The sequence below is a fragment of the Styela clava genome, chromosome 12 (assembly GCF_964204865.1).
Source record: "Styela clava chromosome 12, kaStyClav1.hap1.2, whole genome shotgun sequence".
Classification (NCBI taxonomy): Eukaryota; Metazoa; Chordata; class Ascidiacea; order Stolidobranchia; family Styelidae; genus Styela; species Styela clava.
This window is the reverse complement of record NC_135261.1, coordinates 12,436,338-12,508,426: the sequence shown is the minus strand read 5'-3', so window position 1 is coordinate 12,508,426 and position 72,089 is coordinate 12,436,338. Positions and strand designations below refer to the sequence as shown.

Sequence of the window (72,089 nt, the reverse complement as noted above, 5' to 3'; positions counted from 1 at the left end):
TTTGTTTTGTTATACAACTCCTTTGTACAAACAGTTTTGTATACTCCACCCTTACTTCTGTTACCACACCCACCCACCCTCCTTGCACAACTGTCTGTATGAAGGACCATATTATACATCGTGTTCAGGTCAGTATGGTCTTGTGCATACATCCCGTCTTCAGTATTTATAATTAGTAATTCTTTTATATTGTTTTTACGAGACGAATAAACATACATACATACAATCCAAATTATCTGTAGCTGTTCTTCGAGCTTTTCTGTGCTTACTCTCTTGCTACGCGAGGGTCGGGAATTTTTTGACCGTACTCGGTATACTGTAAAAGATACTGATTCTTTTTGGTCTTTATGTTCACATATTGCTTTATTGTATTAATATGTGAAGGCATATTTATCAATTGTTTTAAACAGAAAAAAAAGGTTGGATTTTTTAGCATACATCGGGTTGTCGGAACTAGGCTTCTTGGTGACCCAAAAAACATGTTACGCGATCCCTCTAATTGTCGGGCTATTCAGTTCGACAGTATCATACTCGTTCATTGAACATTAGCAATGATTCTTATATATCTCAGCTTCTGGCCTCACTCTTGTAAAACGTCATTGTCGCGCGCGTTTAAATATTTTTCAAAATTAGGCGCAAATGCCCTCACATCACGTGATTGTAAAAGTGTGTCAAGGTTATTATTGGCGTTTCGTTGTTTGAACTGTTTTATAATTTTGTGGTTTCTGTACCAGACGCATAGACGGTGCAGAACTTTGCTTTTTTGTTAAACAAATACAGTTACTTACCTTTTCATTCAATTCAATTCATATCCGGTCGCGAGGATATTTATACAATTCAAATGAATGTGATAGTATGTTGAGGATCCCATTGGCAGTTTTTTAACTACCGCATAGACGGTGTAAAACTTTGCTATATGTTGGGCAAAAAAAGTTATTTTTCATTTCATTCAATTGTATATTTTATTGTCGGTCTTTGAGAATGGTTACTAAATGCTATGGATTCGCCCGTGTAGAAAGGTTACAAACCACTAGTCTAAACGTCCCCCATTGTATTGTCTGTACGTTGTTCAAGGTCTCTTTATTAGTATATATTACCTTTCTCTAATGCTGTTTCAATGTTATATTTTAATCCAATTGCACTGACAAAATAGGTAAGGTCAGAGGCAATGTTGTATTTGGGAATCGGTAAACAAAATGTTAGATGGTTTATTAGTAAATGATAATATATATTTTAGAAATGCCTAATGAGCCTTTTCATTACATTTCATTTTCTGGAATGTTTAAAAAGCACTCGCACGGTACGGTGACTGGAATAGAATACTAACGGTCCAATTTCAAAAGAACTGTTTGAAATGTCAACGGAACGTATTTTACCGGAAATTTGAATTGGAGACCTAATAAAGACTGTTGGAGTATTTAAATGGACAACAATCTGAACTATTCGACTGAGTTAAACAGTGGGTTTTTAAATTAAAAAATACCGTCATGAAATTGTAAATCGTTCGAAAAAAAAACTGAAAACATTCAAATGATCCAGCACCATTACGTCGGTAAACACCTGGGATGAACGTTGAGAAGTTACCGATTTTGTCAATTTCCCTTGCGCTCACAACGAAACGATTGGACTTAGCGACGTTTTCGAGCAAATAATAACGTCAACTTCTCCGATCTCAATCACCGTCGTCGAGTGAAAACACCACATGCTCCGCCGTCGTTGAGATTTGCTTCAACTGTCGTGGAATTTTATTTGCATCCACATAACCAAGTCGTTGAGTCCAAGAAGGTCTTAATCACCGACAGCCCCCTTTGAAAACCAACGTTCGAGGAACCAACCAACGGCCAGAGGAATCGTGCCATACGAAGAACAGACATGTGACGTCAGCTTATCGTGTGTATTTACTTCAAAAACCGCTGTAAGGATAAATAAGAGTAGAGTGACAAGGTAAAAAAAAAAGCGATTCTGTTTTCAGTAAGCTGGGAAATAACCATTTCAAAAATTTTAGTCAACTATGGTCACGTTGTTTTTCACATTTGCTTACAGAATGTATTCTGCCTTCTAGATAGATAACTCTTTCGGAATCAATATTTACCTTCGGGGCGATAATATAGGGTTGTAAGTATGAGAAGTAGTAGAAAAACAGTATCCATTATCTTTCTTTCACCCAGAAAAGGTTTTGACTTTCAATTTCGTCTCAGATTTGAAGGGAAAGTTAAGATCTGATTAATGTTTTCAACAAAAACATGTAAGATCTGAATGTAGTTGAGTACCTTCACTGATAAAACCACTGTTACTGCTGAATACTGATCATCCTTTCCAAAATCGCTCCCTCAGTCAGTCGGTATGTTTTTCAAAAATACCCCTGAAGCAGTAAAACAGGCTCTCCTTTTCAGTTAAAAATAAATTCGAGTTTCAAATCAGTTTTGAATGAATAAAGTCATATTAACTACATGCAAAAGTCAAGTGGTTCAAAAATGTTTGATGAAAATAGCACATTTTGTTTCCATATTACCAAATTGCACAATTGTGTTGCCAAGATGGACAAAGTAATAACCTCCATTTTCGCAAATTGGAAAGTGGCCACCAACATGCATATTACATAGATATTGAAATTCAGTGCCAACTCTGAACGTTTAAAAATTATTCACAGATTACTTCTTTGAGCAGTCAACATATAATCGCGATGCGTGTTGTAAACTGGTTGTCAAGCGACTCTTCGTGTCGCATCCGACGTGTGACGTCAGCTGATCGTGTGTTTATACAGGTACTTCAAAAACCGTTGTAAAGGTAAATAAAAGTGGAGTGACAAGATAAAAAAAGCGATTCTGCTTTCGGTAAACTGGGGAATAACCACTGCAAATTTGGTCAGTCAACTATGGTACTAGGCTTGCACGTAATTGACAAAAATCAATTCCGTAATTAATTCCAAATCGATTACGTAATGACCCCGTAATTGCGATATTTTTTCACACATTTAAACCTATCATAACAACCAATTTAATCCACTTCTATTCCGAATGGGACATCGAAGTTTGGTTTTCATATTCCCGGCAGTACTACACGCCGGCGACAGATGTTAAAAACAAATATCAAGAAGTGAATTCAAAATAATTTTATTCTGATTTTTATCTTTTGTATTAGCTTTGATTTTCATTTATCAACTTTATCACCAAATTTTATGCGATCAATTTTATCATTACCAACACTGGTAATATATTTAAGAAACGATAGTTCACTTTTTTAAAATCGTATTAACGTATTAATACGACTTTCGTATTAAATAAAAATTCCGGGTTGCTAATTTATTAATCAACTACAAGCGTATTCTCTCCTTTGATTATATTTTCGCTTGCCTCGCGACGAAGACTTGTTATTTCACCGTTTTTTACAATATCCGACTTTACTACTTAGTTAGCATTTTATAATAATTATTGATGCCGACTTATGGACGATATTCCGAATTCCATGCTTCATTTTCATTAAATCATTTCGCGGCCTAAATGTTACAATATTATTTGCGATAAATGTAGATCAAATATTAATTATTTGCGCATTTTTTAAAATACCGTACTTATATGACATGCCTTCTCCGAAAATACAAAGTTATATCGCAAAACAATGCATTTTGTGACATTTATTTTGCACTCATGAAAATATTAATTTATTTTTCTAACTCAAGTCGACAATCCTATTTGCCAAGATTGACACAAGTTTGGTCGAGTGCTGGTGGTGTTCGAGTCGACGATAAATCAAAATAAGTTGCCGCATTTGATAAAGACGGGTAATCATATTTGGCCGACATATTGCGAGGCATTGTGAAAAACATATTGAGCAATGCCAAGTCCGGACAGATATATAACGATAAAATCGGTAACAGAACATCAAGATTTTGTAATAGAAAATGGATCTCGCGCAGAATAAACACGGGAAATCTTGCGTATTGTTGTTTCTCTGCCGTCTCAATCGCTTTACCGATGCCGAAAAGACTAAGTTGCGTTGGTTCATTACGCAATTTCTCTTCCGTCTTTATATTGCTGTTCTATAAGCGCGACATTATCACGGCATTTACAAATAGACCTTGTTTTATAAGTTGATCTCTTAAATTCTTTAGTCATTTCACCCGAAGAAGTTGAAACCAGGTGTGTTGGCGTCCATCGGTCTCAACACAATTCTATTCCTTATCTACGGTTGATATGTACATTGGCCATCTTAGATAAGTTGATAATGGGTTAGTAAATGACGCGTTATGCCTTCCCCATCTGCCTAACAAGAGAGAGAAAAACGGCTGCGAATACCGGAACTCTAACTTCTTTTACTTGAACTTTAATTTTTTACAATCGACGGAATTGACTGCTCTGAAGAGATCTCGTTTCAATCGCGAAAGCGCTCGACCAATAATTACGACTTTACGTAATTCGTGACTTCGCTTCCGTAACTCGAAATAATTCCGTAATTCCGTAAATCTTAGGTTACGTGCAAGCCTAATGGTAACATTGCTTTTAACACGTGCCTAAAGAAAGTATTCTGCCTTCTAGATAGAAAACTCCTTCAGAACCAATATTTATATTTAGGGCGATAATATAGGGTTGTAAGTATGAGTAGTAGTAGAAAAACAGTATTCATTATCTTTATTCCACCCAGGCTAGGTTTTGACTTTAAATTTCGTCTCAAATTTGGAAGGAAAGTTGAGATCTGATTAAAGTTTCAACAAAAACATGTAAAATCTGAATGTTCTTTCTTGACTGGTTTTAAGTCAGGCTAGGAATATGATGTTGTTTCCTAGCGCATATAATTAAATCTAAGATAAAGGTATTGGGAAGAAGTTAAAAATGAGTCCTGAAAAACACCAGATGATAAGTAAGATTTAGAATCATGAAAGCGTTTGCCTCCAAGAATAACATTGATTTCATATTTGTTATAACCTTCTCTGAATTCTTATAAAATAAGTCTCACATAAAACGCATGTAACAGCATAAGTAAGATTGGTGACAGTTGAACAGATTTCTATATTTGTAAAACGAGATAGAACAAGTGCACAATTCCGTCATGATAATTAGCAACGTTCAATGTATGCGCTTGTGTAAGCGCAAAGATAGGAAGTAAAATGCTCGAATAAATCGTATCCGGATGAAACTGTATGTGTAGTTCACGGTATTGTCTGAATTTTATTATAGTTAATAAGTAATACAATATTTAGGAAACAAAGTGAAAGGGTAACGTTGCTTCTATGTTGAGGTCATGTACGTAAGCAAGTTGTATTGTTATATTTAACCCTATTAACGCTTAATAATCCACGTGGATACATCTGAGAACTATTTAGTTTAATTGTAAAGTTTACGTGTTTAGTTTAGGTGTTCCTCAACCTTTTCAACCGTAGGCCCCCTCGAAAGGTAATTTGTTTTTAATGAAAAACACAACCCAAAGGCAGCTGGATAGGAGCCTACTTACCCTGTAAATCTGGTAAAACCAGTGTGCTAATACAATAATGAAGGATTTACACCAGCCGACACCAGTATTTGAAATGTCTTTCCATATTAATTTTGTTGAGACGACTTACGACACGAGACGTCTGATGCTACGAGAACGCCGATAATTCATTTTTCTCGCATGGAAGGAGTGAATCTAAAACTTGATTTCCGTCTGAACATAAGGTAGTGTATACTACGACTGCAATTCGACGTTACAATACCAAAAATAAACGAAGACATTGGGATTTATGAGCCCGGTACAGATAAAACAAATAGACGCGATGATACCTTAACTTGATTGATAACCATTGGAAACTATATCATAGTCTTTCCCTAATACCGATGTTCCCTAAATAAACACCTAAACGCCGAAGGAACCAATCGGCGAACTTAACAAAATTAGTCTGTAAAATCGCACGCCTTTATTAGCGACTTTTTCGATCTCCCGAAAAATCTAAAAATGGGAGGGGAGATGTTATATTTATGTAACATTTTATTGTTTTCATGTAATTTTTGAGAAATAACTTGTTTCCGGGATGCTGCATATTATTTCAGCAATGTGCATCAGCGCAATTCGACGGTCTTTGTACCATGCATTTTTTACCAATCACATATGATCAGATATAAAGTGATTTAAACACCCTTGCAGCATTACTTGGACTCTGTTAATTTAAACCATGTTCGAATTGTTTTTCCATTGTGATTCTTGAATAGTCCAGTATTCGGATATGGACACTCTAGTTTCGACATCCATCTGATAAAATCTGATTCAACAGACTGCGGTTAAGTAAATAACTATTTTATGAAAAACTCAAAATCGACAAAAATTGTCTTGCAATTCAGTTATTAGAGTGGCGATATACTTCAATAACAACTAGTGGGACAATCAAATTTAGATGTTTTCACATTTATTTTTAATTTAATTTTTAACCTACTCAATGCAAAAGAAACATGTAATACAGGCATATTAAACAAAACAGGTAAAATAAACTTGATTTATACCACCAAATCCCTGTCCTCCAGCGATATTTCGCGGCCTGTCATTAACTTGACAATCTTTCTCTGTAGAACGCTGTATTGAAATGAACGGATCAATTATAATAATAAATATTCGCTTAAGCACATACACACTTTTAAACAAGATTACTGTTATAAAAATTATTTTGGCATATATAATATCAGTCAAGCGGCCACAAAATCAAGAACATGTCTAGAATAAATGACGAATGTGACTTAATAACCATAGCATCTCGACAAATCATACATACTCGTCCGAAATTTAAATCCACTGTGGAAGCGAGCTTGAAATCTTAGGTTTTTGGGGATTTATTTGTGACTTGAAAGATAGGCTAATAAGGTGTTAAGCAACGCTTAATCACGCGTTGGTTTACGTTGTGAGAATGGTTATTTTGCTCTCATTCTCTCATTCCGCCGATTTCCACGTCTGGCAGTTGCAAACAAGTTGAAGTGTTGCTCCAGAAGCTACGGAATATCCCGCACTCGAACCATATGTTGTAGCGAAAAGAATCATTTGTTTTAGTCTTATTATTCATTGTAATCTTCAATGTCGCATGCTGCAAGTTTTTAGTTTTTAGTGTGTATATCGCGGATTATTTAAAAGCAGATTTGGCTGTTATAGTACTGAGTTGGTTAACTGTGAATAGATTGTACTGTAATAACAATTTTGTCATTACCAAAAGCATATACCATTCGCCAAGTAATACTTTGCTGGTTTGAGTTTGTATTTTGTTTTGCAACATTATCAGCTTTTTTGCAAGTATTTGTGACAACGTTTTCATTCGGTCACGCGAGAAGTGTACTAGATTCCCCCGCTTCAAAATAATTAATAAGAATGGCAACGACATGTATTTTGGGTTTGATGAATACAATATGCTATGTCAGTAATCGGTGCGTTATATTTCTAAAACATTATAAGATCTTTTGTAAATATTTGTGGTAACTTTGCATTCGGTCGCGCGTAAAATGTCCTGGGTTTCTCGGCCTCAAAATAATTTTAATAGAAAGGACATACATAGTTCAACCCTAACAAGAAAGCAGTTACATGCATGCAGCTTTTCTTGTTAGAGTTGAAAATAGTGTCTGAAGAAGTCTGACCTTGGTCAGACGAAACGTTACAGAAATATATTTGAGTTAGTGTGCAGCAAGACTCTCGAATCACTTAGGAACATAAATTTATTTGGAATATTGTCACTTAGAATTGATCCATTTTCATCCAGTAAGATGATATCAACCTTATTACTTCGTAAACAATTAAAAAACTGGTAATCAAATAAATATTTTCATTGCTTTCTGTTATTGAAAATTCTATTTCATTCAGGCATATAGGCAGAAGCTATGACGAATAGCTTACATGCTGTTTGTATGTAACATTGTGGTTAAATGATACTGTTTAAAATATTGTAGAGAGTTTAAAATATAGAGACGAGATACATGTTCAAGACCTTACTGGCCTAAGACACAGATGTGCGACATGAACCCCAACAAGTATAACTGCAATTTAGGACTGCTGCGTCATAGTAGGACAACAGACATGAAATATACAAATTAAACTCTTGTACAATACACAGGACAAAGAGGTACGGCAACACGACTATATGTACAATAGTCGGTTTATGACACGTTCATGTCCCAGGTTCTGGTGTGGAAGAATGGAAATAGGGTATAAATCGCATTTCTGTGTGTTTTTCTAATAGATTGTACAAAACAAGTAAAAATTCGTTCGAAACATGAACTTGCCAAAAACCAACGTTGGGTGGGACCATGGACACAAAAAGATTATGTTCTAAAAAGTTAAACAATAAATGACATATGTAGAGATTCTTTGTTTACACTCGAGTTGTTAATCATAAATTGTATGCGACAAAAGAAATGGGAACAATAGAGTCTTGCATAATATGCGGGTCAATTCCGTAGGCGCCATTGTGTGGAATTCATTGTCACCACGTCCCAGCATGATAAATTAAAATTTGTTTGATGAAAGATGAAATATTTAATACAAAATACCTATAAATATACATATCTCACAAATCCATAGAGATTGCTGTAGATTATTAACAGTTGGATTAAATTTGAGTTGAGCTTGAAACCATCACCGCCATTTTGTTCTCAGCTCACCATCGTAATTTGTACAGTACAGTTAAATCCCGACATATTTTATTGCAGCCATGTTTGCTTAATATTCAGGACTGTCTGATTGAATCATTACTCGTTCTCAAAGTTTCTCGCTTGAATACCAAAAATCTATCTCTGCGTATCTATCCAAACCTTTTACTAAAGTTTTGAATGATTCATTTATTCATATTTTATAGTTTGTGGTTTTATAGGTCTTTAGTATTCCGCCCTTTGGGTGATAAAGCATGTTGGGGATGATCTTCATTAAGCTCGCCCATTGTCAATTCATAAATGTCTGTATTTGTATAGTTTAGGCAGAAAAGATGGAAGTAAATACAATCATTTTACATGAGACAACCGATAGATCATTAGATCAGACCCCTCATTAGATGAACATTCCTTCTCCAGAACCAGATAGTAAGCATGAGACTGAACATTGGTTCACTGCTTACGGGTATGGTTTCCGTATTCGTTTAGCCTTGTATTCGAATAGTCAGGCTTGTCCATGGGATGGGACAGCACATATTTGTATTTCCCATGGGACACGTGTGACATGAAAACCGTATGATTTTCAGGGAAATGATGGTAAAACATTGTGTTATGGACTTAGGCGACATCATTGTTATATGCGATCAATAGTTTTTAACATGCGATATATTATCTGGATATCTGTCGTCGTTTTTATCAAGAGTGTATATAATACACAAATCAACAAAATTTACGGACTTTGTGGGCATATATTTGAGCATAGCTCTCTTGCTAGGTATAAAAAGCAAAATATATTCAGCATTAACAATATATTCGTGAAGTGGCTGATGGACACATGTATATATATTAGTTAAGAATATAATATTAATAAAGTCCGTGAATTTTGTTGTTTTACATGTTTATTGTACATGTAGTCCTATTTAGTACACGCTAAACCTTAATTTAACAATTTTTATTGAATTTTATTCCAATGGGAATCTCATGGCATGGGATGGGTCAGGCACAATTGCTATAGAATGGGATGGGGAATGGGACAGAAAAATATGTCCCATGAACATGCTTCCGAATAGTGTTTTCCAATTTCGGTTGATCGGAATTCAGAAAGTGCGCAGAACTTGTGATGGCGGCCGCTCGATTTTTATTTTCTAGTTGCGTAGTTTATAATCGGAATCGAAAATTCCTATGCAACGACTTCTGAAATAGTCGCCTCAAAAACGTCATTCCTCAAAACAGCCGACTTTTTCAGCGAAAAATGTTTTTTTCTGTTGCGCAAAATACTCAATTCATGACCGACTTCATGACTCACTATATTTCATCCATTTTGGTTGAATATAGACCGCTAAAAATAATAGAAATTCTTCTTCTTCATATAAAATATTTAAATCAGATGGGATGGGCCGGTGATGATAATGTTGTGAGAAAATTTAGTGGTCAGGTAGTGAAATATTTTTTGTCATTTTTACAAAATTTAATTTTGTTATACAACGAAAATTTTTGGACTAGAGCATTTGTTTGGAACCGGGGAGCCAAAATCGAAATCAGATTTATCGTAATTTGAGGACAGTAGTATTAAAACTAGCGCACGAAGGTCATAGGGGGTTCGAAAATATTGAGAATTTATTACGGACTAAAAAATTGTTTCAAAACAATATGGCTGTTTTATTTGTTTCTTTTGTATTATATATCTTGAAAAATAAAACACGAAAATTTGCGTACTCGATTCTTATCGTGAATATACCCTTCGAAACACCGGTCGATAAGTTGCCCCAACATGACCTCTCAAGCTGTAACAAAATGCGTCCATAAACGTGGTTGTATGAGGAAGCCGTAACCGACAAGCGATTACGTCAAGCATTCTGCAACGACGAGAAGTCCAGCAGTCCTCTTGTAGAATATCACAATCTTCATGGGATTATGAATGCATAGGTTAGGTTGCCGCCGAGCCAAGTATATTCGCAGTTGTTGTATTAACACACTCGTTTTACAAGATTTGAATTTCGAGAAGGCCCTGATCCCCCTACTTTTGAAACGTGTTCCGTGATTTGTTTTACTTTGTTTATTCAAAGCTTCTGACTGATATCTTGAATAAGCATTGCTGTTGAAATCTTGTGAATTTGATGTAGGTACTAGCTTAGCGAAAAGGCGATGCGATACGAGTGGAAGTTGAAGCAAAATTATGTTGTTTTGAAACAGGTTGCTTTTTTTTAATAAAAAAACCCTCATGAAGTGCAAAAGTATAGTATCCAAAAATTCACATTCAGATACCGAAAACTCGTGTACGTCATTGTCATAATTGCTGAGTCGTACATTCAGCACGCTGGGACTTCTTGTTTGTTCACCCGCCATCCCTGTCTGGTGCACTTCAGTTAACAACCTCAATAATGAGGGACTTACTTCATTTGACGACCCTAATAATGAGGCACATAATTCATTTGACGACCTTGATAAAGAGGGTCAATGGAACCTCAAATATGCCCCTCTTTATCAAGGTCGTCAAATGAATGTGGTGGGTTATCAAGCATTCGCGAGTACGTACTATTGTATGTACCGTCCATAACACACAGACTTACCATGCTTTAATCATAAATAAATTTATATTTGTTGCTACGCATTATACGTATATATTTATCAATTCTTGGAAATACCTAGATAAATCCTGTCTAATCTGGCCCAAATAACAAGTTATTGTAACCCTGGTGATTATCATCTCAAACAGCCTAGTAGGAAAATGTTGTATGTATTTCATCCACTACAGCAGGGGTCCGCAAATACGGAAACCCTCCACACTGGGTCGCAAAACAATGAATTTGCCATAAATAAAAGCATTGCGTATTTATGTACAGCAACTTCTAATTATGGTTGTTTCCCCGAGCATCAACTTTTTTATTTACTGCCGTAACATTGGCCAATCAGCATAAGTGCAAAATTTGACGTAACGATAAACGTTTTGGCGGCCGCTCAGACACTTTTGTTCCACTCAGAAAGATTTTCATGGTTTTGACTATTACCACGTTTTTGCTGAAACCACTATCGAAAAAAGTACCAACGATTTTGCAAATATATAGAAAGAATTTTCCGGGGATTAAAATTCGGGGAAACATTCATTACGTAGTTGTTTGCATTGTTATTATCCTACTACGTAGTCAATGGACGTTTCCCCGACCCTTTACCCCAGAAAAATTCTTCCTATACTTCACTATTGCAAAAGTTTGGATGCTTATTTTTCGAATGTTTTGAAGATTCGGCATTTACAAACTGATTTACATGCTCAAAACCATTATTTTTATTAAAATATCAAACCACGTGTCTTTTATATGTAATAATAGTTCATTTTATCCTAGTCTATCGCAGCTTTCCTGAGACTAATTTTAGATACTTGGAACTAAACTACAACTCATCGGACGACACAATGACAATTAGAATACTTCAATTACGACCAATTTTTGAAAACAAAACTAAAAACTGACAGATAACACGCAAAACTGCAAAAACGATGCATGTTTACAACCATGCTTGAATATCCGTCTGAGCGAAGTGTCTGAGCCGCTTCAAAAATTTCAATTGTTACGTTTTCGTTAACCTTGTGCTGAATGTTACGGAAGTAAATTAAAGAAATCGATGTTCGGGGAAACATCCATTGTATTGTTTTGTATTAATGCGAGGTTAGCAGTTGCTGTGTGGAATTGCTTGATAAGACAGATAATGAGATTCTATGTGCTAAGTTTCAAATTGATACCCTGATACCCTGAAGCCCTGATGAAACCCTGAAGCAGTAAAACACTCTCTCATTTTCAGTTGAAAATAAATTCGAGTTTTAAATCAGTTTTAAATAAATAAAGTACTATTAATTACTGGAGGAACTTGGATATTGTGTATTGAACGGTGTACGGTGCAGGTCCTTTCTCCTTGTTTACTTTATATTTCGGATCCGCATGTGGTATTTGCCACAAGGATGTTTCAAAATTATTAACAGATTACTTCTTTGAGCAGTTAACATATAATCGCAATGCGTGATGTAAACCGAATTGTCAAGCGACTCATCGTGTCGCATGCGACGTGTGACGTTAGCGTATCGTGTGTATATACCGGTACTTCAAAAACCGTTGTAAGAATAAATAAAAGCGGAATGACAAGATAAAAAAAAGCGATTCTGCTTTCGGTGAACTGGGGAATGTCCACTGCAAATTGCTTTTAACACGTGCTTAAAGAAAGTATTCTGCCTTCTAGATAGATAACTCCTTCAGAACCAATATTTACATTTAAGGCGATAATATAGGGTTGTAACTTGTAAGTATGAGTAGTAGTAGAAAAACAGTATCCATTATCTTCATTCCACCAGGCTAGGTTTTGACTTTCAATTTCGTCTCAAATTTGGAAGGAAAGTTGAGATCTGATTGAAGTTTTCAACAAAAACATGTAAAATCTGAATGTTGTTTCTTGACTGGTTTTAAGTCAGGCTAGGAATATGATGTTGTTTCCTAGCGCATATAATTAAATCTAAGATAAACGTATTGGGAAGAAATTAAAAATGAGTCCTGAAAAACACCAGATGATAAGTTAGATTTAGAACCATGAAAGGGTTTGCCTCCAAGAATAACATTGATTTAATAATTGTTATAACATTTCTGAATTCTAATAAAATAAGTCTCACATAAAACGCATGAAATAGCATAAGTAAGATTGGTGACAGTTGAACAGATTTCTGTATTTGTAAAAACGGGAAAGAACAAGTGTACAATTCCGTCATGATAATAAGCAACGTTTTATGTATGCGCTTGTGTGAGCGCAAAGTTAGGAACAAGTAAATGCCTGAATAGATCGTATCCGGATAAAACTGTATGTGTAGTTCACGGTATTAATGACATAAACAATAAATGACATATGTAGAGATTCTTTGTTTACACTCGAGTTGTTAATCATAAATTGTATGCGACAAAAGAAATGGGAACAATAGAGTCTTGCATAATATGCGGGTCAATTCCGTAGGCGCCATTGTGTGGAATTCATTGTCACCACGTCCCAGCATGATAAATTTAAATTTGTTTGATGAAATATGAAAAGATGAAATATTTAATACAAAATACTTATCAATATACATATCTCACAAATCCATAGAGATTGCTGTAGATTATTAACAGTTGGATTAAATTAGAGTTGAGCTTGAAACCATCACCGCCATTTTGTTCTCAGCTCACCATCGTAATTTGTTCAGTACAGTTAAATCCCGACATATTTTATTGCAGCCATGTTTGCTTAATATTCAGGACTGTCTGATTGAATCATTACTCGTTCTCAAAGTTTCTCGCTTGAATACCAAAAATCTATCTCTGCGTATCTATCCAAACCTTTTACTAAAGTTTTGAATGATTCATTTATTCATATTTTATAGTTCGTGGTTTTATAGGTCTTTAGTATTCCGCCCTTTGGGTGATAAAGCATGTTGGGGATGATCTTCATTAAGCTCGCCCATTGTCAATTCATAAATGTCTGTATTTGTATAGTGTAGGCAGAAAAGATGGAAGTAAATACAATCATTTTACATGAGACAACCGATAGATCATTAGATCAGACCCCTCATTAGATGAACATTCCTTCTCCAGAACCAGATAGTAAGCATGAGACTGAACATTGGTTCACTGCTAACGGGTATGGTTTCCGTATTCGTTTAGCCTTGTATTCGAATAGTCAGGCTTGTCCATGGGATGGGACAGCACACATTTGTATTTCCCATGGGACACGTGTGACATGAAAATAGTATGATTTTCGGAGAAATTATGGTAAAACATTTTGTTATGGACTTAGGCGACTGATGGCGACATAATTGTTATATGCGATCAATAGTTTTTAACATGCGATATATTATCTAGATATCTGTCGTCGTTTTTATCAAGAGTGTATATAATACACAAATCAACAAAATTTGCGGACTTTGTGGGCATATATTTGAGCATAGCTCTCTTGTTAGGTATAAAAAGCAAAAAATATTCAGCATTAACAATATATTCGAGAAGTGGCTGATGGACACATGTATATATATTAGTTAAGAATATAATATTAATAAAGTCCGTAAATATAGTTGTTTTACATGTCTATTTGTACATGTAGTCCTATTTAGTACACGCTAAACCTAAATTTAACAATTTTTATTGAATTTTATTCCAATGGGAATCTCATGGCATGGGATAGGTCAGGCACAATTGCTATAGAATGGGATGGGGAATGGAACAGAAAAATATGTCCAATGAACAAGCTTCCGAATAGTGTTTTCCAATTTCGGTTGATCGGAATTCAGAAAGTGCGCAGAACTTGTGATGGCGGCCGCTCGATTTTTATTTTCTAGTTGCGTAGTTTATAATCGGAATCGAAAATTCCTATGCAACGACTTCTGAAATAGTCGCCGCAAAAACGTCATTCCTCAAAACAGCCGACTTTTTCAGCGAAAAATGTTTTTTTCTGTTGCGCAAAATACTCAATTCATGACCGACATCAGCAGGCGCGCAGCCAGGATTTTCAAAAAAAAAGGTGGTGGGGGGTATTCACTATATATCATCCATTTTGGTTGAATATAGACCGCTAAAAATAATAGAAATTCTTCTTCTTTATATAAAATATTTAAATCAGATGGGATGGGCCGGTGATGATAATGTTGTGAGAAAATTTAGTGGTCAGGTAGTGAAATATTTTGTTATCATTTTTACAAAATTTAATTTTGTTATACAACGAAAATTTTTGGACTAGAGCATTTGTTTGAAATCGGGGAGCCAAACTCGAAATTAGATTTATCGTAATTTGAGGACAGGAGTATTAAAACTAGCGCACGAAGGTCATAGGGGGTTAGAAAATATCGAGAATTTATTACGGACTAAAAAATTGTTTCAAAACAATATGGCTGTTCTATTTGTTTCTTTTGTATTATATATCTTGAAAAATAAAACACGAAAATTAGCGTAGTCGATTCTTATCGTGAATATACCCTTCGAAACGCCGGTCGATGAGTTGCCCCAACATGACCTCTCAAGCTGTAACAAAATGCGTCCACAAACGTGGTTGCATGAGGAAGCCGTAACCGACAAGATATTACGTCAAGCATTCTGCAACGACGAGAAGTCCAGCAGTCCTCTTGTAGAATATCACAATCTTCATGGGATTCTAAATGCATAGGTTAGGTTGCCGCCGAGCCAAGTATATTCGCAGTTGTTGTATTAACACACTCGTTTTACAAGATTTGGATTTCGAGAAGGCCCTGATCCCCCTACTTTTAAAACGTGTTCCGTGATTTGTTTTACTTTGTTTATTCAAAGCTTCTGACTGATATCTCGAATAAGCATTGCTGTTGAAATCTTGTGAATTCGATGTAGGTAATAACTTAGCGAAAAAGCGATGCGATACGAGTGAAAGTTGAAGCAAAATTATGTTGTTTTGAAACAGATTGCTTTTTTTTAATAAAAAATCCTTATGAAGTGCAAAAGTATAGTATCCAAAAATCCACATTCAGATACCGAAAATTCGTGTACGTCATTGTCATAATTGCTGAGTCGTACATTCAGCACGCTGGGACTTCTTGTTTGTTCACCCGCCATTCCTGTCTGGTGCACTTCAGTTAACAACCTCAATAATGAGGGACTCACTTCATTTGACGACCCTAATAATGAGGCACATACTTCATTTGACGATCTTAATAACGAGGGACATAATTCATTTGACGACCTTGATAAAGAGGGACAATGGAACCTCAAATATTTCCCTCTTTATCAAGGTCGTCACATGAATGTGGTAGGTGATCAAGCAAGGTAATCGCGAGTACGTACTATTGTATGTACCGTCCATAACACACAGACTTACCATGCTTTAATCATAAATAAATTTATATCTGTTGCTACGCATTATACGTATATATTTATCAATTCTTGGAAATACCTGTCTAATCTGGCCCAAATAACAAGTTATTGTAACCCTGGTGATTATTATCTCAAACAGCCTAGTAGAAAAATGTTGTATGTATTTCATCCACTACAGCAGGGGTCGGCAAATACGGAATCGCGACCCAAGTTTGGGTCGCGAAACCCTCCACACTGGGTCGCAAAACAATGAATTTGCCATAAATAAAAGCATCGCTTATTTATGTACAGCAACTTCTAGTTATGGTTGTTTCCCCGAGCATCGACTTTATTATTTACTGCCGTAACATTGGCCAATCAGCATAAGTGCAAAATTTGACATAACGAAAACGTTTTGGCGGCCGCTCAGACACTTTTGTTTCACTCAGACAGATTTTCATGGTTTTGACTATTACCACGTTTATGCTAAAACCACTATCGAAATAAGTCCCAAGATTTTGCAAAGGTAGAGTATATAGAAAGAATGTTCCGGGGATCAAAATTCGGGGAAACATTCATTACGTAGTTGTTTGCATTGTTATTATCCTACTACGTAGTCAATGGACGTTTCCCCGACCCTTTACCCTAGAAAAATTCTTCCTATACTTTACTATTGCAAAAGTTTGAATGCTTATTTTTCGAATGTTTTGAAGATTCGGCATTTACAAACTAATTTACATGCTCAAAACCATTATTTTTATCAAAATATAAAACCACGTGTCTTTTATATGTAATAATAGTTCATTTTATCCTAGACTATCACAGCTTTCCTGAGACTAATTTTAGATACTTGGAACTAAACTACAACTCATCGGACGACATAATGACAATTAGAATACTTCAATTACGACCAATTTTTGAAAACAAAACTAAAAACTGACAGATAACACGCAAAACTGCAAAAACGAGGCATGTTTACAACCATGCTTGAATATCCGTCTGAGCGAAGTGTCTGAGCCGCTTCAAAAATTTCAATTGTTACGTTTTCGTTAACCTTGTGCTGAATGTTACGGAAGTGAATAAAAGAAATCGATGTTCGGGGAAACATCCATTGTATTGTTTTGTATTAATGCGAGGTTAGCAGTTGCTGTGTGGAATTACTTGATAAGACAGATAATGAGATTTTATGTGCTAAGTTTCAAATTGATACCCTGAAAGCCTGATGAAACCCTGAAGCAGTAAAACAATCTCTCATTTTCAGTTGAAAATAAATTCGAGTTTTAAATCAGTTTTAAATAAATAAAGTCCTATTAATTACTGGAGGAACTTGGATATTTTGTATTGAACGGCAGGTTCTTTCTCCTTGTTTACTTTATATTTCGGATCCGCATGTGGTATTCGCCACAAGGATGTTTCAAAATTATTAACAGATTACTTCTTTGAGCAGTCAACATATAATCGCAATGCGTGATGTAAACCGAATTGTCAAGCGACTCATCGTGTTCCGAAGCGACAAGATAAAAAAAAAGCGATTCTGCTTTCGGTAAATTGGGGAATGCCCACTGCAAATTGATTTTAACACGTGCTTAAAGAAAGTATTCTGCCTTCTAGATAGATAACTCCTTCAGCACCAATATTTAAATTTAAGGCGATAATATAGGGTTGTAAGTATGAGTAGTAGTAGAAAAACAGTATTCATTATCTTCATTCCACCCAGGCTCGGTTTTGACTTTCAATTTCGTCTCAAATTTGGAAGGAAAAGTTAGGATCTGATTGAAATTTTCAACAAAAACATGTGAAATCTGAATGTTGTTTCTTGACTGGTTTTAAGTCAGGCTAGGAATATGATGTTACCTATGAATTATTATACCTATGAATATACATATCTCACAAACCCATAGAGATTGCTATAGATTATTAACAGTTGGAATAAATTTGAGTTGAGCTTGAAACCATCACCGCCATTTTGTTCTCACCATCGTATTTTGTACAGTACAGTTAAATACCGACATATTTTATTGCAGCCATGTTTGCTTAATATTCAGGAATGTCTGATTGAATCATTACTCGTTCTCAAAGTTTCTCGCTTGAATACCAAAAATCTATCTCTGCGTATCTATCCAAACCTTTTACTAAAGTTTTGAATGATTCATTTATTCATATTTTATAGTTCGTGGTTTTGTAGGTCTTTAGTATTCCGCCCTTTGGGTGATAAAGCATGTTGGAGATGATCTTAATTAAGCATGCCCATTGTAAATTTATAAATGTCTGTATTTGTATAGTTTAGGCAGAAAAGATGGAAGTAAATACATGCAATCATTTTGAATGAGACAACCGATAGATCATTAGATCAAACCCCTCATTAGATGAGCATTCATTCTCCACAACCAGATATTAAGCATGCGACTGACTATTGGTTCAATGCCAACGGGTATCGTTTCCGTATTCGTTTAGCCTTGTATTCGATTAGTCAAGCTTGTCCATGGGATGGGACAGCACACATTTGTATTTCCCATGGGACACGTGTGACATGAAACTGTATGATTTTCGGGGAAATGATGGTAAAGCATTTTGTTATGGACTTAGGCGACATCATTGTTATATGCGATCAATAGTTTTTAACATGCGATATATTATCTGGATATCTGTCGTCGTTTTTATCAAGAGTGTATATAATACACAAATCAACAAAATTTACGGACTTTGTGGGCATATATTTGAGCATAGCTCTCTTGTTAGGTATAAAAAGCACAATATATTCAGCATTAACAATATATTCGTGAAGTGGCTGATGGACACATGTATATATATTAGTTAAGAATATAATATTAATAAAGTCCGTAAATTTTATTGTTTTACATGTCTATTTGTACATGTAGTCCTATTTAGTACACGCTAAACCTTAATTTAACAATTTTTATTGAATTTTATTCCAATGGGAATCTCATGGCATGGAATGGGTCAGGCACAATTGCTATAGAATGGGATGGGGAATGGGACAGAAAAATATGTCCCATGAACAAGCTTCCGAATAGTGTTTTCCAATTTCGGTTGATCGGAATTCAGAAAGTGCGCAGAACTTGTGACGGCGGCCGTTCGATTTTTTTTTCTAGTTGCGTAGTTTATAATCGGAATCGAAAATTCCTATGCAACGACTTCTGAAATAGTCGCCGCAAAAACGTCATTCCTCAAAACAGCCGACTTTTTCAGCAAAAAATGTTTTTTTCTGTTGCGCAAAATACTCAATTCATGACCGACACCAGCAGGCGCGCAGCCAGGATTTTCAAAAAAAAAAAGGTGGTGGGGGGGTATTCACTATATATCATCCATTTTTGGTTGAATATAGTCCGCTAAAAATAATAGAAATTCTTCTTCTTCATATAAAAATGTTTAAACCAGATGGGATGGGCCGGTGATGATAATGTTGTGAGAAAATTTAGTGGTCAGGTAGTGAAATATTTTTTATCCTTTTTACAAAATTTAATTTTGTTATACAACGAAAATTTTTGGACTAGAGCATTTGTTTGGAACCGGGGAGCCAAACTCGAAATTAGATTTATCGTAATTTGAGGACAGTAGTATTAAAACTAGCGCACGAAGGTCATAGGGGGTTAGAAAATATCGAGAATTTATTACGGACTAAAAAATTGTTTCAAAACAATATGGCTGTTTTATTTGTTTCTTTTGTATTACATATCTTAAAAAATAAAACACGAAAATTTGCGTAGTCGATTCTTATTGTGAATATACCCTTCGAAACACCGTCGATGAGTTGCCCCAACATGACCTCTCAAGCTGTAACAAAATGCGTCCACAAACGTGGTTGTATGAGGAAGCCGTAACCGACAAGCGATTACGTCAAGCATTCTGCAACGACGAGAAGTCCAACAGTCCTCTTGTAGAATATCACAATCTTCATGGGATTTTAAATGCATAGGTTAGGTTGCCGCCGAGCCAAGTATATTCGCAGTTGTTGTATTAACACACTCGTTTTACAAGATTTGAATTTCGAGAAGGCCCTGATCCCCCTACTTTTGAAACGTGTTCCGTGATTTGTTTTACTTTGTTTATTCAAAGCTTCTGACTAATATCTTGAATAAGCATTGCTTTTGAAATCTTGTGAATTTGATGTAGGTACTAGCTTAGCGAAAAAGCGATGCGATACGAGTGGAAGTTGAAGCAAAATTATGTTGTTTTGAAACAGATTGCTTTTTTTTTAATAAAAAACCCTCATGAAGTATAGTATCCAAAAATTCACATTCAGATACCGAAAATTCGTGTACGTCATTGTCATAATTGCTGAGTCGTACATTAAGCACGCTGGGACTTCTTGTTTGTTCACCCGCCATCCCTGTCTGGTGCACTTCAGTTAACAACCTCAATAATGAGGGACTCACTTCATTTGACGACCCTAATAATGAGGCACATAATTCATTTGACGATCTTAATAACGAGGGACATAATTCATTTGACGACCTTGATAAAGAGGGACAATGGAACCTCAAATATTTCCTACTTTATCAAGGTCGTCAAATGAATGTGGTAGGTGATCAAGCAAGGTAATCGCGAGAATATTTTATGTACCGTCCATAACACACAGACTCACCATGCTTTAATCATAAATAAATTTATATCTGTTGCTACGCATTATACGTATATATTTATCAATTCTTGGAAATACCTGTCTAATCTGGCTCAAATAACAAGTTATTGTAACCCTGATGATTATTATCTCAAACAGCTTAGTAGAAAAATGTTGTATGTATTTCATTCACTACAGCAGGGGTCCGCAAATACGGAATCGCGACCCAAGTTTGGGTATATAGAAAGAATTTTTCGGGTATCAAAATTCGGGGAAACATTCATTATGTAGTTGTTTGCATTGTTATTATTCTACTACGTAGTCAATGGACGTTTCCCCGACCCTTTACCCCAGAAAAATTCTTTCTATACTTTACTATTGCAAAAGTTTGAATGCCTATTTTTTGAATGTTTTGAAGATTCGGAATTTACAGACTGATTTACATGCTCAAAACCATTATTTATGTCGTTTTTATGTAATAATAGCTCATTTTATCCTAGTCTATCGCAGCTTTCCTGAGACTAATTTTTGATACTTGCAACTAAACTACAACTCATCGGACGACATAATGACGATTGGAATACTTCAATTACGACCAATTTTTGAAAACAAAACTAAAAACTGACAGATAACACGCAAAACTGCAATAACGAGGCATGTTTCCAACCATGCTTGAATATCCGTCTGAGCGAAGTGTCTGAACCGCTTCAAAAATTTCAATTGTTACGTTTTCGTTAACCTTGTGCTGAATGTTACGGAAGTAAATAAAGGAAATCGATGTTCGGGGGAAACATCCGTTGTATTGTTTTGTATTAATGCGAGGTTAGCAGTTGCTGTGTGGAATTGCTTGATAAGACAGATAATGGGATTTTATGTGCTAAGTTTCAAATTGATACCCTGATGAAACCCCGGAGCAGTAAAACACTCTCTCATTTTCAGTTGAAAATAAATTCGAGTTTTAAATCAGTTTTAAATAAATAAAGTTATATTAATTACTGGGGGAACTTGGATATTGTGTATTGAATTATAGGTCCTTTCTCCTTGTTTACTTTCTATTTCGGATCCGCATGGGGTATTTGCCACAAGGATGCTTAAACGAGATAGTATTATCCTCATAGCATCTTAATCCAGTTATAGGAAACTCAATTATAGACTAAATTCTTATGATCTTTATATTATATTTACAGTTATATCTTGTTTTGTTTGAAGAAGTTAAACCATGATCTAACGAAAGCTCACAAATAAACTTATATACTATTTCGTCGAAAGAGATCATGTTATTTTCAATTATCATATTAATTACATGGACAAGTCATGTGGTTCAAAAACATTTAATGAAAATAGTTTCAAATTTTGATACTGCACATTTCGTTGCCATATTACAAAATTGCACAATTTTGTTGCCAAGATGGACAAAGTAATAACCGCCATTTTAGCAAATCGGAAAGTGGGCACCAACATGCATAATACAGAGATATAAAAATTCAGTGTCAACTCCGAACGTTTAAAGATTATTAACAGATTACTTCTTAGAGCAGTCAACATATAATCGCAATGCGTGATGTAAACCGAATTGTCAAGCGCGACTCATCGTGTCGCATCCGACGTGTGGCGTCAGCTTATCTTGTGTATATACTGCAAAAATCGTTGTAAGGATAAATAAAAGTGAAGTGACAAGATAAAAAAAAGCGAATCTGCTTTCGGTAAACTGGGGAATAACCACTGCAAATTTGGTCAGTCAACTATGGTAACATTGATTTTAACACGTGCTTAAAGAGAGTATTTCGCCTTATAGATAGATAACTCCTTCAGAACCAATATTTACATTTAAGGCGATAATATAGGGTTGTAAGTATGAGTAGTAGTAGAAAAACAGTATCCATTATCTTTATTCCACCCAGGCTAGGTTTTGACTTTCAATTTCGTCTCAAATTTGGAAGGGAAGTTGAGATCTGATTAAAGTTTTCAACAAAAACATCTGAATGTTGTTTCTTGACTGGTTTTAAGTCAGGCTAGGAATATGATGTTGTTTCCTAGCGTATATAATTGAATCTAAGATAAACGTATTAGGAAGAAGTTAAAAATGAGTCCTGAAAAACACCAGATGATAAGTAAAATTTAGAACCATGAAAGCGTTTGCCTCCAAGAATAACATTGATGTAACTGTGTTATAACATTTCCTGAATTCTAATAAAATAAGTCTCACATAGAACGCATGTAACAGCATAAGTAAGACTGATAACAGTTGAACAGATTTCTATATTTGTAAAAACGGGAAAGAACAAGTGTACAATTCCGTCATGATAATCAGCAACGTTTTATGTATGCGCTTGTGTGAGCGCAAAGTTAGGAACAAGTAAATGCCTGAATAGATCGTATCCGGATAAACTGTATGTGTATAGTTCACGGTATTGTCTGAATTTTATTATAGGTAATAATTAATACAATATTTAGGAAACAAAGTAAAAAGGTAACCTTGCTTCTATGTTGTGGTCATGTACGTAAGCAAGTTGTATTGTTATATTTAACCCTATTAACGCTCAATAACGCACGTGGTTACATCTGAGAACTATTTAATTTAATTGTAAAATTTACGTGTTTAGTTTAGGTGTTTCTCAACCTTTTCAACCGTAGGCCCCTTCGAAAGATAATTTGTTTTTAATGAAAAACACAACCCAAAGGCAGCTGGATAGGAGCCTACTTACCCCATAAATATGGTAAAACCAGTGTGCTAAAACAATAATGAAGGATTTACTTCTATAGATGGCAAATATAATATAAATCATTTATACCTGTGGCGCTGCGAAAGGTATATTTACTATAAGTACGATTGGGCAAGTTTTCACAATCCCTTTTCGTTTTAACCCAGCGGTTCCCACATTTTTCCTTAAATTCTACCCTTCGCCTATTCTGGAACCCCACCATTTATAAAAACTACTATATTTATTCAAGTTCTGAAGGGTGGTTAGCTAGTATCGTGCGAAAGTCAATTGGCAAGTGTCCACTATCTTATGATTCAAATAGATAAAGGTTCAGCTAGAATCCATAAGGCAAAAAGTCGAATAATGCGTCGCCATTCTTTATTGTCATTTGAGAATTCGCAATACTTTTATGTTGAACAACCATAATTCATTATAACGGAACAATTTTATGCGTTTCGACTAGGGATGTCATTATCTTTTCCATTTTCGTTTAGCCTTGTATTCGAATAGTGTTTTCCGATTTCAGTTAGTCGGGATTCAGAAAGTGCGCAGAAATTGTGACAGCGGCCGCTCGATTTTTTTCGTTAAGTTGCGTTGCATAGTTTATAATCGGAAATTTATAATCCCATACAACGACTTCTGAAATAGTCGCCGCAAAAACGTCATTCCTTAAAACAGCCGATTTTTTCAGCGGATAATGATGTTTCTGTTGCGCAAATTATTCAATTCATGAGCGACACCAGTATTTGAAATGTCTTTCCATATTAATTTTGTTGAGACGACTTATGACACGATACGTCTGATGCCACGAGAACGCCGATAATTCATTTTTCTCGCATGGAAGGAGTGATACGACTGCAATTCGACGTTACAATACCGAAAATAAACGAAGACACTAGGATTTATGGGCCCGGAACAGATAAAACAAATAGACGCGATGAATACCTTAACTTGATTGATAACCATTGGAAACTATGTCATAGTCTTTCCTTAATACCGATGTCCCCTAAATAAACACCTAAACGCCGAAGGAACCGAACTTAACAAAATTAGTCCGTAAAATCGCACGCCTTTATTAGCGATTTTTCGATCTTCCGAAAACACTAAAAATGGGAGGGGGGATGTTATATTTATGTAATATTTTATTGTTTTCATGTAATTTTTGAGAAATAACTTGTTTCCGGGATGATGCATATTATTTCAGCAATGTGCATCAGCGCAATTCGACGGTCTTTGTACCATGCATTTTTTACCAATCACATATAATCAGATATAAAGTGATTTAAACACCCTCGCAGCATTACTTGGACTCTTAATTTAAACCATGTTCGAATTGTTTTTTCATTGTGATTCTTGAATATTCCAGTATTCGGATATGGACACTCTAGTTTCGACATCCATCTGATAAAATCTGATTCAACAGACTGCGGTTAAATAAATAACTATTTTATGAAAAACTAAAAATCGACAAAATTGTCTTGCAATTCAGTTATTAGAGTGGCGATATACTTCAATAACAACTAGTGGGACAATCAAATTTAGATGTTTTCACATTTATTTTTGAATAAATTTTTAACCTACTCAATGCAGAAGAAACATGTAATACAGCCATGTTAAACGAAACAGTTAAAATAAACTTGATTTATACCACCAAATCCCTGTCCTTCAGCGATATCTCGCGGCCTGTCATTAACTTGACAATCTTTCTCTGTAAAACGCTGTATTGAAATGATCAATTATAATAATAAATATTCGCTTAAGCACATACACACTTTTAAACAAGATTACTGTTATAAAAATTATTTTGGCATATATAATATCAGTCAAGCGGCCACAAAATCAAGAACATGTCTAGAATAAATGACGAATGTGACTCAATAACCATAGCAACTCGACAAATCATACGTACTCGTCCGAAATTTAAATCCACTGTGGAAGCGAGCTTGAAATCTTAGGTTTTTGGGGATTTACTTGTGACTTGAAAGATACGTTAATAAGGCGTTAAGCAACGCTTAATCACGCGTTGGTTTACGTTGTGAGAAGGGATATTTTTCTCTCATTTCGCCGATTTCCACGTCTGGCAATTGCAAACAAGTTAAAGCGTTGATCCAGAAGCTACGGAATATCCCGCACTCGAACCATATGTTGTAGCATAAAGAATCATGCGCATTCAGAATCATTTGTTTTGTCTTATAATTCATTGTAATCTTCAATGTCGCATGCTGTAAGTTTTTAGTGTGTGTATCGCGGAATATTTTAAAGCAGATTTGGCTGTTATAGTACTGAGTTGGTTAACTGTGAATGCATTGTACTGTAATAACAATTATGTCATTACCAAAAGCATATACCATTCGCCAAGTATTAATTTGCTGGTTTGAGTTTGTATTTTGTTCTGCAACATTATCAGCTTTTTTGTAAGTATTTGTGGCAACGTTTGCATTCGGTCCAGCGAGAAGTGTACTGGATTCCTTCGCTACAAAATAATAAATAAGAAAGGCAACGATAAGTATTTTTGGTTTAATGAGTACGTCATAATGTTTTTTTTTATGTCTTTACTTTATATAACTTTCGGAATTTACATTTTTTTGAAAATTGTTTCTGGTAAAATTCTTTACTGGGTTGTTTTCCGTCCTGCAATCTTTTTATATGGCCATTTTGTAGACGTTGGAACTGTGCTATAACAATGAAGAAGACTAAATTAAATCTTATAGTATTGGCTAAGGCTGTATTACAACTGTAATATCTAGCTTAGATGAATACAGACGACAGCAGAAGCTTAGAAAATTGATTAATATTGCCCTATCGCAGTGTATTAAATAGACGGGGCAGGTAGTGAAAAATTTGGCGGCCAGGTAGCGCAAGTTTGGGTCACTCATATTCACAAATAGTTTAAACTGTCACACGCGTATCAAATTGAAGAGTCAAACCGACACTTGGTCTATTAAATCATTAGAGGGGTTTGAAATATTCAGCGCAAATCGAAAAACATTGCCTAAATTCTAGTAAAGTCGTGGGTAAACAGCAAAAATCACAGAGAACATTTATTCATTTGGAAAATTGTCATTTAAAATTGAGCCATTTTCATCCAGTGAGATGATGTCAACACAATTACTAACCAACTTCGTAAACAATTAGAAAGCTGGTAATCAAATAAATACTTTCATTGCTTTTCGTTATTGAAAATTTTTATTTCATTCAGTCAAAAAGGCGAAAGCAATGACGAATGGTTAGATGACACCGTTCAAAATATTGTGTTTGCGCATGACATTCCGATGATTGAACGAAATGCTTTCACTTGTTCCTTTCAAACCTAATATGAGGCATGCTTAATCATTTTCAATGTTTGCATTTTAGAAAACTATTTTATATACATTATTTAATATATATTTTAAAAAATTATAAGGACATAAACGTGTAGTGCTGAAATGAAGAAACATACCTTCTATAAGTTTGCTATTTTATGTGTCGGAATGTTTTTTATCTATCGTGTTTCCAGAAAAATTTCGGTTATTCAAATTGAAAAAAATATTGGCACAAATGGTAAGTGGAATCGTCTTTTTTATTTTATGTTATCAATATATTCTCTAAGCATTTTATGCAACATATCATCTTCCTGTACAGGTAATGCAATAAAAGTAGGTTTCCGCAAATACAACTGTTTCAAATATTTACAACTTTATACGTTTGGCAAACCATTGCTGATGCTGAAATATTTATTACAAAATACCTATAAATATACATATCTCACAAATCCATAGAGATTGCTGTAGATTATTAACATGCTTCAACCTCAGATTTGACAGTTGGATTTTATTTTTTATTTTATTGCAGCTATGTTCGCTTAATATTCCGGGCTGTCTGGTTGACTCGTTCTAAAAGTTTCTCGCTCGAATAACAAAAACCTATCTCTTCGTATCTATCCAAACCTTTTACTACAGTTTGAATGATTCATTTATTTATAATTTATAGTTCATGGTTTTATATGCCTTTGGGTATCCCACCTTTTGGGTGATAAAGCATCTTGGGAATGATCTTTAAGATCGCCTATTATCAATGTCTGTATTTGTATAGTTTATACAGAAAAGATGGAAGTAAATACAATCATTTTGAATGAGACAACCGAGAGATCATTAGATCAAACTCTCCATTGGATGGACATTCATTCTCCACAGCCAGATAGTAAGCATGCGACTGACTATTGGTTCACTGCTAAACGGATATCACTTTTGAACATGCTGAATTAGTATTACATCATCATTCCAAATACGTTTTATACTGAAAACATCACTGCCTTTTATTACTAGTTGAAACGATATGCACATATTAGAGTGGTTGTATATGCATATGGATTGCTAGTCAATGAAGTATCGTTAGGTCTTGGCTGTATCTATAATACTGTAACGCTAAATTGTAAATATTGCGTTTCACGTCGTAACTCCTATACTTTGACTGTTGAGCTCAATCCATTTTGACAACACTCAAGATTTTTACGTTAAACTATTTTGTGTTCACTACAGTATTAGTTGACGATTCACAATTCAACAAAACGAGGATCAATAATGACACTCGAAATATGACAGAAAATCATAGACCAATTATTCTTTTATGGGCACAACCATACCCTAAAATCGAGTGGCATTTACCTGATTTACCTAGTGAAGATGGAGGATGCGATATTACGGTGAATCGCAGTGAATATGAGAGAAGCGAAGCAGTTTTGTTTTTCATGAAATCTTGTGTTTCTAATGATTTGCCGGACCCTGCCAAAAGGTACCTTATGCAAAGTGTATTTTAAATATTTTATTTGTAGTTTTTAAATCATATATTGCAATATTAAATTTACAGTTGGACTTCAAGTAGGCCCCATCGCCAGAGTGGGGGTTGGAAAGTGATATTCATACACAGTCACAAATATGCATATACAGCCAACTGATATTCATATATTATAGCACAAACTAAATATACAAATATAACTAATGTCATATACATATACTGCCAACTCAATATACCTATACGGACCATTGGTTCCCAACCTTTCCACCTCTACGGACCGTAACATCAAATAAATTACCCTCGGACCGGCAACAAAGTATTGGAATGGTTGGCACTGAGTATAAAATTGAAGTAGGAAAATGTCTCATTTCAATGAGTGCTTTTTGTTTTTTGTGTTGTTTTTGACTGCGTGGAACACATAAAAATTATTAAATGATAAACTAGAATGTAACAAATTGTTATATACAGTTTTCGGCTTGCCATTTATGATAGTAATTTAACATAAATTTGTCTCTAAAAGAGTACCGAAGTGTTTCGTTTTTTCACTAATAAATCATCCATTCTGAAACGAGTTTGTAAAATAATAGGACCAACGAATATCAACGTATTGAAAAACAAACATATGAGTAACGTTGCGACGTCCTCAGAATCAAAATTCAATCAAAGTTTGAAAACTTACATGCTTTTACATGTTTCACCTAAGCATACGAATAGACCAAACGATTACTTTATAAGTTTTGTGGAAGCTATCGCCGCATTTTTAAATAATGTAACATTCTTATATTTCAAAGTCATGCCTTCTTTACCGTTTTGCTATATATATATAAATAAAATGGACGTTATATAGCATTCCTGTGTAATATTACGTGAGGCGGACCATCACGCGGCACTCTCTGAATGAAGTTCTTATTCTTAGTTCGTATTCAAAAGGAACTGTAAATACGCAATGGCAAATATATTGCAGGGGCCATCAACTCATCAGCTATCAAACTTATCAGTTTCAAAGAAGAGAAATCGCTCAATAAACGAATGCAACTTTGTCTTTTCGCTATCTAAACGATTGCGTCTGCACAAAAACAACGAAATTTCTCGCCTACCCACAAAAAAGTTTTGCATGCCGGCAGCTGGTCAGCGGTTGGGAACTACTGATATAGACAATCCATATTATACAGCCATTCATGTAATATCCATACACAGCCAATGCCATATGCAGGTATAGTCGACTCAATGGACATTTAGGTGATGTACATACAAAAGTCAAATGCACATACAGCCATTAAAGTGATATACAAACACAGCCAATCCATTTCATATACTAGCCTTCATTATATATTCTGTACCAATGCCGATATTTACAAGTTATGGATATATATATGAAAAGACGTAATCTAAAAATTCGTATTGCCCCACAACATTGATATAATGAGTGCGTTACAAAAGCTTACCGAAACTCCGAAACGTTCATTGATCGAAATTGGTGTAACAAATTACCACTTTAAGCACCATTCAGCGAGTGTTTCTTCGCTTAATTAGCGTGTAAAAATGCGTACAAAATCAGCCGCTCGTGATGCATGAATACGTGCAATCTATGTCATAATGCCCCACGACAGCTGATCGTTGATAATATGAGAAATGTGATATAGTGACAATATCTACATTGCAAGTATCTTTTTAGTGGATCAAATTAAAGTTTCAGCTAATTGAATTAAAGTTTTAAAAAGCATCGCCAGTTTACACTGTGTATAATAAAAAAAACTTATTTTTGTTTACAGCTTCCTGTTGGCTTTTGACATGTTCATTGAGAAAATCACCTTAATTTTTTCACCAAATCGTGTTTTTGTGATATAAAACGGAGTAAAACTTAAAGTATAACATAGTCTGGTTCTTTTTTTCAGTGTTTTTGATATTCCAGTGATGTGTTTTTGTATTCTATGTAATAAACACAGAAGAGAATAACACAAACCCATTTAAAATAACTTTTTTGCAACCAAAAATTTCCAACCGTAGTCCAAGTCGATTTCACGAATAGTAGATTTCACGAAGGAATTTTCAAAGGATCTAAATTTTTTAACTAGCGCAGGGGTGTGCAACCTGCGGCCAAAAAGAAAAATCCGCGGAGAAGTGCCAATCCTGAATGGTGTGCGGTCCGTCAAAGGGTATTTGATTTAATCTGGTACCTGCTAGTAATTTCAATCCCGTTGCTTTGCAAATCATATACCCGAGTTCAGTTTATTAACTACTATGATGACGTTACAATGCCTCAACAGCCAGCTTGTGCGAAGCGAACAACGCGTGTCATAAGATCAATAGCCAAAATAAACTACTAAAACGTTATGTCAAATAAATGTGCGGCCCGCGGTTTCACCCAGTCATTTATTTGTATCTGGCCCTCCTGTATTGAAGGTTGCACACCCCTGATATGACGGGTCCAACCAGGGGCTGAAATACGTGGGTTTTCATGAGTCCCTAGGGTCTAAAAACCGTTTCAAGCTACGAAAATTGCTATGTATTATATACAGAAAAATGATACGCTGCTGATATCGTATTTGAAAATAAAAAAATTCAAATTTAATATTGCGATATCCACAGTTCATCCGCAAGTTTTTGGTGTTTCATATCCAAAATTAAAAGAAAAATGCGTACAAGGATTATAATGATTTCATGGGATGCGTTTTGAAATTAAAACGCGAGAAAATAGTTTATGGTAATATGGTTGACAAAAATAAGAATTCGTATGAATAAATATTTTTGCATGGTATGCAAATACCACGTAAGCAAGAAATAATAACTTTGTCGACGGTTTACTGTAATTGGCCAAGGAATAGTTCACCGAAGAGAGATTTTCAATGTCGTTGTTGTCACCGGCCCAATTTTCATGTTTTTAACGATCAGCTGTTGTGGGACACCATGACATCGTAGATTGCAACATGTCGTACGTATTCATATAAGCCTACCGCGTGTGCCAGGATTTCACGCGTAAGCACACTGACCCAATTTGTCAACGAGAATAGCCTCATCCTAAAAAAAAGAGAGCGATGCTGAAACATTAGCGCACGATAGCCAAAACGAAGTAGTACGGGTATGCAATATGTCACAGTAAACTACCGTTACTGCAGTCGTCACGACTTCGCCTGACCACCAAATCGCGAACGCTGAACCGCCACGAGGTGCGCAATTTTTATTTTTGATGACGTAATCGCACAAAAAAATAATTTTTTCTCAGAGGTCACAGAAAATTTTTGAAAAAAATATATACAATACAAAAATAAAAGCTTTAACCACTAAAAAAGAATTCTAACAACAATAACAAAACGATTCATATGTACAATTCTTAACCAATAATCTGGCGATGCGTTTAAAATTAAACAAACTATAACGTGAATAACGTTAGTTTGCAACAATCTTTGATTTGATTAGTTTGTCGACAATTTTACTACCAATGGCCAAAGAATAGTTCACTGTAGATCACTTTTTACCATAAATCATTAACTATACAGGTCACCAAATCAAGTGTTCGTATGGTGGGCTCATGAATCACCGTGGACTGTTCTACATTATTATCATTACAAGCTGAAAGATTTCAATGAATATTTTAATTGGACAATGACATATCGACGCGATTCAGATGTTCTGGCGTCGTTGGCTCCTACTCCAAGTTTAGACTATTTTCTTTATAAATTTGGCAGGTACGGTAGAATGAATATTTTGGTACTAAAAGTGGTATTCAAATAGATATATTATAATGGGATTAAACTAAAGTATATTGTTAGGAAAACAGGAAAAAAAAACACGGAATATAAGTGAAAGACTAGATTTTATACACGATGACGAATCAAATTACTCTCAGTTTCAAGGCGGAAAAGAGTCGGAAATGTTACAGGAATTCATACTTTATAATAGCATAAATTATATGCTTTTGTTGCGTTGAACAGACAAAATGAGATGAAGGATGCTGAACTCCTTAGACGTCCGACAATGTCAAAAGATAGATTTCGTGAAGAGATCGGTTTGTTGATGTCGAAAAAAACAAAGATGATTTCGTGGGTTGTCAGCGATTGCAAAGACATCGCAGGAGCATCAAAAAGAATGCAACTAGTTAACGAGATGACGAAGGATGGTGAGCAGCTTGCTTTTAATATAATAACCGCAGTTTCAATTGTATTGTTATATTGTTAAATATCAATATGGCAATACAATTCTCGTTAAATATTACTTTTCTAAAGTTCCCCAAAACATGAGGTGGCCGAAAGGAATCCAGATTGGAAATTTGTCTGATGAACCCACGATTGTGATTAAACTTAATGTTAAAAATATACTTTATTATTTATTATTATTAGTTATTATAGCCAACAAAAACGGATAGAATATCTAGTATTAAATTCATAGTTATTTTGCAAAATTTGTTTATGTTTGAACTGGATGATATAATGTTACTTGGTTGGAACGTTAGTTTGGTTGGAATGTTAGTTGGTTGGAACCTTTTCAATCGTTATAAACTAATATTTAAATCTATATTAATGTTCTGTTTACTGTAATAAAAATTCACATCTTATATTTTTGCAGGTCTTCTGGATGTGGATCGATACGGAAAGTGCGCCAAACGTCCTATTGCAAATGATGTCAACGTACTCCTCGAAACTATAAAAAAATATAAATTTTACTTGTCGTTTGAGAATTCTTTTCATTGTAGAGACTACATAACTGAGAAAACTTTTTATAATGCAATCGTTGGCGGTATTGTTCCTATTATAAATGGCCCTACAAAAGAAGATGTCTCGGCAATATTGCCAAATGGATCTTTTATACACATGGATGATTTCGAAAATCAAAATAAATTGGCCGAATATTTAAAATACTTAGATTCTAATGACACGGCGTATCTAGAATATTTTGATTGGTGGAAAGAACCAGGAACTCACGTCATACCGAGATATGGTTTCAATTTTGGACCACAACATGATTACAGCAATTCTTCAGATTGGTTTCAATTTTGGAAACCCGAAGATACCATAAGTGGGGGTGTGAAGGAATTTGAATTCAAGCGATTCGGTCTTTATCATCTATGCAGGAAATTGCGTAATAAGGAACACATAACGACTTCGAAAGTAATTGCAGATCTCAACCAGTGGTGGTATGGAACTGAATCGGAAGAATGCATCCGGTAGACATGACCCTATAAAATGTAGAGAGTTGTTTTCATTTTAGTAATGGGCACGTAATAAGGAACACATAACGACTTCGAAAGTAATTGCAGATCTCAACCAGTGGTGGTATGGAACTGAATCGAAAGAATGCATCCGGTAGACATGACCCTATAAAATGTAGGGAGTTGTTTTTATTTTAGTAATGGGCACGTAATTAGGAACACATAACGACTTCGAAAGTAATTTCAGATCTCAACCAGTGGTGGTATGGAACTGAATCGGAAGAATGCATCCGGTAGACATGACCCTATAAAATGTAGAGAGTTGTTTTCATTTTAATAATGGGCACTTTTTTATACCATCATAGTATTTATTCACTGTAAATGTTTTCTAAATCTTGTAACTGATCAGCACTAACAGAAAGTGGAACACTGTGAAGACATGATGACATTATCTAGTTAGTTGCGCCCAACAGTTCAAAGTCATTCTCAATAACGATTCGTAGAGCCGCATGCGGCTATCATCTATTCTTTCTGCGGCTCTCAATATCCTTTAAAATTTGTATTACAAATTAATCAACGACTTGAAATTGAAAGACTGAAGTGCAGTAGTTGAATTGATGTCATCGTAGCTGTTAGGTCGTTTTGAGTGCAACTTTTAATCATGACTCCATAGTGTTGTTTCTCACGATGTTTTTAGCCTACGTTTTAATACTCTGATTTCACTGTTTCCAGTAATCACAATCAGGCAGACTATCCCGTACACTGTGAAAAGTTAGGGTATTTGGGACAAAATGTCAAGCACACCTTCAAAAAAGCTGTCTTTATAAATATAATCGGGCGATTCAATGTTATGCGAAAGAGAATTATTTTTAAATTGAAATATATAATATATGTATATTATTATGAAAATATGAAGCTATAGCTAATGTTATATATATATATTTCACCCACCATCACAATGAAAAGCAAAGGTCAAGTTAATTGGTATTACGCTAAGTTTTGTTGACGTCGTTATTTTAAAATACATAACTTACTCGCGTTTTGTTGCTATTTCAATTTGCGTTGTTTTTTATGCGGCTCCTTGCAACATTCGAAATTTGTCTCTAACACTAAAAAACGTTCAGAACCACTGGTTTAGACTATCAGTTGTGGTTGCGATGTTAGTCCTAATTCTATCTAATAATTTATGAGGAAATCCAGTAGTATAAAAATGTGACTTATGCGCGAGAACATCGGAGAGTTGCTGTTTGTCACAGTGCCGTATGTATTGTACTGGAAGGCGATTAAAATGGTTTATCATTTCATGACGATTAAAAACATGCAGCATATAATCCAAAGATTGTATTAGATTATGGACAAGGTTGAACACCTGAATTTTTTTTCTCATGGAACCAAATAAAATTAGGTTAATTGGGTAATTCATGCCGTATGAAGAAAAATTAGGGTTACTAGATTGGCCATGTGGGTGTATAGGCATCAAGTATGGGCAAAAATATTCGCACTGCCGTAAACTTGACTTGAAACTAAACATTAGCCTTGCCGAAGTTTGTCAAAGCAGGCGCAATCGTGGAGGATGCAGGGCGAAGAATCTGTTTGAGAACATTTTGCTGAAAATCGCTTCTTCACATACGTAAGTTGATTCAAATGCAGAGATACTTTTCAGTACGTTGGCTAACAGGTTGGGGTATATCCCTACAAACTCATTATTTTCGACGCATTAGACATGTCCAAAGAACACCCGACAAGATTAATAAAGTATCCTGAAATTCATGAAATATACCTTTCTTTTGTGTCTTTTGTTGAGGCGTGAATGAACTGTAACGTGAAATATTCCTCATAAATCTTAAAGTTTTGCATGACTCATAAATAAAGCCAATTGTTCTGTATCCTTCAAAGTTTTTTGACGTGTCAAGTGCGACCAAGCAACAAACATAAGTTTGGACGTTTGAGAAACTGATCACTTTGGTCGTTGAATATATATTTAATGCGTCCCTGACTATAAGGATGTAATTTTTGGCTTGAAATTTAAACATACCTATTTGCTGCTTGTGTGCTGACTTGAACGACATCAATTCCTCTTCCTTCAATATTTCCCTTCCCAATCATATGGAACATCCGATTTTCTTGCGCCAGAGTGCAAGCTTTTTTTGGGGCACCATAAAACAATCTGGAAAGTCGCTTCCGAAAGAATAAACATCTACGATAACATCAATTCAAGTACTAGATTTCAGTCCTATTGTTCTATAATTATAAGTCTTTAATTAATATAGAATGAAAAATATGAAAGAAAAATGAAAAATTGTCAAAAAAAATGATTGACTTTCAAAAGGTTGAAGCGGGTAAAAATCGCTGTTCTAGATGCATGTATAGGCAAAGATGATCCCTATCTACGTGTTTTTATTTTATTTCCGGTACTATTTTATACGTACTTAGAGGAATAATTCCTAGCTGAACTCTTTCAGGGGTCAAATAAGCACACAATAGGTTGCAGTGCCATATGTTAATATATATATACAAGTTGCACGATCCAATTGAACAGTTTAAAATACCAGATAACGGCGTACACTCAAATCCTTGATACAAGATACAATTGAAATCCGATTACGAACTATATATAACTGGAAAACGATAAAACGAAGGCAAGCAATTCGTGAACGAGGTTGGAAGATACATCTTCAATTTTTTCGCATAAAACGTTGCATGAAAATGATCTTGTGGAAAATGATATCGGGCAACGATCTTGCTTCAGTCAAATAACATGCGCTTTTATCAGTGAGTGTTTTAAAAGTATTATATTCCTATGTACCTACACATGAACCAAATTGTGCAAAACAGACGATGGAATACGATCTTGTTTCATTTCCAAATGGATATACCATACATATGTCAATTATTCGAATAGAGAAACTCAGCTTACCATACGGAGAGTCCAGAAAGCAGAACGATGTCATGGATATGGCGACGTGGTAGAATTACAAAGACATATTGAAATGATATCAGCAGTGAGACTAATTTAAGCAATATACAAGAAGAGTTATATTTTGGATGTATTGTATTGAAATAAATATATTTGGTCACTTAATGAATGAGTAAATCAGTATGTGTTAAATTTAATTTAGGTTCACGCATTCTCGAATAGATAAACTTGAAACATGAAATAGTGCAATGAGGGACAAATCGCTGAATTACTTTGTATATATATTTTTTGAAATATTAATAAGAGTGTATAAAAATATGTTAAAGAAGACTCCATGTTTATGTGACTAACGAACGATCAATGTGATAGCTCATCCCGTATCATACCCGCATGTTCTGGTCCGTATTCTAGGCGCAATCATTATTCATTGGTATGCTTAAAATAAACTCAAATATTTTGGTTTACAATATATTCATATCGATGTTGAATAGGGAAAATATACACTTGAGTTGATTCACTTGATCAAGTCGTGTTTCCAGCCGATAACAATCAATTGCCTCCGCTGAGATTGTATATTTTAAAAGGTTTTCAACCATACCAGTGAAATGTTAAATCAATATGCCTATCATGAACAAAATATATAGATGGATGCAGTGGTGGGATTCAAATTTTTTGTCAGCCGGTTCCATCACAACAGTCATGTTTTTCAGCCGGTTCTGTTACAAAAAGTCATATTTTTTAGCAAATAAACTAATTATTCTTAATTACTTCCTAATTAACATTTCAAAGTAATGATTAAGTAAGCATCATTATGTTAAAATTAGCATCGAAATTTTTGATGATGTTGAGGATCGTCTATATTGCTGTATATATTATATACTCGTTGATAATGAACTTAAAAACCTGAAGGTGTATGATCTACTGAAAACACACTGCAATTATAAAAATTAACACAATGTATAACAGTTACGTGCGAACTTGATCATTTCACATTTTGAAACAAACACGTGAGCTACTTGATCTCAAAAATCGGTGTGTCAGATAAGATGAAAAAATCCATTGACAGTAACTAGTAATGCTAACCGGTTCGCTGATCTCATAAAATTCCGTGAGACGGTTCCATAGGACCGGCTGAATCCCACCACTGGATGGATGTAATTCTACTGTGTATATGATGGAATGATAGTAAAGTACAAATCAAAAATTTCTATAAGGTCAAAACAATATCATAAAATTGAGTGACGTATAACTTATGCACCTGGAAAAGACGGGGGTAGATAAGTCAACGGTTAACTATCCGAATACGATCTGTTTCGTAAAAAGTGCAAAAAATTCATTTACTTTTTTTTATCGTCGATGTTTTTTTTTTGTTATTTGGCTTTGCTTCCTTGAATCAAGTGAGTAACCAACTCTCATATTAATTCACATTATTGCCACACATAATATGTTAATATAATCACTCATGTAAATTACTACTTGCCGGATATAAACGACAATGTAATTTGTTATAGGCCTAGGGCAACGCATGTTTTACTTCAGGTACATATAAAATATATAATGGCTTCTTCTTTTGCGATATATTGAGGTAGACATAAACATCGCACATTTGCACTGCTGACCGGTAAACCATGCGATTACGTTAATCTGTTTATGTTTTTGCAGTAAAGCGAAACTTTTTGAGGGAAGCGAAATGCCTGACGGCGTTATCGTTCTTACGCAATTTCTACCGTACTTATGTTAATTTAAATATAGGAGAGCGTTAACCGCAGTTCTGAGGCAATCGTGCGAATCGTCGAACAATTGTAATTTCCAAATTTCTCCGCAAAGCGCCAGCATCAGCGAATTAGCAATAATCGAGTTTTGGGTCGAAAATTATTCACGTTACGTAGTATAATATGGTTTAGATACAGCATGTATGTCATTATAATCAATTCGCAGAATTCCCAGTTTATTCACCTAAAACATCGCTTCAAGTTTCAGTGGATATACAGCACATACTGCAATTTTTTTATTTAGTATAATTTATTTTATATGTAAATTTACCAAATAAAATCACAAGATTCAATTCCAATTACAAAAAAACTGACGCTGTATGTAGTCTATTATATTGAGATACTCTGTCCAATACATATAGTGCGATATTTGAAAAAGTTTTAGCAATGAACAGGACATCGTCCGGAGTCGATGAAGAGGTCGAATTATCAAAATTGGTCGTCGGTAAGTTGTTATTTTGGAAAAAAAAAGTTCTAGTTTATGGATGGAATTAAAAGCATTGAACATGCATGTACCTCGTCATTTTAATCAGAATAACCACATAAGGTTAATTTTCATTTATTTCAGCTGAAAATGAAGATTCAGCGTTGTACCATAATTCCGATGTGGATAAAAAGAAAAAGGTAAGAGGCATGAATTAATTTAACACATATTCTATGATCTCAAATTCACAACTCGTACAACCATTTAACATGATTCAAACCAGTTAAAATCGCATTGAAATCAGACAAGTCACAGTTGAAACAACGAAACCTCCAATTCTCGTCAACAACTAGATTGAATAAAGATTTGATCATTATCATTTGACGGTGAAGAATAATTGTTGTTCAAATTATTTAGCGAAGTGAATTATGCAACTTCGAGCTTATACAATTATATATAAACTATAGGGTTATTCGAATGTTTGACTACAAATCCCTATTCATTATATTTTATCATATCCTCTCAGGTATGCAATATTCACTTTAAATTTTTTTTTTAATTGAAAACGTATTACACACAGAATTATAAGCATATATGATTGGGTATCGGTCAGATCTGAACAGTCTTGAGTCACGAATATATATATAGTTTTTGAATATATTCACGTTTGTGGTAACGCCATAGGCAATGAAGGTTAACGATAAAATGCTTTGCAATGTTGCGTCATCGAATATTTGGGTTCCGTATTTCTTCGGAAAGTTCCCAACGTGACAAAGCCAGCCACTTGTCGAAGAGCGATGGAAAATTGACAGATCGATATTCAATTTGGATACCCCCATGGACTCATTCAATAAAGTTTTGCAGCACATTAAGCACGACTATACTAAATAACTTATAAAGTACATTTAATATTACCAGCCTAGTATCTTCTTCGTCGTTTTTGAAAAAAATGGACTATTTCTAATCTAAGAAGAAAAGATTTCGATAACCAGTTCCATGGAAATATAGCAACAATTGCAAATGATTATGACAAAGACGTGGTGTTATCGACTCCATCATTTGTTGACTACACTTTCCGAATAAATAAATAAAAATTATATTTTTGACTTCCAGACGGGGACAAAACCTAGACATATATATATCAAATTTTTCTGGACACTATTGATCGCGTGGACCCGCAAACCTGGGGGACGCTGCAATAAATTATAAACTAAAAAAAAACTTCAAATTTGACAGTTAGATAACATAGTGAAATAAAGAAACAGGCAACTGTACTATTTTATTGGTAAATGAAACAAACTAATATATATTACTAACTTTACAGAATCACAAGGCGAAATATCCTAAGCACGTCTTTCTCATTATCGGAAATGAATTTTGCGAAAGATTTTCATACTATGGAATGAGAAGTAAGTGAGCTAACGTAACTACTAAATCTTATTGGAACATAGACATGTTGTAATTGCCTCGAACCACCATCCTATATCTACATTACATTTCAGCTGTTCTTGTTCTGTATGTCCGAAATTTCCTCGGATTTGGAGACGATGACGCGACGACACTTTTCCATGCATTCACCATGCTTGCATATTTTACACCATTGATGGGAGGAATCATATCAGATTCAATGTGGGGAAAATACAAAACAATCATCATTCTTTCTATCGTATACATCGCGGGACATGGATTTAAAACTGTCGCAGCAATACCGTATATTCCTCATAGGAGTGCTCACATGTAGGTAGAACTTGATACTTTTATTTGGATACACGTATCACAACTATAAGGATGCTAAGTATGACTACTTACAAGTATTCAATTCCTATCAGACTCCTAAATTTTCGATTCCGATTCCTCGACATATCTTACCGAGAAAACATACCCACCTAAGCAATACCATATGAAATCAAACAAGACGGCGATGTTCAAATATATGGACAAACAAGAAGGCCAAAACTAAGTATAGTATGGGTTGCATCTGTCACAGGGAGACAAAATCGCACAAAAAAGAATCCCCCAGAACCCACAGAGATTTTAGACATAAATAAACATAGAAGTTTGCGGCGTCGTAGCAACTCAACATAGCAGTAAAGCAGTTTATACTTATATGTGGTAGAATTGCCACAAAACGTTACACATTGTTTGCAATCCAAGTTTGAACGTCGAGAATCGATTCCAATGCATCGGAATCGATTCTAGTTGATTCCGGAGAGAATCGATTCTGTAATCGAAGCCGGACTCGATTCCTCCATCCCTAATCACAACCAACAAATGGACCCAATTTTCACTTTTTTTAATTTAGAACTTTATCCGTCATCGGATTACTGCTCATTGCTGTTGGGACTGGTGGAATCAAACCTTGTGTTTCCAGCTTTGGGGGTGATCAATTTCAATCAGGCCAGGTAAGAAGATCTACGAAATAACGTTAATTTTTGGCAACATGGGATTTATCACAATATCATGTTTTGATGTCGGGCATTAGTAATCTGTGTAACACCTTTTCTATGTATCCTGGCAAATACAGGTGTCGCATAAGCCATAAGGGGGTGACTGAAATATCTGGCTGTTCTTTAATTCTTGGAAAACTATTCAAAAACGCACAACTCTCAGTGTGTCCTCCAATGCCACAAATATCAAAAGATGTTGTTCAATGAAATTTGATATATTGAAATAAATCCAGTAAAACAGTTCACAATGTAGAATGAGGTTAAAGCGGTGTAGGAAAGGTAGTGATGCGAATGTAGCGTAATGATGTGTTGCGTAATGATCCAAATGTTGCGTATGTTGCGGTTTTCTGAATTTAAATAAAGATATTCAAATACAGATCATGTAAAACAATAATGCATTGAAGCACTTGCAATCTTAAATAAGCAAGTAAAGTAAATATTATTCAGACACTAACAAGTAATGTTGATCACAAATTAATATCAGACCAATACAGCACTATGAGGAAAATATTAACAGAACCAGAAATGTAGAACAACAAATTGCAATCTTACCGAAACGTTTTGAGCCAGGCAATAACAAATTAAACTTCAGAATATACAGGAACAACTTCTCCAATTTCAGTTCAGAAATCAATCAAATTATAGTCTATTTCTGTCTTAGTTAAAAGTCTACAATAAAAGTTACAGCAGTTAAATGTTCTACCAATATAAGCCATATAAGCCTGAGGAACGAGCAATTAATTATCCCTACAACCAGACGTTAAACGTAATTTATATAACACATAAAAAACAATCCTTGCGAATAAAAAAGCAACAACTACCGTCAAATCACGGCAGCGAGTCATGTGAGAGCGAGGCAAGATTAGACTTGTCCAGCGAGAGTCAATTGCAACATGTGTTGACATCTGGAACTTTCTATTTGTAGTTTCACTTTAGGGAAATCCCCATTGATAGTAGATAATACCAATTTTCGAACTTACAATCTGTTATTCTTAGATGTGGAATAAACCATACTTTTAGAATTTGCAGAATAAGTCCTTTATATAAAGTAGGATCTTGCGATCTTCAAGTACAGTGCTTGTTTTCTGATGGTACTGAATATTGATGACATTTTTAAATTTCAGGACGTCTACAGAAAGCAGTTTTTCTCTCTTTTTTATTTCACCATCAATGCTGGTGCGTTACTAGCAAAAATTATCATGCCAATATTTCGTGCTGATTTAAAATGCTTCCCTGGAGAAGACGGTCCATTGTTCGAAGAGTGTTATTCGGTTGCGTTTGGTCTTCCTGGAATCTTGATGATCATAGCACTTGGTATATTACACTTTTAAATCTTTGAAATGATATGTGAAAACTGACATTATTTATTCTGAGGTACAGGGGTACTGAGCCGATAATATTGAAAACTTATTTCTCACTTGCAATAATTTATTCTGAATATGAACGGACAGCTAGAGTGACCAAAGCCATCTGGAAACGACAAACAGAATTTTCCCTTAACTTCTTTAAAATGAAATTATTGCGGAATTCGTCGATTTTGCTTTATACACCACCCCGGATAATGTGTTCATTCGTGTTTTTTTTCTTTTTAGTTCTCCTAGTTTTTGGATCATCGAAGTACACAAAGACCCCGCCATCAGGAAGCATATTTTTGAGATTTTGTAAATGCATTTACTCCGCTTGCAAAAATAGATGGAATACGAAACCGGCGGAGAGAAACAAAGCTCATTGGGTTGATTACGCTGATGCCACGGTGACGAAAATATTCAAGTTTTGAATAGGTTATTTTTAAGGTTACGAATACCCGTACATTTATCGTCGACTATATCACTCGTGCTAATTGTTTGGCTCAAATAAAACAGTGCGTATAAAGCTCTGTTTGTTAACATTTCAAAAGAGCTAACTTGTATTGTGCCAATCTTCGAAGGTCACCTCCAGTCTTCACTGAATTTCGAGGGTGAAAATTCTCTCGCTCGTGTTGTTATTTTTTACCAATTTTGAAACTTAATTTGCATTTGAATCAGATATCTTTAAAGTTTTACTAGTTTAATTCTAAGTGAATCACGGCAACGCATGAAGAGTTGCCCGACAAGGTCTGATTTTAATTTTATCACCAAGACGCAGGTAAAATGAAGGCAATTTGGAGACAAAGTTGTCAAAAAATTATTCGACGTTGTTTGCATATGTACGCAGAGAATTTTAGGAATAAAGGATTCGGTAACGGATCACAGCCATTTCAAGACCTTCATAATTGAAATCTTTTCAAAAATCCCATTTCCTATTCTTAGCTGTTTCTCCGCCTAAATCAATATTGTGTTTTGTGCATAGGTGATGTCACATTTTATTCAGCCTTTATATTAAAAATGCGTTTTAACTTTTAGTCAAGAATGAAGCGAGATACAAAATATGTGCTGGGAGTACTTGTCATTTTTTCTCCGCTTCCTTTGTTTTGGGCATTGTTTGACCAGCAAGGATCAAGATGGACACTTCAAGCTTTACAAATGGATCGGTACTGGGTAAGAAAATTACTTTTAAAATTATAGCAATATATATTATATATATATATACAAGCTCGTGAAAAAATTGATGTACCGAAAATAGCATTTAACACACCGGTGTTGTTTTATATCTCAGTAATTTAAACAAGGTATGGATGTAGGCCTCCAGCATCAGTACGGACTACATTATTTTTCAGGGAAGCTATTTGATAAAACCTGAGCAAATGGATACAATTAATCCTATACTGATCGTCACTCTGATTCCATTATTTGAAGCAACTCTTTATCCGTTATTACGACATTATAAAATTCCATTTACATCCATAAGAAAAATGGGAGCCGGACTTATTCTAGCTGGATTATCGTTCATTGTGACAGCGATGGTTCAATTTGAAATCGATGTAAGTAGCTCAGTTTGAAATTTTTGTTTGTTGTCACTTGGTTTTGTTGTATTGAGACGATTTCACACTTGTTGAATGCTTCTTATGTTAATTTTTTTGAAATTTAAAAAATATTTAGTAACTTTATCACCACCATAGTATCGTTGCTAAGCAGTAGGTATAGTAAAGTTATAATTTTGAACATTAGCGAACGTGTACTCAACCCGTCCCAAAATTCGAATGTTATTGTTTTTAAAATCAGAATGCAACGGTCTTGTAACACACAATTACAATTTATTCACCAATACCTCAGGTACACGCTGATTTTCCTATATTTTGTCATGTGATTCATAGATACATAAATTTATATGTGTTTAGAAAACGCTGACACCTCTGCCAAGTACAGATCAATTTGCTGTGAGAATCATAAATACTTCACCACACATTATTAACTTTAAATCGGACCATTCAATCTTCGATGCTTTGATATTGAAACCAAACGAGGTAAGTGAAGTGGAGAAGTTCAAACACGATACAACGTTAAAAAAAATTACTATGCTTGGCCGAGAAAAAAGTTGTTGTAGAAAATAATTTTATGTCATTCTAGCATTCGTAAAGCAGTAAAATGTAACAAAATATAAACAGAAATAAGCTACAATACGAAATAAGTATTGTTATATATAGTTTGTCGTTTGTTTCATTAGGTTAGTAAGACACAAACGGAATTTATGGAGACGAATGAATGGAAATTCTTAAACTTGACGTATTCAATTGAAAACAAAGAATCGTCAAGTCAATCAATATCCATTGCTGTTAAGCCTTCAAAAATAACAGAAGTAGTCATCTCAGGAGAAGATGCAGATATATGGTTTCAGGTAATATTTTTCACTGGCATCCATTTTTGGGAAGCGGGAATACAGATCATGCTCAATATGGTTCATAACGCTATCCTTTAGCAAACAAATTTAAGCCAGTGTTTCTCAACGGGGAGGAATTATATACGCCAGGGAGATATTTGGCTGCTTCGGCGGAAGAATTTTGTTGAACACATAATAAACTACTTAAACTGTACAGAATCGAGAATGCGACTTGCACATAACACTAAAAATGGTCCATTAAAGATTAAACAATCAAAGTACGGTAGTTTTATGCACAGGGAAGAGGAATAAAGAGTTTCAAAATAGGCAAATGGAGTAATTTAACAAAGACGGGTTGGGAACCACTGGATTAAATAAACTATAGACTTTGCATAAATCTATTTCTTCTTCACGACGAAAAAAGGCATTTGTCAGCATTGAAAATTCTGATCTTTTCGTTTCAGTTTGTGGTGCAATCTTTTCGATATATACATTTTCAACTTCTATTGCATTTAATATTATTATTTAAATGCAAAATTGATGTACTGCATCGTTTAAACTTTTTATATACAGAAGTATATATATATAAGGTAATTTTAGAAGGATGACTAAATCAAGTTTTGAGAACAAAATTTTATTTACCTTCATTCTTCTCGTACTTGGTACTTGGGATTATTATTCTACCTTCTTACTGTGTATCCGTTTTTATTTGATCACAGTCCGATTTGCTGAGCAAACAACCGGAAGATGGATCGGGAATAGTAGGATTTGTAAATAGTGATCGAGGAAAATATTATGTAAAATTTGATGACGATCCTGGATTGACAATGCAATTAGAACCAATGTCAAGATCACGTGGAATAAGACTTCCTGTGGGAAGGTATTATTTTGTGTCTGGGGATGATAAAATAACATTATGTGTTAACTTTTATGCGTAAGAATTTTGCTTTCACTATATTTTCATCTCTGTCTCCACTCGGGAGAGCTTTAGGGAACAGGAAGTTGAGATTATAAATATATATAACTTCCAAACTTAAATGAGAAATAATACTCGTATCTATTTTTCTTTAGTAATTATTATTTTGTTTACGATATTGGCGAAACCGGAAACAATACTAAGGAAATGCTTTTCAAAGGCGAAGTTGACATAAAGTTAAGTGGAATATACAGTGTTGTTCTAATAAGCTCAAAACATGAAAAGGTTGATCAAAGATCATTGTTTTCAGATGATTTGAGATTTCGATTTAACGCTCAATTTCGTTAATGAGTGTTCTTGTACTAATGCTTCATCTTTGTATGCTTGTCTCTTATTTAATTAGAAAAACATACATTCCATGGAATACGAAAATGCTAATCAAATAGAGGACGTCAATCACTTTCGCGTCAGTGTTGCATGGATGATACCACAATATGTTTTAATCACGGTTGGAGAAGTATTTCTATCAGTGACAGGACTAGAATTCGCATATACCCAGGTATGCCTATAAGAGAGCCACTGGTGATTAAAAAATAGCACAGGGTGTGGGGTAAGTTTTGTGACGTTTAATCTACTTTTGACATTTTATTTTAACTGTAATTACTTCCTTCCAATCAACAGTTGTTGAAGGCGCCGAGTTTTAAGGCGCCTAATCTAAAAAGCGGCATTTGAAATAAAACATGCTACATTCTCTCTATTTGAGAATCGTTGAGGTTTGAATATTCAAGCTCAACCCTATGACACATACAAATGAATAATTTTTAAACAAAATATCCATTTTAATAGGTGCGTATGACACGGACATGCTGAATGAGTAGCTTGCTGTGCAATTAGATCTGCTAAGAAATTTTGAAATTACCTCGTTTATTCCAATTTTCAAGGCTCCACCGAATATGAAGTCGGTTATGACAAGCTTTTGGTTATTAACAATTTCTCTTGGAAACGTTATCGTAATTATGGTAGCTCAGATGAAATCGATCAAAAGACAAGCTCACGAGTTTCTGTTGTTCGCCGGGTTGATTGCTATAGCTTCAATTGTATTCATATACCTTGGACGCAGGTAAATTCATTGGCTGTACTGGTTTGGTTCAAATTTATGCTTATCCCACTATTCGAAAGCATGAGTCTGATCTGACTAATCAGAAAGTATTATGCATATCTTTTTCATTCTGATTGAATAGTTTCATCTTCGCGGAGTAACCTATCTTTTGAATAGATAGACTACGCTAGGAATCTTTGGTAGGATTGTACGCAGGTGTAATGTTCGAAAATTAAAAGTTCCCTGACCGGTTCAGCGGTAACTTTTAATCGTACTTTTCAGGTACACTCCAGTCGATGAGGATGAGTTTGAAAAAGATAAGATAGAAGATGCGGAAGAAGATGTACAGATATAATGCAAAACGCAATGATGATTTTGTTCGCGAACATGCTCATATCCCACATATATATTTCATTCTTTTTATTTTAAATAAATACTAATGCTTTAGATTAGCGGTTCCCAAACTATGGGTCGCAAAAGGAAACTTAGTGGGTCGTGAAAAGATGTAGTAAGCTTTGATTAATTATATTGGCTATTAGGATCGGTGGCGACTCGAATACGTGAATCTTCAAAAAAAAAAAAAAATCAAATTGAATTTAAATTCTAATCTGTGAAAGTTTCCTTTTTACGATCTCCTCAAAGGAACAAAAATTTGCTACACAAAGAATGACCATGTGGCTTTTTTACGCATAGCAGTTTTGTACACTGTACAGCACTTCTTACCGTCTTTCCCCGAAACTTAGACAGGATTTAGATTTATTTTCTTTTGAAGAATAACACTACGTTTTTTTTGGAAGAAGTCTCCTGTGTTCATTTATCAAAAATAAAATTACACTGTAGAAAATCACGAGACTTTTCAATAAACATTGTATAAAAACCGACATCCATTGTTTTTATTTGTATTTCCTATATCCCTTTCAGTCACGCACATATATCCAATTCAGAAAAAAATTATTTTTTATTACAAATTGACTCATTTTTGGTCATCTTTGACAAAAATATTAAAAAAAAATTTTTTCTACCCCCCATATGCAAATTAGGGGATGTGTACAAATGTACACTTTGTGTCAAAGTCAAGAAAAAGTTGCTGAAAATTAAAAGAAATCAACAAAAGAAAATTCTTAAAAAAACATCGAGTTAATTTGCAATCGTCTTAAAATTGTCTTTTGCTGCACAAAAGTTGTGAAAACGACCAAAATAAATGATATCTTGATTGAAAGATCAAGTTTCTAGAGCACAGATCTGTTAATATTTTTTTCAAATTTTTTCTTTTTAAAAGTTCACTTGCTATGAAAACTCAAAAAGCAATTCTTCTCTTTTGTGAGGCACAAGAAGACGTTGCACTTGTTGCATTTAACTCTACTTCTTCCATTGCAACCCTCGTATTTGCATCTCTGGCCTAATCCATTTATGCAAGATGGAAAATGCATAAAACCATCATATCTAACATCTCCAACAGGTCGCTCTGATGATTTGCGCCTCTTAGCCAAATGTGGCACTTGTCTTTCTGTTTGAACTTGTTGTGAAGTAGAACGCGGTCTTCCGACAGTGGGACTCTTCACCAATGCCGTGGTAAACACGTTAGCTTTGAGCAAAGCAAATGCAACCTCGCTTCTGTATTCCAGTAGGTCCATGATGCGTGACCTTGGAGTTCCATTTGCTCGTTCAATATCGCGATATTCTAGCCACGAGTTTGCTAGCGCAAAATCCATGAAGTGGAAAATTACTCTAACTGGCCACTTCTTTGTTTTAGCTTTGGTCCTGTACAGCGAAATGAGGAAATCTAGTTTATCGACTCCTCCCATATTATCGTTGTACACCTGAACACATTTTGGCCTTTCTACCATGATGTGTTCTTTTGTGCTGGCTCTCCACCGTCGCACCTGATCCTTTTCGTCAACGCCAGCGAAGCTTGAAGCAAGTGTTACAGCGCCATTATCCATCCAACGGACTACACAAATATCACCTTTGTCTGATACCTTGTAATCGATTGCACCTCTTCCTTTCTTCTTGAGGTCTTTTTCAGATTTTAGTTCACACCCCATCAGTCGATTGCTTTTAACAACTCCAAGTGAATGAATGCCTCTTGATTTTAATTCTCTTATCAGTGGAATTCCGGTGAAATAATTGTCAAAACAAATTTTGTAGTTCTTTTGTTTTGGTATGGTCTCCACCAAGCGTAGAACCACAGATGCACCAAGACCAAGATGCTTAGTTTCATCCGGAATTCCTGTGCCGGCACCTTGATAAATTTCAAAATCGACTGCTCGCCCAGATTTACCACAAATAACAAAATTCTTGAGACCAACAGGATTGGGTTTATCTTTGACGAATTGTTTAGCAGGTAGTCTACCAGTGAAAGGAATCATTTGCTCATCAACCGCATTGAATTCCTCACGAGACAACTGGATGCAACGATTTCGAACTGCATTAATAACTGGCTTCACCTTCCAAAACTTACAATTTTCTCCAGTAGGAGGTTGTCTAGCCGCATTCACGTGTAAGCTATTACGAAGCAGGAAGTATCTATTAACGGGCATGGATTCAGCAATCTTGTCAACACGATTCACTTTTTGCCAATACATCCGAAGTCGTGGGAAACCCAAGTTAGCCATCACAATCGACGCCCCAAAAAAGCGACATATTTCGACTGAATTGGTACCAAGAATTCTGCCCTTTGCTTGCAAGTGATAAATATTTGTTTGATCCGCAAAAAGTTGAAATAGTTCTGGTTGGAAGTAGTTGAAAAAATATTTTGCAGGTGTATCTAGAGGATCAGCAGCAATTGGCCTTTCTTGCCAGGTCAGAAATCCAGGCTGAAATGGATTTCTATCTGGCGAATGCCACTTTATTTTGAACTTTTTTTCCTGTTGCTTACTACTGTTTACAGCATCAGCTGGCTCCTCAATTTCTTCCACGTCTTCATTGCTGGTCGAAACTACCAGTCTGTTATTGATACTGTAGGAATTTGAATCGTATTCTTCTTCCATATCATCTTCGGATCCAGAAAGGTCAATGTCAGACTCATCTAGTCGATCTAACACCTCTTCTGCATTCAATATCTCCTGCCTCACTAAAACAAAACATATTTCATTGCCAGGGTTGGTATAACACTTGCTACTTTACAGCCTGGAAAAACATTTTAGCTTCAGTACTATTAAAGTATACCTTTAAAAATTAAAGCTTTCACTATTGCTATATACGCTTATTATCTCCCAATCACTGTTCTATAAAACTTAGACCTTGATTTACATTACCCTAAGCTGTACTGCACTACCATAAAAATACCAAGTTAGGCTACAGTTTTGGATAATTTTAACATGAAATTTTCTGCTATAATCAATATAATAGAGAGACTTCCGATAACAGAACTTTCAATAACACTGCAACACATGATTGTGAACTTTCCTGGTAAAATTCAAGGCCCTAAAAACATATAAAACAAAGTGATTTATTTCATGAAAGTCTGTGCTTTTTTCTCATGTTAGTCACGAAAGGTACAATTGTACACACCAATTTTTAAAAAATTCTACCATCTACATATTAGCTCAACCGAAACCAAAAACTGGATAAACGTCACCCCAAGTAGTCCTAATTGCAGTCTAAACCTAATTTATTGGCTCTACACACAAGAAAATGGTAAAAAAATTACACCAACTTACCGCTTGTTGAGCATGCTTCAGCCATCGCAATTTTCACGCTGCCAGACGACTCACCACTAGCGGGAGGCATAAAACCAAACTCATAGCGCGATAGAACCGAGAAAGCTCAATTGAACACACCGTGACTAATTTCGGTTAGGTGTATCACGTGTGCTATATCTACCGCGGAAAGTCGCTGGTACAATTGTACATGCCGTGACCGAAGGGGATATAAAAATCAAGTGACAAATATCATAATTGTGATTGTGACATCACACAATCTTGAATAGTGATGTGATCTCCACCTTACCCCAAGTCAATGAACCTTTTCTCTCCCACACATTTTAAATTCAATATAAGGGTAGGGTTTAATTAAAACCAAATAGCTCACGTGTTTTTTCAAAATGTGAAATGATAAAGTTCGCACGTAACAATTATACTTTGTGTTAATTTTTATAATTGTAGTAATTTTCCTTTTGTGATTGTTTGTCTGAAAATTGAATTGTTGCGCCATAGGTACAAGTCATGAGATGACAGACAAGGAATTTATGACAATCAGGTCGCCATTTGGAAATATTTGATGTATAAACTGCAAAATTTGAGTTTAATTTCAGTAAACTTTTTTTTCTTTGTTAAAGATTTCTTGTGTTTATTTTTTTTATAGAATAACAGCATTTTTATAGAATATATATCAACATTCAAGCATGTATTTTCAGTAATCATACACTTTCAGGTTTTTAAGTTCATTATCAACGAGTATATAATATATACAGCAATATGGACAATCATCAACATCATTAAAAATTCCGATGCTAATTTTGACAAATTAATGCTTACCTAACCATTATTTTGAAATGTTAATTAGGAAGTAATTAAGAATAATCAGTTCATTTGCTTAAATAATATGTAGCAGAACCGGCTGAAAAAATATGAATTTTGTGATGGAAACGACTGACAAAAAATTTCGCTCTTCATGAAAGTCGGGCTCATGCGGATTTGGCCCCGCAGGCCCGCCCAACCTTTTTAGTGTCGCGGGCCACTTTCACATGAAGAAATTCACTGCGGGACGCAAACGTTTTCACCTGACTGATATACCAGCTGATTCACGTGAGTTTACATAATACCCAAAAGCAAGTTTAATTGCATAAAGTCAATGATTACTGAGTAGGGCTGGGCAAAATATTCGAATATATAGCGGCTCACAATTCAATACTTGCTGTTTAACACGTGACCTGGACATGACACGTTAGTTGCTCGTCGCTGCACCAAACGCTTGCATAGCACAACTCACTTTCTGATTTCAGACGAGCACACGAGAATCTGGACACACTTTCGTCAACAAAGATGTCAAAATAGAGTGTTATATTTGCGTTATGTTTAAATTTATTTTCTTCCAGTGACTAAGATATTGTTTCAATTTTTAAATGAACATAACTTGCGTCAATATCGCGTGAGTTTCAACAACTTTTCAGTGGTCTGTTTTATAAATTTCGAAACATCAATACCTAATAAAGTAACTTTTTTATGATTTCTGAATAAATATATATAAATTTGAAGGAGTAGAAATGCTATTGAGAATAATAATTTAATAAAATATTAAAATAATATTTTTTAGAAATTTATCGGATAGACTGTGACCGTATTTAAGAAGTATTTATATTTTATAACGCAAAAATAACACAGATACGAAAGAAACAGAAACGACCAAAGCCAACACGAAAGATCATATTCACAATAACATTAATTAGGTTGCAGATTCATTTTCATAATTGTCTTAGACCCGTAGAATAATTTACTATTCTAGAATAGTTGAATAGTTTTTTGAATTTATCGGCGACTAAAATGCAACGAACACTCGGTCAAACGTGCGTCCATCTTGAAAGTTAAAAACAGACCGAAAATGCGTAATCTTTTGACAGTGAAATTTAAATGTGACAGATTGTCGTGTTTTGCGATATAACTTTGTATTTCGGAAAATAGCGTAATAATATTAATCGCAAGCAATGTTATAACTTTTAACGTTTGGTTTATAGCATTTTACTGGGAAAACTCGCTGGTCGCGAAAAGTCATTTATTGTAAAATGAAGCAAGGCATCCGTAAACAATTAGATTGTTGCCATGAGATTGTCGGAATATCGCAGTAAGTCGTGCGATAACGACGGTCTTCGGCGTAAGGTGTACTTTGCTGTCTTCTTGTCTGAATATGCCGATTGATATTACCGTGTTTGATGTTTACCGATTTTACGGGTTCTTTGTGAGCAGGCGCAAGCTTAATTAAACGAGAGAGATTTCCAAGCGAGAAAAAAAACCGAAATTGAGGCATTGCGTTGGAGAGGCGGAAACCGAATCCGGTTGGATTCGAATACTTTGGGATTCGGTATTCTATATTGCCCCTCCATAACAAATAAAACTGACATTTGGATGTAAATGGCGAAATAATCAAGCCAAAATCACGACCCCCCCCCCTAGTCTATAATAATTGAAAAGTCTGCTTAGGTCTAAACTCATTATATTTCGGGCCACAGTAGACAGCATGACGGGCCGTGGGTTGGGCAGCCTTGGCCTACAGGTAAAGAAAGCATTTCGAGCGCCGAGGCTAATCAATGTAACACACAAGAAACAGACAGAAAAATACACGACAGTATTCATGTTGAATTAATGATTGTAATGGCACACTCCAATACACAAGATATAATTCTTATTAACACTGGTACAATAAAAATAAATTAGTTGAAAATTGTTGTACGTCGAGAACGTGAAATTAGAATGCTCTAATATCTTTCAGTAAGTCTACCACTACTTGAAAGTTTTATTTCACGCGAATATGTTTCGCCATCTATTAAAATGAGATGAAGTCTTAACACCGACGGTTGGGAAGAACTAACCTTACAAGACATTTTGAATATATTTTTATATTTTAAAAATCACCGTGCCAAACAGCACCAATACAACGGCAAAAGTCACGTCGTAATTCTGAGTGGTATACATTTGTGAATATTATTTCTTCATACTAAATATTCATATACTGGATAACTGCTTGCAGCTAGTCTCGAGTCAATAAATATTTGATAACTGTTTCCAGCTCTTGGCACGCCGGTCGTCGCTAGCAATTTTACTTGCTTTGGGAGTGAATAGTTGTATCATGATCTAAAGTTCTGAACTAATACTCATTAAATCACGGGCTTGATTTAAAATGCCAGATGCAATGGGTCTGGGTCTAATTTAGATCAGTCAACTTTTAGAGTATTACGTCGAAAGGAAGGCCATAAAATAATAATGGCGTGCCTCGAAGTCGGGGAATTGGGGTACGAGAATCAAAACAACTATGCGAATAAATAAAAACGGTTAAAATTACTTGAGCTGAAAAATCAAATAAAATTAATTTTATTATTTAATTAAAGTTAATTTTTATAATTGTAGTAATTTTCCTTTTGTTATTGTTTGTCTGAAAATTGAATTGTTACGTCATAGGTACAAGTCATGAGATGACAGACAAGGAATTGATCACAATCAGGTCGCCATTTGGAAATATTTGATGTATAAACTGCAAAATTTGAGTTTAATTTCAGTAAACTTTTTTTTCTTTGTTAAAGATTTCTTGTGTTTATTTTTTTTATAGAATAACAGCATTTTTATAGAATATATATCAACATTCAAGCATGTATTTTCAGTAATCATACACTTTCAGGTTTTTAAGTTCATTATCAACGAGTATATAATGTATACAGCAGGGGTCACCAACGCGTTGCCCGCGGGCACCAAGTCGCCCGCGAAGATCATACAAGTCGCCCGCAGGCGTGTTCCAAACTAAGCTTAATAACGGCGCTTATAAGTAAGCCACATCAACTAAATTTTGTCCTGCTATTCTTGTATAAATCACACTTATATGGAACTGAGAATGACACTATATTATTTATTGTAACCATCAATCTGATTTTTATTTGACCTCAGTAATGTGACGGGTCAGTTAACACCCTTCCAATTATGACATCACACTGATATCACTTTCCACGAACCCGCGCTTTTTCTTGTCCGCTAGTTTGTGGAGCAGCAGTAATACAATTATAGATTCCAAAGAAAAATGGCAGGAAACGATGAAAAACCTACCATTTTCACGATGAATGAGAGGTGGATATATTTTTACCACCATAAAACAGCCTGCGTGTGTCTCATTTGTGGGGCGATTGTAGCGACGGCAAAGCGAAGAGATATTTCACATCTTGTCACGTAATCTTCCGCGCTAACTACCCACTGGTCGGCGCTGTACGGGCAGCTCGCGATTCAAATCATACAGCAATTCTATTTTACGAGACCATTGTTTGGTTCAACCTATCTTTGCGAATCAACATTTTTGACATTAATTCAGAATAGGATGGGATTTACATATTTATCCCAGGGAAGAAGATAGCCGATATGACGACTTAACCATATGGCGAACCACGGCCTCTCGTCCGGTTACCATTCCATGTCGGGTATGGGATTAGTTAGTTATTTGCTTTCGGAAGCATGGACTTGATGGCGAAGGAAGCCGTGACCGGCGGTTACGTGAAGCACCCAATGGCGGCGAGGCGTTCAGCAATCCTCTCGCACTTAACTATCCCCGCATGTGATTCTAACCTGCGAACCTAGCGCTTAGCACGATGGGCCACACCGCCGCGACTCACTCCACCAAAAACAAACACTGCACACGCCTCACTAATGAAAATGTACAAGACTTGCTCAGAGTTACAGTGTCAAGTTACACGTCGAAGTTTTGAATGCAAGTGTCATTGATAGAAATTAATTTGCTACGTTGTGATAATCGTTTGACTTTCTGAAGGATCCACTAATCGCAGGGGTCTCAAACTCGCGGCCCGCGGGCCAATTGCGGCCCGCGGGATGATAGTTTGTGGCCCCCGCCTTGGTATTGAAGTTTAATGTTAGTGTGGCCCGCAAGTCACTTAGCTCAGTTAGCATGATTAATGCTTTTAATATAACAGCTTTTCCCAAACTGTGTTCCGCAGAAAACTAATGTTCCGCGAGCATCTCCCGAGTGTTGCGTGGAAAAAAATCAAAAATACATCTAAATTGGTCGCCATGGCGATCTGAGAATCATGAAGTTGTTGCCCAACTGACCGTTTAAAATTGCGTCACCGTCGGCCTAAAGTGGACTAACTAAGTTAGGGTAGTGACATTTTCGTTAACCGTCGGTTAGCTTTTTGACTGTTAACTATTGACTTTGTTAAAGACAAACAAAGGCAAAAGGTCAACCGTTCTTCCTCCATCTCTACCTGGTTTTACTTTGAAATGCTGAAAGTTTTTTCGCGCATTTGCAACTCGCCACGGCGAAACCATTGGGAACCGCTACATTGCACCGTTTTTCTTTATCAATTTCACCCTTTCATTTTTTGATGTTCCGCGAAGAGATATAAAAAGTGTAAGTGTTGCGTGGCCGAAAAAGGGAAACTCTCACTAGTGCAAAACAAAATATGTTATCTTCTATTCCCTGAAAGGAATATGCGGTGCGCTAACCTACCAGTACCATACCTGTAGGCCTGATATTCGATCGCGGGACCGCCTAAAATAATTTAAAAACAATGTTCCATGATTTTTGACGTCACAATCACTAACGCTTAGATTTATCTTGATACATTGTAACCATGTTTCCCATGTGGCGAAACATCACTGTCCATCGGCTAAATGCTTGATTGAAACATCAGAGCAACAGTTATTACAAAATGGAATTTTATAATTTCGCACATCCCTAAACGTGTCGTTGGAAGTGAAGTTTCAGTAAACAGAAAGGTTGGTGATGAGCACAGACAATTTCAAAAAACTGGGAAATGCAATATTTCTTTGTTGAGCATAGGAGCATCCCGACATGTTTTATCTGCACAGTTAAAGATGCAGTGCACAAGGAATACAATTTAAACGAATTGCTAAGCTTTTATTGTGGAAAACCTGATGCGGCCCGGACTCATCCAGACTCTGCCCTAGCGGCCCCCAAGTAAATTGAGTTTGAGACCTCTGCACTAATCCTATCAGTGTCTCTACTTGACTAAATACCAGTAATTAATTGAAGTTTAATCCAGCAAACTGGCTTTTTTAGAATAGTACATTGAACTGGTAGCCCGCAGCTTAATCTGTACCCAGAAAGTAGCCCTCGGCCTCGAAAAGGTTGGTGACCCCTGATATACAGCAATATGGACAATCATCAACATCATTAAAAATTCCGATGCTAATTTTGACAAATTAATGCTTACCTAACCATTATTTTGAAATGTTAATTAGGAAGTAATTAAGAATAATCAGTTCATTTGCTTAAATAATATGTAGCAGAACCGGCTGAAAAATATGAATTTTGTGATGGAAACGACTGACAAAAAATTTGAATCCCACCAGTGGGCCTACATTATACCCAAGAAGTGTGAATAAAGGTTGTTATTATATGCTCTGAGGGATATGCTCCGCCACTCAAAAAACATTGAAATCACTAATGAGCATATATATGCATTATTTATGCCACTTTATTATCCGGTTAATCGTCACAATTATATCCGGATATCAGATAGCAAAATCAATCATTCGGATAATCATTTATCCAACCCTAATTACAATGCCACTGCGTCGTGAAATCGACCCGTGTTATCAGCTCCGATTGAATCCGTGTTTTCTGAGAATTTACAGATATTCTGAAACTGACTTCCTCACCTATGATCCAAAATGTAGATGCTACGTTAGGAATCGCTCTTCATGAAAGTCGGGCTCATGCGGATTTGGCCCCGCAGGCCCGCTCAACCTTTTTAGTGTCGCGGGCCACTTTCACATGAAGAAATTCACTGCGGGACGCAAACGTTTTCACCTGACTGATATACCAGCTGATTCACGTGAGTTTACATAATACCCAAAAGCAAGTTTAATTGCATAAAGTCAATGATTACTGAGTAGGGCTGGGCAAAATATTCGAATACATAGCGGCTCACAATTCAATACTTGCTGTTTAACACGTGACCTGGACATGACACGTTAGTTGCTCGTCGCTGCACCAAACGCTTGCATTGCACAACTCACTTTCTGATTTCAGACGAGCACACGAGAATCTGGACACACTTTCGTCAACAAAGATGTCAAAATAGAGTGTTATATTTGCGTTATGTTTAAATTTATTTTCTTCCAGTGACTAAGATATTGTTTCAATTTTTAAATGAACATAACTTGCGTCAATATCGCGTGAGTTTCAACAACTTTTTAGTGGTCTGTTTTATAAATTTCGAAACATCAATACCTAATAAAGTAACTTTTTTATGATTTCTGAATGAATATATTAATTTGAATGAGTAGAAATGCTATTGAGAATAATAATTTAATAAAATATTAAAATAATATTTTTAGAAATTTAACGGATAGACTGTGACCGTATTTAAGAAGTATTTATATTTTATAACGCAAAAATAACACAGATACGAAAGAAACAGAAACGACCAAAGCCAACACGAAAGATCATAATCACAATAACATTAATTAGGTTGCAGATTCATTTTCATAATTGTCTTAGACCCGTAGACTAATTTACTATTCTAGAATAGTTGAATAGTTTTTTAAATTTATCGGCGACTAAAATGCAACGAACACTCGGTCAAACGTGCGTCTATCTTGAAAGTTAAAAACAGACCGAAAATGCGTGATCTTTTGACAGTGAAATTTATATGTGACAGATTGTCGTGTTTTGCGATATAACTTTGTATTTCGGAAAATAGCGTAATAATATTAATCGCAAGCAATGTTATAACTTTTAACGTTTGGTTTATAGCATTTTTCTGGGAAAACTCGCAGGTCGCGAAAAGTCATTTAATGTAAAATGAAGCAAGGCATCTGTAAACAATTAGATTGTTGCCATGAGATTGTCGGAATATCGCAGTAAGTCGTGCGATAACGACGGTCTTCGGCGTGAGGTGTACTTTGCTGTCTTCTTGTCTGAATATGCCGATTGATATTACCGTGTTTGATGTTTACCGATTTTACGGGTTCTTTGTGAGCAGGCACAAGCTTAAGTAAACGAGAGGAATTTCCACGCGAGAAAAAAACCTCGTATTTGATTTATGAATAAGAAAACCGAAATTGAGGCATTGCGTTGGAGAGGCGGAAAACGAATCCTGTTGGATTCGAATACTTTGGGATTCGGTATTCTATATTGCCCATCCCTACATCCATAACAAATAAAACTGACATTTGGATGTAGATGGCGAAATAATCAAGCCAAAATCACGACCCCCCCCCCCTAGCCTATAAAAATTTAAAAGTCTGCTTAGGTCTAAACTCATTATATTTCGGGCCACAGTAAACAGCATGGCGGGCCGTGGGTTGGGCAGCCTTGGCCTACAGGTAAAGAAAGCATTTCGTGCGCCGAGGCTAATCAATGTAACACACAAGAAACAGACAGAAAAATACAAGACAGTATTTATGTTGAATTAATGATTGTAATGGCACACTCCAATACACAAGATATAATTCTTATTAACACTGGTACAATAAAAATAAATTAGTTGAAAATTGTTGTACGTCGAGAACGTGAAATTAAAATCTTCAGTAAGTCTACCACTACTTGAGAGTTTTATTTCACGCGAATATGTTTCGCCTTCTATTAAAATGAGATGAAGTCTTAACACCGACGGTTGGGAAGAACTAACCTTACAAGACATTTTGAATATATTTTTCTATTTTAAAAATCACCGTGCCAAACAGCACCAATACAACGGCAAAAGTCACGTCGTAATTCTGAGTGGTATACATTTGTGAATATTATTTCTTCATATTAAATATTCATATACTGGATAACTGCTTGCATCTAGTCTCGAGTCAATAAATATTTGATAACTGTTTCCAGCTCTTGGCACGCCGGTCGTCGCTAGCAATTTTACTTGCTTTGGGAGTGAATAGTTGTATCATGATCTAAAGTTCTTGATCTAATAGTCATTAAATCATGGGCTTGATTTAAAATGCCAGATGCAATTGGTCTGGGTCTAATTTAGATCAGTCAACTTTTAGAGTATTACGACGAAAGGAAGGCCATAAAATAATAATGGCGTGCCTCGAAGTCGTGGAATTGGGGTACGAGAATCAAAACAACTATGCGAATAAATAAAAACGGTTAAAATTACTTGAGCTGAAAAATCAAATAAAAAATGCTACGAGTTTTAAATTTGATGTGTGGTACCACAGGCCTTGTACATGAAAAGATTTCTCAGGTCTCCGCTAAGCTTCTAACAAATGCCAAAATATTACAAACAACTTGCATTTCAAGGTAAATCAACCAATTATAAAGCTGAGAGTGAAGCACAGTGATGTTAAAAAGGTAAATCAAATGAGAAATTAACGAATCATTGAACGAGGTAAAGTTGTACTAGTTCATGAGCTATCATAAGTGTCTGTCAATAAAAGAAATATAAATAATCAGTACCATAATGGCTAATGGTTCAAGTCTAATTAGATCTAGGTGGTAACATATTCGAAAATATATAACTTTTGGGGTTCATTTAATTTGATAGAAAATTGCCACCAAGCAAATACGCTCTAAAAACAAGTAAACTCATTATAAAATAGTAAAATATCAAAACAATGAAAACATTTACTGAACAAGTACCAATCAGGGCACACCCTTGAACTTATTTATATCATACTGAAAAAGCTTCTATTTTATTTTCTAAAAGAAAGATCAACTGTAATTTGAAAATAAATTGTTTAAAAACAAGTGAATGAAAAAAAGATACAAAATCACAAATTGAGAAAATAGACTTGACCCTCACAAGGTGAGTTTAAGTTTATTCTACTGTTGTCCGAAAACTCCGTGTCCAATCAGACCTGCATCGTACCGAATAAAATTTCATAATTCAACAAATTGTAAATCAAAAGAAAAAGTCAAAGACTACACAAATATTATTAACACTGTAGATTGTATAACAGTTTTACGACATACCTACAAAAAGAATTCAAGATCTCAATTTGTGATGGATTACACAAGTCCTAAATTCCATTAAAAAAAAATTTCATGGCATGATCAAGGTAAATGGTGAAAAGTGCATTGTATGGGTATTGCATGATAGTACGAGCGATGTAGTTTAACAAATCACCTCTGCTTTTAATTTCGACAATTGTTTATCTGCCGACTTATAAATCATATTTTCAAACCGAAGCCAATTGCATGTATCGCCTTTTTCCAACATGCATAATTCATGGACAGAATTGCAAAGGTTTGGAATCAGGTGATACAACGCCGCCTTATTTGAGACATTCTTCATTTTCAGTACCATACCACCAATGACTAAGATTTGAAATCGATTTTGAAGTCTTAATATGATCCATTTTCAACAGTTTTCTACACAAATGATAAAGCCCAAATCTTTCTATTTCCATCATGTCATCCTGAATAGCAGAAGTCCAAACATTGTGCTGCGCAACAGTTTGGAAGTCCTCTGGATCAGTTCTATTGTAATTAATAGGCCTAGAACCATAATTAAATCCAAATCTGGGTATGATGCGAGTTCCATGCAGTTTCCACCATTTGAAATATTCTAAATAAGCTGTGTCGTTTGAATCCAGATATACCAAATATTCAGCAAGGGATGTCAAATTCTTGAAACTCTCGATATGTATGAAAGAACCCTTAGGAAGTATTTTTTCTGTATCTCCAATAGTTGGCCCATGGACTATTGGAACTGTACCAGCAACCAAACCATTATAAAAAGCTTTTTCTGTTATATAATCCCTACAATGATAAGAATTTTCAAAAGCCAAATAAAATTTGTAAGGCTTCAAAGTCTGAAATAACACTGTGTAGTTGTAAGGAATTTCAGCATTGGCACATTTTCCAAACTTGTCTAAATGAATATTACCTGCAAAAAGTGAAAGCTCGATTTATAAATGTCTATGTCGAAAATAGGTTAATGCAAACATGGCTAATTTATCTTTCCCAGCTAAAAACATGCAAAATCATTAGAACAGAAATCTCAATTGTACTAACCTAAACGTTCCAGTTTTTCAACCAATTTTAGTCTTTCACTTGCACCCTCTGTAACATCGCAATCGCTAGCAACCCATGCAATCATTCGTGACTTGCTATCTAAAAGTTTTTTCTTTTGAATCGCAAATGACGTATTTGACATTACAGGACGCTTTAGTAGTTTTTTATTCACCATTTCACCTTTCCTGTAAGAAGTAACAAGTTCACGCCGAGTCTTTTGGCAACTATGACACCAAGTAAAGACCTTTATTTCCATGTGGTCAAAAGACATTCTAAAAGCTATTTGATCGAGATACCGTGAGAAAAGATCTCAATTCATTGGATTGTCCAGGATATCAGATTGACTACTGGAGTTGAACCCCTGATCTATTATCTGCAACGCCAAGTAAGGGTCCATAGATTGAACCATTTTGTTACTTAACTAAAACCCAATATTTTTCTGTAGAAGGTATAGTCATCCCTCCAACAAGTAGCTTTTTGATCAATGTTTATATACTTTAACTATCAATCTCAATGGTGGATTTGGGGGGAGCTGACTCTGTTGACCTTATTATGGTTGTACTTGTATCGCTCCCTCCAGTCTATCCCAAATTAATTTGCAAATTTTGTACCATTGCTTGTTTTCTGGTTAATGGAACAATAACACTCTCTCAGGATACAAGGGATTTTAAGGAAATATCACTCCAGAAGCCAAACTCTTTTAGTTATCAAAACATGATTACGGTAAATTAAAACTAATTAATACCAAATAGTCATTCAAATGTAGTAATTATTCTAGTTACTCAAAACAAAACATGATTAAATTAAAACTTGGATCAATAACTACCAAATATCCACTAAAATGCAATTTTTATTCAGTTACTCAAAACATGATGAAATTGAACCTGCTTATTACCAAATAGTCAGCCAGATGGAATAGTTATTTTAGTTACCTAAAAAATGATAAAATTGAACATAATAACACTCAAATATTAACTCAAACACAATAATTATTGCAGTTACTCAAAACATAATTAAATTGAAACTAATTATTCACAAATGAACACCCAAATGTAACAATTCAATTACTCAAAACAATAATAAAAAAAAAAATTAAAACCAATCAAACTCAATAACTATTTTATTTAATTAAAACAGAAGTACATTGAAACCAATAACTCCTAAATATGAACTCAAATGCTATAATTATATTAATTACTCACATCATGATTAAATTAAAACCAGCAACTCTCAGATATCCACTCAAATAAAATAATTATTTGGGTTACTCCAAGCATGATTAAATTGAAACTATTTACTACCAAATAGTCACTCAAATGTAATAATAATTTTAGTTATCAAAACATGATTAAAAAATGAAACCAATTATCCACTCAAACGCAATAATTATTTTAGTTACTAGAAAAAAGAATACATTTAAACCAAGGAAAAGCCTCGTAAATAGTCATTCAAACCAGTAAATATTTTAGTTACTCAAAACATGATGCAATTGAACCTGCTTATTACCAAATAGTCGGCCAGATGGAATAGTTATTTTAGTCACCCAAAAAATGATAAAATTGAACATAATAACACTCAAATACTAACTCAAACCCAATAATTATAGCAGTTACTCAAAACATAATTAAATTAAAACTAATTATTCACAAATGAACACCCAAATGTAACAATTCAATTACTCAAAACAATAATAAAAAAAAAATAATAAAACTAAAACCAATCAAACTCAATAACTATTTCATTTAATTAAAACAGAAGTACATTGAAACCAATAACTCTCAAATATCAACTCAAATGCAATAATTATATTAATTACTCACATCATGATTAAATTAAAACCAGTAACTCTCAGATATCCACTCAAATAAAATAATTATTTGGGTTACTCCAAGCATGATTAAATTGAAACTACTTACTACCAAATAGTCACTCAAATGTAATAATAATTTTAGTTATCAAAACATGATTAAAAAATGAAACCAATTATCCACTCAATCGCAATAATTATTTTAGTTACTAGAAAAAAGAATATATTAAACCAAGGAAAAGCCTCGTAAATAGTCCTTCAAACCAGTAAATAATTTAGTTACTCAAAACATGATCAGAATTAAACTAATACCTCCTAAATATTCTCTCCCCCGAGATGAATATGTAAATCCTATCCTATCCCATGTAATTGTAAACAAATAATTGCCGCCAAGGATTACTTAGTTGAATAATTAAATAATTTCCTATTCATCCAATCATTTCATGCCTTGAAAATATTGACAGAATATAACATGCCATAATAAAAAAATAACAACACACAATAAAAAAATTAAGAGCTACGCAACACAGTTTATTAATTATGAACTAATGAGAAAAAAGATATATAAGAGTTAATATTCAGAATTAAATTACAAAACAATTTGCATTGTGTGCATCTTACCTTCATTCTATTCTATCTCTTTCCTCTCCCCAAAGATAAATATGTAAATCCTATCCTATCCCATGTAATTGTAAACAAATAATTGCCAAGGATTACTTAGTTGAATAATTAAATAATTTCCTATTCATCCAATCATTTCATGCCTTGAAAATATTGACAGAATATAACATGCCATAGTAAGAAAAATAATAACACACAAGAAAAAAAATTAAGAGCTACGCAACACAGTTTATTAATTATAAACTAATGAAAAAAAGATATATAAGAGTTAATATTCAGAATTAAATTACAAAACAATTTGCATTGTGTGCATCTTACCTTCATTCTATTGAGCATGAAACTCAATTGTTATGAATTTTCTCCAAATACTAAAACAATGAGGTACCATATTTGTTACAACAAATATCAAGTTTTAAGTCAATAGGCTATCAGATTACGGGTACTTGGATAGATAACTTAATATGCAATATCTTTATACTTGAGTACAATAAAACGAAAAATGATAATAGATGTAAGTATTTGAGCAGCTGTCACATTAAAAAAAATGAAAAAAATTATTTGATCGAATTTAAAAGTATGAACACAGTCATTCAAGCACAAGAATATATAAGTATTACGTGAAAAAGTTAATAGTAAAATTCTTCTGTGCAATCAAACTGGAGTTTAACTTTATTCATAGGCCGCTATGAAAGATGAAGCATGTTATTTGTCAGAAGAAAAAGACTAGTATGAATATGAAAATATGATATCAAGATTAGTGATAGTTTGTAAATAAGATGTCCTATCAAACCAAAGGTTCCATATCTTGAGTTCTTACTTCAAACACATTGTCAATCACCCTTTTGAAGGTAAACGACTAAGCTGCGCTGAATCGAAAAGATCTAAGACCAAAAGTTTAGGCCATAGCGGACATCACACCATTAAATATGGGATTATGAATGGAGGCTTTGAATTTCACAAATACCATTTAGCATTTACAATCAGAATGTATTTTATTTGCTCACTTTAAACATTTGAGTTAATATGCAGTAAACATGTAAAGATGAAATTATACATAAAGAATACAGACCTGTCAAACCTATACAGCAAATAGTCCATACTTGGAGTAGGAGCAAACGATGCCAGAATATCTGAATCACGTCGATATGTCATTGTCCAATTAAAATAATTATTAAAATCTTCTAATTTGTGACCATAATAATGCAGAACAGTCCATGGTGATTCGTGAGCCCACCATACAAATGCTTGATGTCTGCTTCTGAATAGAACAAAAATAAGGCTTCTTATCAACATATAACAAAACTGTTAATGGAAGAGACGGTAAATTCAAATAGACCACGTTATGAAAAAAGTGACAATATAAAAAGAGATACAAGCAGGTAACCTGTAAATATAAACTAAGATATGTTCTAGCAAAAAATAGGGATTTACTACTAAGCTGAACATATAAAAAAGGAAAAGTACGGTCATGACCTATGACGCATGTAATGACCTCGATTAAATGCAAGGTAAACATTAAAATTCCCTTTTTTTAATGTAAACTCCCGTTTTCCTGATATCAAAATTCTCGAGAATCTGCCAAAGAAGGAAATATCAAGTCAGTATACGAATAACTTTATCTTTCATTAATTGACTTCAAATTTAACCTTATTCTGCAGCTACTAATTTTTACTTTGTACTGAGGCTATTCAAAAACATTGCTTATCTGCCTTTATATAATATATATCAAGATATTGTATCCACCTTGCATTAATTAAAATGTATCCTGGTTGAATCTACTTCTTCCTTAATTAACACTCAAATCTTCCTGTGGAAATAGAAGAACATGTTTCTTATTACTAATGCTGCAAGTTCGATAGATTCACATCACCATTGAAAAATATCTTTCAACTGTCTTCAAATTTCCATTCCAATGTATTGCTCATCCTTAAATAATATGTATCAAAAGTAGATCATCCATCACTATTATCCTGTAAGGTTGATTTTTTCTGCCGTTGCGCGACTATCAATGTGAGACCAATATCCTATGATAAAATCAGGCACATGTGCCTTCACAATTCCAAATACACTTACAGCTGAACTTTAGTATGAATAATGAATTTGAAACAATTGAACATTTGAAACATTTCCAAATAACCCAATTTTTACTTTACTAACATAACCTAATTATATAAATAGAAAATGCAATTAAAACACTGTTTATCTAACTTTCGCATATCATCAAATTCAATCTCTGTAGGCTATCCAGAATAATAATAAAAATTACAAAACCACTAATAAATATCATAAAACCACTATCAGAATGCAGAGTGGTTTTGACAAAGCCTGATAGTGAATATTACTAATTAGGTTCGACAATGCAGCCTACAACCACCATCACAATTTCCAGTAATTTATGCTATGGCCTAATTAAAATGCCTATCGATATAGAACATTTTCCTCCTATTGCCTATAGTCATAATGGATCATAGAACATAATTATACTCCCGAATGTTAATATAAGCCACAATTTACCTTAGTGTAAAACAAGAAAAATACACAACCCATATAGGAAAGTGTGTGATACTGTGATATATAAAACAAAATATCAGTGCAAACCTTTTCCTAGCATTTGGAAGATCTCTACTACTACAAGATTTCATATAAAATAAAATAGCATCACTAGTAGCGTATTCATTTCTGTCCCATGAAACGTCACACCCACCGTGAAAAGCGAGTAAATCTGGTAATGTCCAGTCAATTTTATGGTACTGTTTCGCCCATATTAAAATTTTCGGCCGATAAGAGGCTGTAAAACAGAAACACAAGATCAGTTTATTTTGCCTATAAAATAAACATATTCAGATATTTGATATACATTAATTGCGGTACATAGCGCCACTAACAATTTAAACAGAATTCATCTCGAAATAATAAAAAATTGGAATAAAAAATATTCAGGCATTAGAAATTATTTAAAAAAACTTAAAACTGGAAATAGACTTTTCGGAAAAGTTACCTGGTAAATGAGTTGAATTCCTAAAGACTCCGTGCTCTTCTAGCCTCACGTCGAAGGCAATTATTTGTGGAATACTTTGGTATCTTATGGATGCTAACAGTGATAGGAAAAGAACAGAAAAAACAAAAAGGACAGTCTTCTTTCTCGCGTATACCATGGAATAATCTAACATCACTGTGAATAATATAGTATTTACAGAAAACGTCTGATTGAGTATTACAGGATGTAAAAAACACAGAACTTTGCATAAAAAATAGTCATAATTTTTGTTCAATTTTTCGCCAAATTAAAATCCATTGACAATTCTTTATATCCAAATAAATTATATTTATTTAATTTGGTAACATGAAAAATTCCAATCCTTTTCTTCCCTCTATAAATATGAAACTCCTATCCTATTACTGTGTTATAATTACCAGGCATGGACATATAGAAATTGTACACCAAATTCAGAATTACTGAAATTAACCACAATATCAGTACCGTAATACCAGAATACTGCAGTACTGTATTACATGAGGCAGTGGATAGCCTACCTATTGACTGAACGGAATTTGTTTCGTTTACCTGTTCCAATGAGCCTACTCATTGCCTGTTCTTATAAATTCTATATTCCGATATTATTTTATTACCGGTACCGGTACTATATTACAGAGTTAATGGCCGTTTTAATTCAACACATTTATTTTATCTACTGGCAGACTGGGCCCAAACGTTGGAATTCTCTCCCCTCAGCCTCGGTCCCTTGAATTTCTGAATTTGAAGACTACGGTACCGTACCGGTAAGTCCAAAAATCGAAAAAAATCTTCTCAGGTAAATAAGTACATGAGACCCAAGGAACGTTGCGCGTTGTTGCGTCGCGTCAGCAGGAACCAATGGTTCCTCACTGTCACTTCAGGGAAGATCAAATAAAAGATACGATTGGACATACGGCACCGTAACTTCCAATCTGTGCGAGATTCACGTGACAGTGACCACATTCAAGAATTTATCTGTCACGAACAAATTACAAAACGAGAGGTGAATCGCCTACGGCCGGGTCTTACTACTTACTCACTGAACACAGCTCGAAACACCGCAAAGAGCGCGAAACAGAGGAAAACAGCACAGAACAGAGGGAAACAGACGCCTCTTGCCATGGTTTAGGATAGGATAGGATTTACATATTTATCCCGGGGGAGAGGAAAGCCGATAAGACGGCTTATCCATATGGCGAACCACGGCCTCTCGTCCGGTTACCATTCCAAGTCGGGTATGGGATTAGTTATATTGTTTGTTTTTTTCGGAAGCATGGACTTGGTGGTGGAGGAAGCCGTAACCGACCAGCGGTTACGTGAACCACCCAACGGTTTTATGGCGCTATATTCACAAGGTAATAGGCTATACCGGATACCGTATAAGTTTAGCATGCGAAATTTTATTTACCTAAACCTAACCCCATATCAATCAAAACTGTATCCATAAGGAAAATGTTCTAAATTACGGTACCCAAAGGGTCACCAGCTGGGGCAGTTCTGCCATTACAGCCTACATTCCTTGGCTTCAATTTGCTGCCCTGGTACTCCTCCTCACGCCATTTGTTTGTGGCAGCTAAAAAGTCAGCCGCCATGGTTGGACGATAGCGGCCATGGTTCTGCGCGAAACGGAGTAGGCCTACCCACTTTTAGGTGAGCCAAATTTACTACTTCTTTTAATATACCTTTCCATCTAAAATCTCTACGCATTAAACCATACTTGTGATTTTGTTTGCTCCCCAGATTCTATAATCAGTTTTATTTGTTTTGTTTTATCCATTATTTTATCATCCAGTATGTTGATTATGAAGTCGAAATAAACTTCTACTTCAAAAATATTTATTACCAAGATCTGCCACAGTGATTCAGATTCAGATTCAGATATTTTATTTCGTCATGCAAGAATCAATATGAGGCAAAAGAAAACACAGTAAATTGAAAAAACGAAAAACATTGATTCATTGCAATTGACGCGGGGTCGCGAATAGACTCAATGAGTCATCTAGTCAGCGACACCTTGGTGCTGTATTAAAGCAGCAAATATAGCAATGAAGCATATAGAACAACAAAAAAACGAAAATTTATCTTCAGAAATACACAAATCATTGAAATATAACAATAGATTCGAAATAAAATACACAAATCATGGGAAGACAACAGTGGATTCGACAACAAAAAAGGAAAAATTATCTTCAAAAATACAAAAATCATGGAAAGACAACAATAGATCCGAAATAAAATGCACAAATCATGGAAAGACAATAGATTCGAAATAAATTTAATTGTAAATAACCACACTACAAGAACCGCCAGTACGATTCATTCAGAAGAAGGCTCATTAGCGACATCTGGTGTTTAAGATGCGCATCGATGAATTCAAAACATAAAATAATGCTGAGTCCTACGACCCAGCACTAAAAAGGACTGAAGTAGCGTCCCAAGCAACTGGGTTGCCATTTGATAGCTATTATATGTGGAAAGTAGACGACGACAAGTTTCCGTCACAGTAAGGTGAAGTACCGGTATGCACTATATAAATTGCACATGAGAAGTTGGCAAAAAATGACATAGTAAAACATGAAACAGCCAGCAAAAGAGGTACAGCATTCAGCTGTCATAAAAAAAAATAATGGATACAGCTGTTCAGTAGAGGAACATGGATGGGTACAGGAATCTTACTTATAACGGAACAAGTTAGACTGCTAGCACCTATAAGCTTCAAGGTATAAAGTTTTCAATTTACATTTAAAAGAATTATAGTTACTTGTACGAATTGTTTCAGGAAGCAAATTCCATAACTTTACTCCAATGAACTTGATTGAGCGTTGGGTTAGTTTGGTAGAAAAACGATTCAAAAAATATGAGCAACTGGTCGAGGACCTTGTTCCATATGAGTGAACATCACTCTGCTTCATAAAATAATTAGTGAATGCAGGAGGGAGTTTTTTGTTGTGATGTTGGTGCATTATTTTTAGCACTTCGAATTTATGCATATCCACCATTTTAATTATGCGAATACTGTGGTAAATAGGAGTCAGATGAGTGCGATAACCGACATTGGAGATAGCGCGAATTGCTCGATTCTGCATAATTTCAATATTACGTAATAAATTTTTATCAGCCAAGCCCCATGCAACAATGCCATATTGAATGTGTGACTGAAATAAGGAGTGGTAGACCATACGTAATGTTGTGAGTGAAGCAAATCGCCGAAGTCTATATAGTATCCCAACTGACTTGGATAGTTTAACAGCCAGTTTGGATATTTGAATGTCCCACTTCATTTTGTTATCAATATGAATACCCAGATATTTATAAAAATTTACATTTTCAAGTTATGTGTCATCAATTTGGACTACTAAACCATTTTGTGCTTTACTTTTAGGTGATATTAACATAGTTTTAGATTTATTTATGTTTATTGTTAATTTGTTTGATCGCATCCAGTTTGCTACTTTAGCAATTTCAGTGTTCACCCTTAATTCAAGGGCTGCACAGGATTTGTCACTGTCAAGGAGATTGGTATCATCTGCAAATAATTTCGAGAATAATGAAGAACAATGAGATATGTCATTAACATATACTAAAAATAACAATGGACCCAAACAGCTACCTTGTGGAACTCCATGAGTCACTGGTAAGGGAGGAGAACAATAAGAACCTACTTGAACATACTGTGATCGACCGCTTAAGTAACTAGAAATGAGTTTATTTGCTATACCCCTAATACCATAATGTTTCAACTTGTAAATCAGGATGTCATGATTTACAGTATCGAAAGCTTTTTTTAAGTCTAAAAAAGTTGCACTAACATACTCTTTCTTTTCTAGTCTATCATAGATAAATGATGTAGTGTCTAAAATAGCATGCGATGTGGAATGACTGTTTTGAAAACCGAATTGAGATTTATTTATGACATCATATTTATTGAAAAAACTAGTAAGCCTCTTATGAATCAGGCGTTCAAAAATTTTATCAATCGTTGAAAGGATTGATATCGGTCTATAATTTGACACGAGTTTTTTATTTCCAGATTTAAGAAGAGGAATTACTCTTGCAATTTTGAGAGAAGAAGGAAATATGCCGAGAGAGAGTGAGCAATTGAAGAACTCTGTCAGACATGGAGCGATGAGGTCAGCAACTAATTTAAGAAAGCGAGCTGGAATATTATCTGGCCCAACTGCCTTCCTATCCTTCAAATTTTGAATTTCTACCAACAATTCATTAGAAGTAGTCGGACTCAAAAATATAGACTGGCTCAGAGGATTATGAAGAAGTTGTTTGAAGTTACCCGAATCATTAGAAAACTTTTCTGAGAGGCTGGACCCTATGGTTGAGAAGTACTCATTAAATCCAGTTGATATCGAAAAGTCATCTTTGGTGATACTGCCATTTTTCAGATAAATTTCCTTAACTTTTTGTCTTGATTTATTATGCGTGTGCGTAATTTGGTTAACTATTTGCCATGTCGATCTCGGGTTGCCTCTGTTTTGGGCAATAAGGTTTTGGTAATAAATTTGCTTTGCTATATCTACAGTTCTTGTCAGAACATTCCGATGATTTTTAAAGTACGAGCATTGAGAGCTGTTACCCCTCAAAAAATGAGATTTGAATAATTTATTTTTGCGTCGAATACAAGTAATCAATCCTTTAGTAAGCCAGGGTTTTAGTCTTATCCTTTTCTGACGACGTGAAAGTGGTTGTAAAGGGGCATGTCGATCAATCAAAGAAACAAATGATTGTACAAATTCGTCAAAGACACTGTCAAAGTTTTGTGAATTTAATTGAAGTGTGGTGAATTGGTTGTTAAGAATGCCTATTATATCTGAACGAAAAGTGTCCAGAGAGAATGTGGACATGTCCCTTGACAATACACAATTATTAGAAGATGTTGGTTTTATGCCATTCAGGCAACACATAATCGGAAAATGGTCTGTGATATCAGACAGAATGACAAAAGAATTGATTTGTGAATTGCTCATATTAGTGTAGATGTGGTCAATTAACGTTGCTGAAGTACGACTTATTCTAGTGGGCTTTGTTATCAGGGAAGTGGCATTATGTGACATAAGCATGTTAACATAACTGGCAAC

General features: G+C 34.9%; 3 protein-coding genes and 1 long non-coding RNA gene across 7 annotated transcripts; 3 read left to right on the top strand and 1 right to left on the bottom strand.

Annotated features, from left to right (window-relative positions):
- The first annotated feature begins 27,057 nt into the window (after positions 1–27,057).
- LOC120329708 (3-galactosyl-N-acetylglucosaminide 4-alpha-L-fucosyltransferase FUT3-like) lies at positions 27,058–35,438 on the top strand. 3 transcript variants are annotated; one of them, XM_039396485.2, is made up of 6 exons: positions 27,058–27,229; positions 27,770–27,868; positions 28,207–28,459; positions 31,960–32,148; positions 32,395–32,579; positions 33,026–35,438. In XM_039396485.2, exons 1-6 carry the CDS (start codon positions 27,115–27,117, stop codon positions 33,625–33,627), a joined length of 1,443 nt encoding a protein of 480 aa, XP_039252419.2. In that variant the 5' UTR covers positions 27,058–27,114; the 3' UTR covers positions 33,628–35,438. The 3 variants fall into 3 exon arrangements, with proteins under 3 accessions (XP_039252419.2, XP_077974779.1, XP_039252420.2); XM_078118653.1 differs by having other exon boundaries at positions 27,761–27,868; XM_039396486.2 differs by lacking the exon at positions 27,770–27,868.
- A 2,901-nt stretch (positions 35,439–38,339) lies between these two features.
- Positions 38,340–47,830, top strand: LOC120330303 (solute carrier family 15 member 2-like). 2 transcript variants are annotated; one of them, XM_039397192.2, is made up of 16 exons: positions 38,340–38,742; positions 38,866–38,921; positions 40,046–40,130; positions 40,224–40,458; positions 41,024–41,123; positions 42,293–42,482; positions 42,761–42,921; positions 43,550–43,684; positions 43,864–44,067; positions 44,425–44,550; positions 44,751–44,921; positions 45,623–45,783; positions 45,975–46,104; positions 46,223–46,378; positions 46,761–46,939; positions 47,201–47,830. In XM_039397192.2, the coding sequence occupies exons 1-16, from the start codon at positions 38,685–38,687 to the stop codon at positions 47,271–47,273; spliced, it is 2,220 nt and encodes a 739-aa protein (XP_039253126.2). In that variant the 5' UTR covers positions 38,340–38,684; the 3' UTR covers positions 47,274–47,830. The 2 variants fall into 2 exon arrangements, with proteins under 2 accessions (XP_039253126.2, XP_077974835.1); XM_078118709.1 differs by lacking the exons at positions 38,340–38,742; positions 38,866–38,921 and adding an exon at positions 39,601–39,620.
- An 11,013-nt stretch (positions 47,831–58,843) lies between these two features.
- LOC120329444 (4-galactosyl-N-acetylglucosaminide 3-alpha-L-fucosyltransferase FUT6-like) lies at positions 58,844–67,376 on the bottom strand. The gene is made up of 5 exons (XM_039396072.2): positions 66,982–67,376; positions 66,582–66,771; positions 65,053–65,241; positions 61,556–61,740; positions 58,844–61,427 (listed from the first exon to the last, which is right to left on the bottom strand). The coding sequence occupies exons 1-5, from the start codon at positions 67,151–67,153 to the stop codon at positions 60,814–60,816; spliced, it is 1,350 nt and encodes a 449-aa protein (XP_039252006.2). The 5' UTR covers positions 67,154–67,376; the 3' UTR covers positions 58,844–60,813.
- A 2,982-nt stretch (positions 67,377–70,358) lies between these two features.
- LOC144430662 (uncharacterized) lies at positions 70,359–71,574 on the top strand. The gene is made up of 2 exons (XR_013479653.1): positions 70,359–70,688; positions 71,030–71,574. It is a non-coding gene; the product is annotated as an uncharacterized LOC144430662 (long non-coding RNA).
- Positions 71,575–72,089: the final 515 nt, after the last annotated feature.

Excerpts from the sequence above, each read along its gene's own strand:
- LOC120329708 (XM_078118653.1), top strand. The coding sequence starts at position 27,115 with ATGAAGAAACATACCTTCTATAAGTTTGCTATTTTATGTGTCGGAATG. Across the intron at positions 28,460-31,959 it reads TTGCCGGACCCTGCCAAAAG|GTCACCAAATCAAGTGTTCG; the intron begins GTACCTTATGCA and ends TTAACTATACAG. Across the intron at positions 32,580-33,025 it reads TAACGAGATGACGAAGGATG|GTCTTCTGGATGTGGATCGA; the intron begins GTGAGCAGCTTG and ends ATATTTTTGCAG.
- LOC120330303 (XM_039397192.2), top strand. The coding sequence starts at position 38,685 with ATGAACAGGACATCGTCCGGAGTCGATGAAGAGGTCGAATTATCAAAA. Across the intron at positions 45,784-45,974 it reads ATAAGACTTCCTGTGGGAAG|TAATTATTATTTTGTTTACG; the intron begins GTATTATTTTGT and ends ATTTTTCTTTAG. Across the intron at positions 46,379-46,760 it reads TAGAATTCGCATATACCCAG|GCTCCACCGAATATGAAGTC; the intron begins GTATGCCTATAA and ends CCAATTTTCAAG.
- LOC120329444 (XM_039396072.2), bottom strand. The coding sequence starts at position 67,153 with ATGTTAGATTATTCCATGGTATACGCGAGAAAGAAGACTGTCCTTTTT. Across the intron at positions 61,741-65,052 it reads TTGCTGTATAGGTTTGACAG|GAAAGGTGAAATGGTGAATA; the intron begins GTCTGTATTCTT and ends TACTTCTTACAG. Across the intron at positions 61,428-61,555 it reads TGAAAAACTGGAACGTTTAG|GTAATATTCATTTAGACAAG; the intron begins GTTAGTACAATT and ends CACTTTTTGCAG.